General features: G+C 32.4%; 2 protein-coding genes across 2 annotated transcripts; both read left to right on the forward strand.

Moving 5' to 3' along the window:
• Positions 1-10,345: 10,345 nt before the first annotated feature.
• LOC134276893 (uncharacterized) lies at positions 10,346-30,106 on the forward strand. The gene is made up of 8 exons (XM_062759173.1): positions 10,346-10,396; positions 12,388-12,452; positions 15,778-15,942; positions 16,065-16,189; positions 16,915-17,071; positions 19,676-19,795; positions 28,023-28,220; positions 29,802-30,106. Exons 2-8 carry the CDS (start codon positions 12,395-12,397, stop codon positions 29,978-29,980), a joined length of 1,002 nt encoding a protein of 333 aa, XP_062615157.1. The 5' UTR covers positions 10,346-10,396; positions 12,388-12,394; the 3' UTR covers positions 29,981-30,106.
• Positions 30,107-35,071: 4,965 nt separating this feature from the next.
• LOC134276892 (uncharacterized) lies at positions 35,072-61,373 on the forward strand. The gene is made up of 11 exons (XM_062759172.1): positions 35,072-35,392; positions 45,519-45,585; positions 46,413-46,559; positions 47,279-47,400; positions 50,277-50,427; positions 51,919-52,044; positions 54,228-54,428; positions 58,738-58,856; positions 59,463-59,637; positions 60,358-60,433; positions 60,631-61,373. The coding sequence occupies exons 1-11, from the start codon at positions 35,363-35,365 to the stop codon at positions 61,160-61,162; spliced, it is 1,746 nt and encodes a 581-aa protein (XP_062615156.1). The 5' UTR covers positions 35,072-35,362; the 3' UTR covers positions 61,163-61,373.
• Positions 61,374-72,089: the final 10,716 nt, after the last annotated feature.

A 72,089-nucleotide genomic window follows, 5' to 3' on the forward strand; every position in this document is an offset into this window, starting at 1 on the left:
TGAACCAGCTACATTTTTGAACGGGGAGGTCATACTTACTCTGACTTTTCGATTGTCAGCCATAGGTAATCAGTCGTATTCATCTACTTAAAAGGATATTCGTTAAGACGCGTCCTTCATTCGTGTTTTCGACGTTTACCAGTTCACATCATGGATAAAAGAAGTACTATAAGAATATTTATATCTCAGACCCTAGAGTTTGGGCGACTAAAGACGTACACATCATTCAAAGGAAGACAAAACATGGTCGCAAAATGGTTAAAACTGTCAAAATAGACAAGACTTTTAAACAGCTGTACCAGCGATTTTCCCCAGCAGAGGCAGCAGTAGAGAGAGCAAATTCTGTGCTAAAAGAGACCATCAAAGAAGGAAGACCACATATGCCGCTGAAGAGAAAGATCAAGGACAACGGTAACGGGCCACCTGGAAAGAGGGTTCGAATGTAATAATTAAGACGTAAATCGAACAAGCCGTCATTTGCACGAAGAACACCATGTCGTCCACACCTTGCAACATATGTCATAAAATTTTTTCACGCACAGATGCCTTAAGAAGACACGAGAGAACCGCTCATACAGGGCAACATCCATATCGTCGAGGCATTCATTTCGATGGCGGTCACAACCAATTTAAATTTCAGCATCCATTTACCATGGTCATTGCGGGTCCTACTATGTCGGGAAAATCAACATGGATGAAAGAACTTTTACTTCAAAGACAGAATTTCATCTCACCGTCTCCTGACAGAATCATTTGGCTGTATAAAAGATGGCAGCCCTTGTATGAGGACCTTAAGAGACAAATACATATCCTTGAGTTCATCCAAGGACTACCGGCTGACCTTGACAGCGACGACTTTCAGAACCCCAACGAAAATACACTTTTAATCATCGACGATCTCATGAAAGATTCTACTACAAATAAAGATGTATGTGAAATATTCGTGGAGCGTGCCCACCACAGAAACATGAGCATAGTTTGCATTTTGCAGAACCTATTCAACAGTGGAAAAGAAAATAGGACAATGAACCTGAACAGCCAATTTTTGGTTCTTTTTAAGAATCCGCGAGACAGACTGCAAATATCTACCCTCGCCCGTCAAATGTATCCTGGACATTCTAACATATTGTTAGATGCCTATCAAAAAGCCGTCGATGAAACGCCTCATGGATCCCTTGTCGTAGATTTAAAACAAACCACACCAGAATCCAAGCGATTACAAACCAATATCTTCTTGAAAAAATCGCCTCCTGTCAATTTCAGCGAGGTTTCACTCAAGCAAAGTGAGAACAACGTTTTGCAGCCATTTTGCCTTGATTGTGGTCTAGTTTTTGCTTCAGCTTACGACTTAGGTCGTCACACTGCACAAGGCTGCGCCTGTGAAGAAGAATCAGAGGAAGACTCGGACAGTAGCGATCAAACAGATGATGAGGACGATACAGTCGGCTTTGATATGATGATCAACACCGTCTGGAAACAACATGACCCGGCCTTTATTCCAGGACCAAGTTACCAAATTAGTTCAAAAAGGAGTTCCAACGGAAGAAGCCAGGGAAACGACCATGAAACGGATGCTGGGAAAAGACAGAGATTTACTTTTGAAAAATTATAAAGAACAATTAAAACTGTCTGCCTGTCTCATGAAAAGTGCGTTGCATAGGAGTATTCGTCAGGAAATTCTCTCTCTTATCAATGAAAATGACGTGCCTCTTGAAGATGCAATATCATGTATTCTCGACAAACACCATGTCAAGTTTAATCACCTCTTTCAAGAAAATGAATAAACTAACACATTTATTTTGTAATGATATTTGTGCATTATTTTATATCGTTGAAAATGGAAATAAAGTCCGAATAAAATTACAAAAAATCATAGTGTTTAGTTTTTGTCATTATATTCTCCACCACCACCACTATCACCACCACCACCACCACCACAATATGGTGGTGTTAGAAAAAATATATATAAGTTTTATCTGCGTTCTATATAAGAACAGTATGCATTTGTAAAATGCACATATAATTTTTCCCCGCAGAAATGCTTTTGTTATTTAATATTTTATTCTCCCGGAATGTTATAATCATCTAAAATTGTTCCAGAGTCCACGGTCTCCGGTAGCTTCGGTCTCCGGAGTCCACGGTTTCCGGTAGCTTCGGTCTCCGGAGTCCACGTATTCCGGCCGGCGGCGGCGGCGATGCGCGCGAGCAATCTCAACATTTCTTTTTTATGACAAAGTCTTAGAGTACTTGTTGCCCTTCTCTTGCTCTCCCTCCCAACTTTGACAATTAAATACCCGTGTTCATCCATTCGTGAAAGTGCTCCTGTATCCCATTTCACCATCATTTAAACACCCGTGCTCATTCTCAGTAACCGATACCGTCAGGGTCATATCGTTAACTAGATCTCGGTCAGGGTCACCCCATTGTTCTCCCCCCATTGTTCTTCTATTGTTCTCCAACACAATAGACTCCCATTGTTAGGGGGGTATACGTCCGCCCTTACTACTTCCAGAAAGAAAGATACAAATGACTCGTAACGCATGTATCTACATGATTTGTATCCAATTACGATTCCTTAACGGCCTCTCAGAAGCAAGGCCTGAAAAATACGTATGATCCCATGATTCTAGAAATTATCTAAGTGAACGCATGTTTTTGCAATAAATATGTATCAGTAACGAAGTTACTATATTTCTAGTGAAACATTCAATAATAAAATATCACACATTTTCCTAAAGATTTTTTACTGACAACAATTTTATTCATAATGTAAAAATTTCTGATAAAAAACGCATTTAAAATTAGCATTTAGTTTACTAGAATCTCGCTATGAAATTTTGAGCTAAATTCCTTATTGCTAGTGCTCTCAAGCATGTTGGATTCACTGTCGTGCATTCTGGGAAAACTACTATAGATAGACCGTACGATAACAATTTCGTTGTATCATTAAATAATTGCATTGTATGTTCATTTATTGTGCACGCAGCATTGTTAAGGCTTGAAAAAGTGGGCGGGGCCTAATTTATACGGGAAAAGTTTACTGTGACGTCACACAAAAATATGACTTTTATGTATTTCTCATAATACGTTAAAATGAAATAATTTTCAACTTTTAACTGTATTAGCATAATAAACAACAATATAACTTATCAATGCATTAAAAATGTTGCTAGTTTAATCCTACGTAGCTGGTTATAAACATAGTACTGGTCGCGATGAACTTGTAAACATGACGTCATATTGGTAAACATGGCGTATTGCATGTGCTCTGAGAGGCAGATTGAGGATTTTTTTAGCAATGAAAAATGCGTTTTATTATTAGTATTGTTTACAGGTTTTAAATAGTCGATTAATACCAAAGTATATCCTTTGTTTATTGCGATTATTAATTAACTTCCAAGAGAATGTATTTTATTAATTATGTCGTGTTTTTATGTACAGGTTACGTATATTTTTACATGGAGATGCTAATTAAAATCGTACTTTCGAAAGGGAATACACTACATAGATCTGAACCATTTTTTGAATATAGATAAAGAATATTTTCCTTAACTTGAAAATTGCTGCTACTTTCTTTAAATCGAGGGCGTGATTTTATAAGTCCACAAAATATTTGGTAAAAGTCAAACATATTTCGACATTGGCCTATTTACTTTAAAATTTAACTATTAAAACGCGAATTCTATTCAAAGCAGCAGCACTTTTCAGATACTACAAAGTATGCAAAAACAATTATTAGCATGAATTTTTAATTTCAACTAGGGTATGCCCTTGCGATATTGAATTTTGTTAATGTCCTACATTCAGTACACGAACTATGAATTCATCACGTGAGTGTCCATTGATGGGACTAAACTTCATATAGTACAGAGTGGGTTATACTATGCTATTAAACTATGCTATTTCCTTAAGTATTAAAGTTCTGTGATAGCTTAATTAAAATAAATTTAATTTTTAACGTCTATTTTCCGTTGAATTCTCATAAGAGACCTTATTAGAGCTGCGCAGCTTACACTTTAAAGATAACTGCATAATTGTAATACTTCAAATTTCCCTTTTTTTCTAACTTAAAAGCCCGAGTCATTATCTGATTGTTCTTAACAAAAACAAGGGAATTTTTTTTTTTACGTCTAAGCACAACCAAAGGTAGAATCTAATTTCTGTGATTGGTCAATTCAGCCAATCTTACAGTTTCCAGAAACAAGAATTTACACTAAAAATTACGAATAAATCACTTATTCATGAAAAATTCTTATGTGTATGGCTTTAAACCTAACAGCTCTTGACAAAGACGACCCAAAGGACCCAAGCGCCTATGAAAGGACCAAGCTGCTTCACATCTTCACATTCGTAACTCTCTGGATTTCTTTATACAACATACACTTTGAGTTGTTTTCTATATTCCCTTTAACTCCCCTGTATTTTCTTTGCTACATTGCCGACAATTCTTTTCTTAAACCAGTTCATACAATACCTCAATCGGTATCTTCACCATATTATATAGAGTCTCCCCCTCTCCAATAAAGGTCATAAATATTCCGTTGCGGCAAAACTCCAATTAGTCACCCCCCCCCCCCCTCGTTTCTCTACCTACATGTATGTGTCTATAAAATCCACCTTACAAATCAATTATAACTTTATCACACTCTGGCCTTGATAAACATTAAAGAATTCAACAAAATAAATCACTTGATCACAGACCTTCCTTTCTGTGTTTAAAAATTGCTACGGCGCTAGCTCACCTATTCATTTTAAAAGATAAACTTGTAATATACTAGAGGAAACAGAGAAAAAAAAATGTTATACGTATTTGAGAGGATTGAATCTGGTACATGAAACGATTTCATCAAAGACAATTCCTTGATAGTCTTTCTTCAGTTCTTCTTTTTTTTTTCAATATTTACACCATTGTTATGAATTCAACTTTTTCTTTTACAATTAGTGCAATTAGTTCTTTAGAATCTTTTTGCATCTAATACACTGTGGATGAATGAAATTTTATATCATAGGTTTAAGAAGGAGAAAACTCACTAATTCAAAAATATTTATACAAATTATAAGTTGTAGTTAGATGAAGGGTTTAACGATCATTCGCAGTCATCGTTCTAAATGTATTTGACTCTTGGCTGTAAAAAAGTCATTGTTTTACAGTTTGATACTAGAAAATATACTCATCAGTGCTATTTTAAAAGTTTAAACAACTGTATTAAAAATCTTCTAAAAGGGCATGTATTCTTTAATAATACCTACCTGTTTAAATCCCCACTTTTACACATGTAATAACAAAAATTACCTTTATATTGAACCGCATTCATACGTAATTACATGCATTGGAATTGTTTTGACGGAAACGTAATTTAGGATATATTATTTACTTTTCCATTTCAGACATCAATTGTTCTTTTTCTTCTTTATAGTTATATAGCTGTATTCCAAAGAGAATACAATCGATAAAAAATGAATTAGCTTACCTGTTTGATTAACTGAACTCCATAGGATTTTTACATATATTCAATATATTTTAATTTAAACTCCATTTTACGTATCTTTGTATCATGCCGATTTAGCCAAATTCACTACCCAAGGCTGCTTGGTGAGAAAAAAGAAGTTTAACAAACGGACGGATGATGGAAAATAGTGATCAGAAAGGGTTTCTTGACCTTTCAGCTCATGTGAGCTAAGAAAAACTTTACATATACAAACCATTCCGGACGATAACTGAGAGTACATGCTTTCTGGCACCATTTAGTACAGAAACTGATCAATTCTTCAATAAAAATTGAACTCGTTAATTTATGTACCTTGTTATTGGTTATTTGCAAAAATATTTTGTTAAAAAACATTCTGATTGCATGTACAAACAAGTACTCTAAAGTTCACATAAAAAAGTTTCTGATTTACAATATCTATGTGGTTTTGGAAAAACAGGTCTTCAAACAATCTATTGAATTTCTACTGCTCAATGGCCCTAAAAGCTGAGTATAGTTGTTAATTTGAAGCCCTTCACAGACATACGGAGACATCTCTATATGAGCGGAAAAAAAATCGAATTGGAAGTTAAATAATATACAATTAACTATGATTTTTTATGGTATCAATTGTGCCCGGCATCAGCTTTGTTGGAACCGAAGAAGGATATGGAGATAACGAACAGTATTTAATATCAAGGTCCATAAAACAATAAAAAATAGGAACAGAGCAAACACGGACCTCCAAAACATCAGAGGCGGCATCAGGTGCCATGGAGGAATGTGCATTCCCTGCTTACCGATAACACCTGCCGTTTGCTGATTGTCATCATTGGAAAATAAGGGAAAAATCCGTCGTCAATTCAATGTATAAATAATGGACTAACAAAAAGTATGAGAAATGTCAGTCAGCATTTGACTCAATGATAAATTGCATTTGCTGACAAGGTCATTGTATCACCCAAAGAACTTACGAAATGATGACAATGGACGAGACTACTGATATTCTATTTTCATCAACATGCTTGTCTAAAAATTTACCTCTTTTTGGAAATAGTTCATACGAAGTGCATGCTCTTGCAATCAACTTGAATCAACTGAGATATATATGCTCAGTATGCAGGTGATGAAAGTATATTGCTGCATAAGTTTAGTGAAGTTGACGAAAGAAAAGTTATAGTCATCACCTTAATCATAAAGCTTGGTTGTTAGATTACCATTAACGTCTTTTCAAGTAAAATATCCAAGTATAAAACAGATGTGTCAGACTGTGTGGTATATTTTATCTCAAGCTCACCAGGATATATAGTATCGACTTAGGAATGGAAATTACCATTGTTAATTGACAATACATCGTTGATAAATCTAAATGTCGTGTTGAAGCCCACAGCAAGTGTTATCCTCTTTTCAGGCATAGATTTTGCACAAAGTCTGCTTCATATGAACATAAAAATAGGCTTGTTTAAAACGGAGGGCAAGTGGTACCCATGGGTATTCCAATAGATTGTTGGAAGACCTGGTCTCCATGCAAAAACCACATAGATATTGTCAATCAGAAACTTAAGCATCTTTTTGGGTCAACTTCAGAGAACTTATTGTGCAATCAGAATGAATTTTAACAAAATATAATTTTGCAAATGACCAATGACCAGGTAAGTAAATTTACGAGTACTGTTTTAATTGAAAAAGCAGCTGTCAATGATATCACAAAGTCTGGACTTTAATTTATCGTGAGAAATGGTTGTGTATAAAATTGGAAAGTCGGAAGTTTTTAAACTGTTGATTTCGGTAAAATCTTGTGATTTCAAATGTCCAAAAGTTCTTTGGAATTTTTGAGTATCCACAGCTGATATACACCACTTCTTGTTGTATATAGTGTTGCATAGTACTCTTGGAGTTTTTTCATCATTACTGTCAATCTCTTAGTAAGGAGTAACGAAAGAGGCTTGGTTGAACATTTACTGGAACCCGTAATGTATCTTTGTATTGATTTTAATGATGTTTTAGAATGAAATATAGAGAAGGTAGTTCAAATTCATTTTGGCTTTATGGAATATTTAAAATATTTAAAACTGACATATAATTTTGACTAATTTCTTCCTTCGAACTGCCGAAATATGGCTGAAATATTTCCGACTCGGCGTAAAAAAAACCAATAATCAATAAATCTTACCTATAAAGCGAAGTATGGGTAACATTAGGACCGAGAGGAAGGTCTTGTTACAAAGGTAACAAATGTGAAAGATGAAAGCCCTGGTTTTAGGGTTCAAAATGTATGTCCATATTCAAACTTTTGCGGGTATGTGAAGGCTAAACCAAATATTTTACTTACCTATACAATAATTATGACGTCATAGTAAGCTATATGTCGTAACTTTAGAGATAACGATTTCATAAAATCTATATTTTCAAGATTGATTTGACGTCCTAGAAATGAATCGAAACAGGCAGAATCTAGATAAAGACAAAATCTTGTCGTTTCTGGGTGGTATAAATATCTATGTTTTTGTCACGAGGGTTAAATACCAAACCCGTGACGTCATAACTGTTGATCAACATATCAGCAGAGTGAACGAGAAACGTAACGAGAATCCATGCAAAATACAAGAGAGCAGAATTTAAAAGCATTTAGCGTGAATATCACGTGTTCATGAGGGAATAAAGCTCATGACAAAGTATGACTAATTTTCATATTTTTACAATACCTCCGTACAATAAAAGCAGACAGTGTGTTTACGTCCCGATCAGCCTTTTCTCTGATGTTTGTAATAAAAAAAAGATTATGCAAAAGTTAAATACTACGTCGCATACTTTGAAATCTATTTTAGTTACTGTCGAATGTTCTTATTCTATTGCTTTTGATAATTGCTGCTAGAATCGTATATGGTTAAGGGGAATTGATGCGTGTATCCTGATCTTATGTATGAAATGTAAAAATTTTGGTAAGGTTGTTGGTGAATAATTATTTCTGTGACAGATGAGAGGATTTAAGCAGCGCTTTTTATGGCACAGACTACAGAGATTATTTACATAAATATTATTACAACATGAAACTATCCCCAATGTAGTATTGAACTTTTAACTTTTTTATTAAGGCATATTTTTTTCTTTATGGACGTCACATGATGACAACATGTAGTTCTACCTGAATTGTAAGTCCCATTAAAGTCTATATATTGCATAATGATAGCAAAAGTTTCATTAATGCCTTTTCCGATTAATCAGTGCTAAATATTACAAAAAAGTGTAAATTTGTCAAATTCTGATCTGTTTGCTGCCTTAACACTCGTGTTTAATTAGTGTGTAAAAATTTAAGATCAAGGTTTAAAATATTAACCCTCCCTGAAACACCTTGAACAATGAACTCGCTTGTGAAGCTTAAAAGCTCTAGCACCAACATTCATGGCCAAATTTAAATTATGCATTTTTTGATAAAGAAGATCAACTCTGAGGTCAAGGTCAAAAAGTCAAATTAAATGGTACCCAAACAAAGGTATTGTCACAAGAAACACACCTGTAAAATATGTAAACCATACAGTCCGAACAATTCATGGAAAATACTTTTTTCCTTCTAATCTTAAGATTATCGTGGCGTAAAAATCTTAAACACCTTTTGAAATGTTGTTAACTAAAATTGTTTTAGCTGTTTAAGTTTGTTAGGGCATTGTATTTCAATTTCCTTTTACAGCTTAACTCTGCTTTTACAAATTTGGAAAAATCTACTTAAGCGCAAATCTCTCTTTCCTTGACATTAGATTAAGGCGATTTTCATTGATAATCAGTTTCCTAGCAGACCACATATTTTGTTTCACTATCTTAAAATGATGTTCAACTCACTTTAAAGAGAGTTTTCGTTTCTCCAGCACTTTTCAGAAAACTCAAGACTTTTATAGACTGCAACATAATTATGAAGAACAGTTTACTGAACTGTATCAATTGTCTCTGCTCTATGACATTCGTATACGTCATTTTTGCCTTTTTCAATGCAGATTATCTATATTTATAGATTGAAAGCTTTTTATCGAATCAATCTTAAGTCCAAATTTCGCATATGAAATAATCTAACTATTTTTACAATGAAGATCTAGGTTTTACATAAATAATGATTATAAACATAACTGAGTGCACTGTTCTGAGAGCTCCATGATTCTACATGAACATTGTATTTGTGTAGGATAAGATTTTGAATGATATGAATGCTTCTTAAATTCAAATCATTTGAATTTTTCGTTAGAGCACGTTTATAAAATTTCAATATGATATGATCTTCAGAAAAGGGATAACATATTTAAAAGTCCGCGACATTCCGAACACCCGTATATATGGCATCATATAGTAAAAAATATAATTTCCTTATAAAACGGAAATTGTATATCAAATCAAAGCATAAAAAACTTATTACAAAAAATATTTTGTCGCTTATTTCATCTATATCACTGTTAAATTTTTAACAGAAAAGTAAAAATAAAATGCACAAAGGTTAATTACCATTATGCTATGTAGTAAGATTTGAAAAATTTCTTTTGCTGTGAAAGGCTAATACAATTATATTTTAACAGCAAGTCATTTATTATTACGAAAACATTATTTACAAAAGCTTTATATATCAAAGTAATCATCAAAATTCTTGGGAAAAAATCTCACAAAATATATATAATTACAAAAATCAATCGATCGTATCCATTTTTAGATGTATTTATAATATTTTCTCGCCAGTTATCCATTATCAATGTTAACCTATTTTGCGTATTGAATTCATGTTTGTTAGATGTGAGATAAAATAATCAGAAAGGGTTTTTAATCTATTATTCTTCCTGTTTTATCAAATTAAAGGGGTCATCTTGTGTTTATTTAAGAAAGGTTCACAGTTATGTTAGGTTTAAACAAGGAAGTGTGATTTTCTAGCACGGATAAAAACAGAGAAGTAGGTAAAAATCTTGCTTGTCTCTTTTTTCTTGTATTAGGTCTAGCGCATAGCATAATATATATATTGTTATTGAAAGATTTGATATTGACAATAATGTATTGCACAACCTGTTTACCTGTAGACCCATCCGGTTATAAGATTCAAAAATCTGTTGTGATCCGCTCTTGTTGTCTATTATTATTTTTATTATCAATTTTATTATATCTTCAGCTTACTACGATCTGAATTTGTGCAATAAAATTGTAGATACATTTGGAAGAAACTACATTAAATAACACAGACAAAATGGCTGCATGTGACTAACACAAGTTGAATGAACAGGCTTCTTAGAAATTTAAAAAAAATTAAGCAGTGTGAGGATAAAGTTAAAAAACTCTTAAAATTATATTGTACATGTCAAGTGTTAAAGTATCACACTTTCAACATACTCTTAGTTTGAATGTTATATTTGTTGCTCATCTGCCATAATAGTCATGTAGTTTAGATGTCTTTTAAGGACAGACGAGACGTACCTCAACAATATATAATTTTTTCCAAGATTTTGTCGTTGAAGAATTACTACTTTAACATGTTCACTCACAAAAAATCAAGGTACCTCACCAGGAATTTTTGTTAGATACCAGAGGATGGCATTTATAATATAATCCTTCAGGACAAAATAATACTTATTTTGTCAAAATCACATTTTAGAGTTTAAAAAAAATCAAAAACCAGAAGAGAAAACAGATAGTAATTATTATAAGGATTTTGTATATTTTTCATAAATTATGAAGATGTACAAAACAGATATTTGGGGAACGTATAGTCTGATCTTAAGACACTGTAAATGTATGAATATATATACCGATATCTTTGGTATTTTAAACACGTTAAGTGGTATTAGATATCGTTATATCTACGCGCCCTGTTTAGAATATAACATAAACTGCGAAAAACTAGTATGTTAAGTTAGTTAGTGTATAATAATAGTGTGCATATATATTTAAAACACATGGAAGTCCTACGTATGAGCACACTGCCTGAAGTAGTAATTCAATGATCAGCTGACGAATAAAAGTTAACTTTTGAAGTAAACATATGCATTACAAGTTAACTTTTATTCGTCAGCTGATCATTAAATTACTACTTTAGACAATGTGCTTAGACGCATATGCATGTACTAAGTAGGTAGAAATAAGCATATCATATGTACACCATATAAAAGAACACTTTTAACACATTGTACATCATTAATCTGAGTACACATTTATCTTGCGATGCCATAAACATGCCATAAAACATAAATTATAGTAATATAGCTTTATTATTCTATCTCTTTTAAACAAACAAATTATATGTAGGTAGCAAACAGTATTGAAATTCACAAGTCCATTAAACAATACGAGACTGGGGCAGATATAGACCAAACACATGCCCCAAATACATCAGAGGTGGAATAAGGAGCCAATACTCAGTGACACCCGCCGTCCGCTCCTTGCCACAATCTGGAAATAACTGAAAAATCAGTCGACAATACAGTGTGTATATTATAGCCTAACTAATTGAATAAAAATGGCATTCAAATATTGACTTAATGATCAAGTATAAATTGTATTTGCTGGTAAGTTCATTTTATCGACCACAGAATTTACGAAATATTGACTTTCAACGAGGCTGCTGATATTCCTCTTTCAGCAAGCTGCTTTTCAATAATTTACCCCTTTTCATAAATTGTTCATGCTAGAGTGTTATTTTGCGTATCGAACAAATAGGAAAGATATATTAGCCTTATATTCAGGCAATAAAGCTATATTGCTGCATAAATCAAGGAAATTGACTTTTGATCTTTATAAACTTTCCTTGTTTAAATGTGTGTTATCTTATAATTATACAAATCCAGAATCTTGCTTGGCTTACTGCAGTCTCAATGTTAACTGGAAAATACAAAATAAAAAGAAATTGAAGTAAATCAGATTATTGCCTAATAAATCCATGAACCTTTATTTACAGAAGAAAGAAAATGAATTGGATTGGAAAGATTCGAACAGAAACTATAGTTACAGTTGTAATTTTTTCAGGTAAAGGTGATTGCATTCATTCTTTGTGTATATATTGCATAGTATCACGCAATTTCATTTATATGCTTTCTATTTTTTTCTAGCAAGAAAGTATTAAGTTGCATCTTTAAAAAAAAATTATTTATTTATTTTTTTTTTTTGTAAAGCTGATAAAAGAAAATATTTTCTAGCTGTCTATTACCGGCAATGAATGTTTTTACAAATATTTTTAATCTATATTTTTCAGAATTCTGAAGAAATAACAATATGTGCATATTAAAGTTGTTCAATATACTGAATATGTTTTACAATGTAAGAGGTGTTACATGTTTTATTGAAAGTAATATAATGTATATGTAGTAATGATAGTTTCATTGATTTGTGCTGCCTCTCTACGCTTCAGATTTATTGGTTATTGCAGGCACGAAGCAACAGGGGGGGGGGGGCTGCCCCCACTTTTTCCCCAACATTACCTTTACTATTGAAAATGGCCATTGATAGGTTGACCCCCTAACCTCTCACCATTGTATAGTGATATCAAGAAAATGCCCTATTATATGCATACAAAATTGGACGTGAAAGGAAGTTGACCTTAAAAAAGTTAGCCACCCCCACCCCGAAATAGGATTTGTGCAATTTCCTTTTTTATTTGGCTTGTCAACTTGTACAGGTAAGTAAATTTTTTTCTCTGGTTAGCCCCCCACTTTCAAAAACGATGCTACGAGCCTGTATTGACCTTACCAATTAGTGGTATTGTAAGCAAAATGAAGGTGTTCCGTCTTTTTTGCTCGTAAACAAGGTAACAAAAATTTCGAGAGCTACATGTAACCTTCTTCAATCATAACCCAAATATAATAGATAGTTTGCAGGTATACCACATCATAATTTATGTATATGATAATCACTTTTCTATGGCCTTCATTAACAAAATTGCTTAAGTGGTCATAGGTTTTATTCTTTCAAAATAAACACATTTCACAGTCCTGTTATGATGTAAAAAAAGGTAAATAAAGGGTAAGGAATATATTTGTTCTAAATCTAAAGTAATGCACGATGAATTTATTTACTATATGTTGCTATTTTCTAGGAAGATCAATATTAAGCCTGTTATGTAAATGTAACGTCCTCTAAAACAATCCTGAACGTAGTTATGATAGAGTTTACAAAACTGTATTAGTTGAAGTAGAGCTACTGAAGACAGAAATCGCAAGAATACAACCTTAAGGTAGGATTCTTCTTACATTTCTTGTATCTAGAAATTAATGAAATTTTCACAGAATCAAGAGGACAATATCACTAAGTGATGGTATCAGTGAGATTAAATTTGACCGTTTGATATTAGAGGCAAGGTCAGGTCAAGGTCATTAACTTTTTCCTGGACATTAAGAATAAAAAATTACTGTTTCCAATCATGCGATCCCTACTTGAAATTCAAAAGATTGATTTTTTTTGCATAAAAAGATTCTACCATATACACTGTAGGGCCTATAAGATGATATTACCAAATTGACATCGATAATTCAAATAAAAATGGATATTATATATTTGCTAATCCGAATTTCCTCTACTTTTCTTAAATTTTAAGGATTTTTTAGTTATTTTTATTTGCTTCTTATATTTAACTTTTCTAATTTTCACATATAGTAAAGTTGTCAGATAAAGGTACAAAATGATACAAAAACTAAAAGTTTTGATCGTTTACTAAGAGAGAAATAACACTTTTATAGGATTTTTGGCTCAAATCTGTACTTAGATTTGAAGCATTTAAAAGCCAACATAGTTCTAGTATGTGTGAAAATCTTATTTATTTGATATATTTTGAAACTTGAGTCCCTTTTTATTAATTTAACGTACATTTGAAAATTTCGTCTAGTCTTTTATTACGTAAAATTTTTTAACTAAATTCAATGTTCTATAATAATTTTGAGAGGCAGAAAAGAAGACATTTTTATACGCCACCATTCTGCCAAAAATATAGTCCCTGCTAGTTTTCAAACGCAGTTTACTATTTCTATTTAAAGTTGTATAATTGTGACGAGAGAAGAAAAATATGGTCTTTTAAATCTCTTGCATCTAAATATATAAGACATATAAACAAATGTATATTGAATAATCCATCTAGTCAGAAACCAGAGAAGAATCCTACCTCAAGTGTTAATAAGTTTTAACACCATGCATGTACGTATGAAACGCATCCGACATTTCTTAAATACTGTTTTTCCAACCACCACACTATTCTTCTCTGTCTATCCATAGCAGTTATCTAACATTGTGTTTGAATCAAATGCTTCTTACAATTAATTCTGATGACATGTAGAATAAATGTGTGTGGCCTTTGATTAAATATATGGAGATAACGAACATTATTCAAGCTCAAAGGTCCATAAATGAAACAAATACAGATAACGAACAACTTGCAAGATCAAAAGTCCATAAAAATTTACAAAATAGGAACTGAGCAAAAGGATTCCTTCAAAACATCATAGGTGGGATCAGATGCCATGGAGGAATAAGTATCCCCCGCCTGAAGGTCACATCTGCCGTTTGCTCCATGTCGGAAAAGGGAAGATGATGAAAAGACGCTGGCAAGTATGCAGGTGGTAGAGGTTAATTGCTGCAAATGTAAGGGAAGTTCACGATTGAAAAAAAGTTAACGTCATCACGTTTATCGTAAATCTTGGTCGTTATGATACATGCCTTTGTTGTATGTTTTTATTTCAAGCCTAACGAATCGGTATATCATCTATCTATAAGATATCTGAAACATGTATTTTTATTAGGTTTTCACTTGCGCACTAAATTAGAATGATTGATATACATGTATGTAATGTTCTGATCAAATATTAGGTGTGTTACTTGACCTCAATACGGATAATCCTTGAAGCTAAACATAATTCGTAAATAGGCCTAGGCCATTTTCGATATTATTATCTACGATATCGAAACCGAAGTATACTCTTCCCATTGTTTTTACTTGACTGCTTCATTGTAACGAGTATCGGTCTGGAATGGTGACCCGTGTATGCGCTGGTTATCTTGCATTACTTTTATTCTTTACATTTATTTGTATACTGCACGGATCTGTACAACTATTGTAAGGTTCTTTGGTATCTTACTTTCCTGTATTAAAAGAAGTATTACAGTTTCTTTTGTCGCTACCGAATGTTGCATATGATATGTCCGTCTACATCCGTGTTGACTGAATACATCGAACAGTGACCAAGTCATGTCCTTTTTACAGAGGTTGGAGAAAACATTGTTTTACGAATCGTGTTTAGCTTTAAGCTTACCAAAATTAAAGATACCATACGACTTTTACGTTATATATTTGTACATGTATATACAGTAATAGACGTTTTCACAATCGATGGCCAAGAAGCTTCCTTTAATTGGTTTGAAGCACAGGAGATATGTCAAGGTCGTGGATTAACTACAGAAACTACTGGATTAAGTAACAAAGATTCATGGACCGGACGTTACATAAGATTATCACAATGGATAAAAATAATTGGTAAGTTTAATTAGAGTCATTATTCTAGAATGAGCTGTATTTTTTTCAATGATATTTATATACGTATCTATTGAAAAAAATACAATTATATCTTTAAATCCTATTAATTTTCTATCTTCAAGGATGTTATCCAGATTCTAACATCACAAATCATTATCCAAGGGTTGTTGAGATCATGGAAAGAAAATCCGTGGGAGCTTGTCAAGAAATTTGTAAAAATGAAAATTCATCCACATTTGCTGTTAAAGTATATATTTATATTACTGCATTTAATTCATTTTTTTAAATGGGCTTTGAAACAGATTTGAAGTTCATTTTTTCTCATTTTTTGAATATTATGATATATGTCGCTATAGTATTTTACACGGAGATAAAATTTACAAACTCATTTCATCTTGAAAACACTGAAATGTCAAATTTCTGGAAGCGTTTCATTGACACATTCTTGCACTTTCATATACAGTAGACCTTCAGATATCTGGACGCCAGATATCCGGATGCTTCAGTATCCAGACAGACATTTTTAACGTTTTCTTATCTTGTTTAACTGGTAATTCACATATCCGGACGCTTTACAATACCGGGCAAATTACTAGTCACCAAAGCGTGCGGATAAACGAGGCTCTACTGTAGTTAACTTTATCCTAAATACTAAAAATGTTGCAATTGTTTTGTAATAATGAAAAATGTTAAAAATGTTAAACTATAATTAAGAAAATTAAGAGTTGAAATTTGTGAAATTTACACTAACTTACAAGTAATGACAGAATGTGTTCAGAGTCTAAAAAATTGAATACACCCGATAAAACGCAAACATAACAATTATAGAGCTCGTTACATATTTATAAAACTATTTTCCCGAGTTTGTTCATTTTTTTAAATTTTGAATCTGTGTCCACAAAACCGTTGATTAAAATATCTAAGATGCTTCGAGAAAATAATTACCCTTTCCTTTATGTTTTTTATTGTTAGTTAAATAAATGCACCTGTTTAAAAGGCCTAGTCAATTTTGACTATATGTTTGAATATTCACCTTCACACTGTAACTACAGTTGCGATAGCATTGACGAAATCTATTCCAGAGAATGTGGGGGAGAAACTGCTTACAACGTTTATATTTCTGACCAAGGTAAGATTATTGATTTCCGGAAGTGTTTCTAAATTGAAGAACATTTTTTGGTACTCTGGTACGGAAAATGATAAATATTCCAAATGATTTATTGGCAATTCCCTTTTTCTCCTTTGTTGCTTATTCATGAGATAGATGAAATAAGGAAATAAAGAACAGTTCTCATGAATTTAAATTTAAAAGTTCTTGAAAATACTGATGTGGAGCAGAACTAGAGAAAGCATTGACGAAATCTATTCCAGAGAATGTGGGGGAGAAACTGCTTACAACGTTTATATTTCTGACCAAGGTAAGATTATTGATTTCCGGAAGTGTTTCTAAATTGAAGAACATTTTTTGGTACTCTGGTACGGAAAATGATAAATATTCCAAATGATTTATTGGCAATTCCCTTTTTCTCCTTTGTTGCTTATTCATGAGATAGATGAAATAAGGAAATAAAGAACAGTTCTCATGAATTTAAGTTTAAAAGTTCTTGAAAATACTGATGTGGAGCAGAACTAGAGAAAGCACGAACAAGATGTTTATGTAAAACACTGATGCCCCCGTATGGCAACATAGCAAAGATTAAGCTTTTCTTAAATGCAAATTTAATTAATTGGTACCAAAAGTAGGGTATTCTCACTGGAAAAACAATTGTGAAATTTGAAAGTGAGCTAATGTTTTTCTAATAAGTACAAAAATCTCCAAGGTCAAGGTCAAAAGGTCATTGTAATTAGTATCAAATGAAAGGTCTTGCTACATAAAATACTTATGTAGAGCATGAAAGCCCTAGCCCTAACCGTTCAGAAGTTATGGTAAACGTTCAATTTCTTAAAAAGTAGGTCAAACTCCAAGGTCAAGGTCAAAGGGTCAAAGTTATTGTTATCAAATGAAAGGTCTTGTCATAAGGACCAAATATGTAAAGTTTGAAAGCACTAGCCCTAACTCTTTAAAAGTTATGGTCAAAGTTTGCTTTTTTAAAGTAGGTCAATGTCAAAGGGTCAAAGTTCTTGGTATCCAATGAAAGGTCTTCTCAAAAGAATTACATATATGAAGTATAAAAGCCCTATCCCTTACCGTTCAAAAGTTTTGGCCAAGGTTAAAGTTTTTTCACAAGTACGGAAATCTTCAAAGTCAAAAGGTCAAGGTTGCTGGTAACTATTGAAAGGTCTTTTAACAAACATTACATATGTGAAGTATAAATGTCCTGGTGTCTACTGTTCAAAAGATATGGCCAAAGTAAAATTTTGAAATTTTCATGTAAAAGTGGGTCAAACTCCACGGTCAAGGTCAAAAGGCCAAATTTGGTGGTACCCAAAGAAAGGTCTTGTCACTAGGAGTAAAAATATAAAATATATAAGTCATAGCTCCACTAAATCATAAGTTATGAGCAAGGTTAAAGTTTTTGCGAGAAGTTATGGTCAACGTTCAATTTCTTGAAAAGTAGGTCGAACTCCAAGGTCAAGGTCTTCTCACAAGAATTACATATATGAAGTATGAAAGCCCTATCCTTTACCGTTCAAAAGTTACGGCCAAGGTTAAAGTTTTTTCACAAGTACGGAAATCTACAAGGTCAAGGTCAAAGGGTCAAGGTTGTTGGTATCCAGTGAAAGGTCTTTTAACAAACATTACATATGTGAAGTATAAATGTCCTGCTGTCTACCGTTCAAAAGATATGGCCAAGTGGGTCAAACTCCAAGGTCAAAAGGTCAAATTTGGTGGTATCCAAAGAAAGGTCTTGTCACAAGGAATACACATATGAAATATGAAAGTCATAGCTCCACTAAATCAAAAGTTATGGGCAAGGTTAATGTTTTTGCAGACAAACAGACAAACAGAGAGACAGAGAGACAGACAGACAGACGGACACGACAAAAACTATATACCCCCGAAACTTCGTTTACGGGGGTATAATTAAAGGATCAGAGATGACATGGTTGAGTGCCCACCCTATATCGACCAGTTAGAACAACCGTGTGCTCCCTGCCATGATTGTGCACAAGGAACAAATCACACTCCTACACACCCGGACGTAAAGTGTGTAAATAAGTAACTAAAAATAAAAATGAAAAACGTCGGTCAATACACGACTTCCTGAAGTGGTATTCAATGCTGCGCGCTACTGAACTTTAGACTACAATATGAATTGAGCTCTGGTTTTAAAGTTTCAAAGTATTAAAAATACAATAGTAACTCCTGCATTTACATTTACACGCAGATATGATTTGCATTGCCTCCACTTCCTTAATTTTTTTTAAATGTTTTTTTTTAATTCGTGAGTCATGAAGTCTTTATGGCCTTGGATAAATTTGATTTTCATACACAATCGAAGTGCGTTCAGAACCTTGTTACATCGAAGAGAGTTTGTTATGACAAGATATGATATCAAACCTTTGTCAAGTAATGGCCACTGTGTCCATGCAATGCTAGATAGTATATGTTCTTTGATGGCCGGTGATGCTAATGGTTTTTATGTCTCCTACCTACATGCCTGGTAACATATGCCAAGGTCATAATAATTCAGCATCAATGATGAGAAAATAATTATATAGAATGGTATCGAATTCAAAAATTTGATGTAACAAATTTTATTTATTCATAATTAAATGACCTTCATTTCAGATGACAGTATTATGACGAATAAAAGCTGTATGTTGTTACAATGTGATCATGAAAGACGAGATCCAAAATTCATAAGCAGTGATTGCTCGCATTACTACACCAAAATTTGTCTAAAGCAAAGTATGTGAAATGTTCATTTGATGTTAAAAGAATCTTTAATTTAAGTGAAATGCACATATACATATTACCTTATACATACATGTATACATAGATACGAGGGCTGATCAGAAATTGTTAAGACATTTACTTTTACTCTATAATGGACAAAGCTGAATTCGTGAAAATTAATCAAAATTTTATAAAGAACGAAAAAACAGTTATTCCTATTATAATAAGATAATTTCCGGTAAAATTATAAAGATGCATACATCGTATGTCTATCGACGTGGAGCAGCATCTCTACGTCATTTTAACGTCACGTCAGCCGGAGATAGTTTTGCATGTAAAACGATCGGAAAGTTTTACTCTTCTTTCTTTGTTATCACATATATCATTAGAAAAATTCAAACTGTCTCTTTTCTTAGAGTTTTAAAAAAAAATCGATGATGTTACTCCTGAATGTAAAATTTTCATATGTGGGACAAGATGGCTTAGAACCATGTGGTACCTATTTATGCAACGCGAGTCAATGTAATGAAGAGCTCGGTTCACTTAATGCATTAAATGGCCCTGTAGATATACCAATTGATTGATTAACACTTGATTTTCCATTTGAATTATTTAAATTAATAGAGACTTAATTTTGTGCTTTCATTTCCCATAACAGATGTTCACCTACAGTCAAGATCTTGGAAAACTGGCTCTATGAAATTGCAATATTCAATGTTCTTCAATTTTAAGGTAAACAGGTATAATTGCGTACATTCAGTGAACAAAAATAACATCAGCGTACTCTCTGATCTAAAAAGTAAAACATGTCTTTTAATCCTCAGAAATACTTCTATCATTTAGTAGTTACACATTTTAGATCAGAGGTTGCGCTATATATTAAATATCGAAAAATAGCTTTAAACATTGGCTTTGTTTGTAGACTCATTTAGGATATGATAAAATTGACGCATGTAGTTTCAGTTTTTTCAGAAATTCACAGGACTAAATAAAGCAAAAGTGAACCTTGTTCTTTCATACGTAAAAATTGATGATCGTTTGGAGCTTTTGATTTTACCTTGGTTGAATATTGGTAAGACTAAATACATACCAATTGCAATGAAATAACAATCTCTGAGACATTTTTTTCTCGTTGTTATTGTTTGAGCAGGTCGTTTAGCTGAGAAAATATTTGTAAATGGGGCTACACAGAGTTTTAGGTATGCTCACTGGTCCGCTTACATGTATAGCTAGACGTCAAATCCATTTTATCGTCGTTATCAGATATAACGTCATTATAACGGGTTATTTGAACGTAGATGTTACATATATTTTCAATATCTGATTTTGTGACCGCACCAGGTATCCAACTTCAGTTCTCCATCATTTCAAATTTAACTCTAGCGGAAGAATTGTGCGAAGTCCTAATATTTACTGTCATTTCGCGGCCAATTTTCAAAGGAATCCCGAAGTAAACCATAAAACACACAGCACCTTTGAATCAATTTTCAAATACAAATAGAATTAATCATTTGGCAATATGTTTGATGAATTAATTCATAATGATAAAAAAAAGAATATCGATTTATTACAGTTTAGATCAAAAATATAATTATTTCCACAATATACATGTATACTCTGAAAAAAGACCCCAACTCTTTCCCAAACACACATAAGAACTCAATAAATAGATATTTGCTTATAGAACCTGAAAAAGTATACTGAAAGGAAAAAGAAATGCATAATAGCATAATAGCGAAAAATATTTAATAATGTGGCAGAAAATTATGATAATTGGTCAGATGTGTATTTTGGTTACTGTGCACTAAAATCGATGGTCATAATTACTCAACCATGAAATGTATGGTGTCACGCAGGGGAAGTAATAAAAAGCCAAATACATGTTGATGATGACAATTTTGTGATCACATTTTGTAGTGCCAAGAGATGCATTAGAGTTATAGACATGTTTTCCGATATTTGCAGTCAGTATAAATTTCATGCAACCATGGTATGGATGACGGAAGTTACATTGGGTCTAGTAATTGAGTTGCATTAGTGATTAAAAAGGCAACAACATGTTGCTGTGCAGTTTGTTTTTAAATTTTCAACCAAAAGTTTTTTCGGTTGTCAGAGAGTAATTTAAAAGGTTTCCAACCAACCATGAGGGTGACGTTGGCGCGTAACAACGTCACATTAAGATAGGGCTTTTCATCATGCTACCTCGGTTATTGTCAAGTCATTATCACTGAAACCGATATTTTTACGGCAGACAATCCTACTCATATTTTCACACTAATACTGACAGAAACTCTCTGCTCTAATCTGGTACTCAAGCTTGGCAACTTTACGTCGATTTTACTCTCACACGCGCACGTATGCGCCGTATGCGTATTGTTTTTAGCATGTTCACGCTGAGAAAATGTAGCCAGTATTTGTCGATACTTCCTTACAAACATTCAGGTGTACCAAATCAGCTAGATTCTGTAAATTCTATCCTTAATCGAAAATTCGTGGGATTCATTGGGCGGGGGGATTTGTTAGCTTTGGAATAATACAGCTACTCTCAACCATTAAGACTACCGCCGGAAGGCTTTAATGATAATCCTTGAGAAAGAAAAATTCTCTGGTGAACTCAATGCACAAGAAAATCAAGGCTGTTACTGATGCGCAAGGGAGATGATGAGAATTTTTATTTTAATTTTGGAGGGTATCTACATACCAGTTTCAATAACTCAGGAATTATCAGTCAAAATCACACAAGATTTCTGTTACTTGTTGTTTAATGTCGAATTAAAATGTTTGATAACAATACTGGAAAACACATTGGAAATAAAGTTTTAATTTTATTCTAAAATTTATTATGCGTTTCTTTTTCCTTTCAGTATATAAGTAATAACACTTTTGAGTATTTAACCCTAATTTAATAAAAGATTGTTTTCAAAAGGTAAATGCACAAAATAATCCTGCCTCTGATAAAAATTGTGAAATTTCATTGGAGGAGAGCAATACTGTATTAAACAATGTTATGCTGTCTACCCACCTCACATTGCTGATGTTATGGCACGCCGATTGGTTCAAAACTATTTTCTGCACGACCTTAAACAAAAATTACACGAGCAAGTCAAAACTTACACAAAGTGAGGAAAATATACACAAAGTTATTGAAACTTACACAAACTACAGAAAAACTACACAATCAACACAATATTTACACGATATAGCGAGAAAATTACACAAACGTAAAAACGAAAACTGCACGAGTGAGAATACAACATCGACATAATATACGACGCATCCTCATTGCGCACAGTTCATTAATATTCATTAGAGAACAGCTCAGTGTGGCTTGGATGCTTGAAACATTATAAAACAAGAGGATAAGTAATTTGTTAACAATATTGATCCTTTGAAAAAGATTCAGTCTTTTAGAATTACACTAGACTCTCAAGAATATGCACAACGTGGTTTATACATGTAAAAACTGACAGGCATGCAATATGCATATAAATTAACACCCCCGATTATAAACATTTTACAAATGTATACATGTAGATAATGTAAAAAGGGGGGAGGAATATATCCAGTTGCGTGTTTAATTGTTAGATTTTTCCATTGTGTCATTCCTCTATATCGCGATTTCTTTTGAAAGTTCAAAACAATGATATTATCATAGTAAAGGTGAGTAAATAAAAACAGCATTAGTTGTAATACAGGAAAGGTATTAACAAATCAAACTCTTCTCCTCCACAACCCACTGTGTGTACTTATGGTAATAATTAAGGATGTGGATGCGTGACCTTTTCATATCGAGAGATTCCCCCCCTGGTGGTGCTGGAATGAAAGACACCTGTATGCTAATCGATTTATAGTTATTTGACACATCAATAATACCTTTTGATTGAACTTGAAGGTCACTAGCAATTCACACAGAGATGCTGTCTTCTGGGTTGTGGAATTTGCACAATACATTTTAAGAAGTACTAAACAGTAAAAAAAAAATCGAGCAAGTACTTGCGCAACTTTAATTTTAATATTGAAACGAATATATCATTATTTTGAAATAAATATAAATGTGAAAAAGCAGTACATGTATGTAGTATTAAATTTTGAACAAAGTGTGGTGATTACATAAATACATGTATCCATGAAAATGCATTAATATTATACAGTCATTTTACTAATGTGAATTTAAGCTTTTCTGTTTTTATACTGTAGATTATACTGTAGATTATTCTGAATAGGTAAAATGCATATAAAGGAGTTAATTTAAAATTATAATATTTTATAGTAGATAGTTTTCGAATCCAAAGTTTTGTTTAAAGATTCTGTAATTTGTCCTTTTGAGGAATTATTTATATCACTGAACCAATTTTGAATAAATTGATCTTATAGTATTTGCTTAACAGTAGCACTTATCCATTCATGATTAATACTAACACCTTGTAGGTTCCATACATTTGATAAGCACACATGTTACAGATTTTCTGTATACAGTTTAACCAAGGATTTGTTAGATTTCTATCCTCCTCGGGTATTCGCTATATTCATCGTATCTGCCCATCCTGTGTACTCGTTCAAAATCGATATGGTAGTCCAATTTGTACCTTCGTTGTAGAAAATCCTGAAGCACCTGCTCAGTGTCCTCCCACGCTCGCTCTGGTATCCCTGAAAACACCAAGTTATCACGCATAGAACGCGCCTTCAGATCCACCACAGAGTCTTGAAGATTACTGTTTTTTTTCTCTTAAAGCCTGTAGTTCTAAATTTGCTGATTTCTGGTCAGTTTTACACTGATCACTGTACAATTATGGTTGGGATCGGTTTAATTTTGATCGGGATTGGCAAAAATTAAAAAAAAATAATTTCTCTAAAATTTGGTTATTTCATTTCAATTTCTTTTATAAATATGATCAATGAACATGTTCTCCCCAGTTGTGACTGGTTTTAAGAAGATTTTAACCACAAATTTAAAAAATATTCACAAATTATGTGTTTTATTTTCATAAATAATTTTCTATTTAAAATGTTTAATATCTTTACGGCTTTTCTTTACTAATTGACAAGCAAAACAAGATAAAGTGTACAATCTCGCAAATCCTACTCCGATGAGGTAGTGGGGGACCTTCAATTCCAATCCAACAACAAAAAAGGGGATTTTCAGTGAACATTTTACAATGGAAGAAGGTTCTGTTCGCAAAAAAACAAAATAATAATAATAATGATAAAATAAAAAATCCTGATGCTTCGTGCCTGAAATATTTTCTAAGAATTTAATGGTACAAGAAGCAGTCGATCGAAATCAGGATTGCAATACAACTTCAAACTGTATATCAATATCCCCGGATTTGCATGCGCTTGACCTAACAACAGTTAAAAATTGGGGGTTGGGGTCAACCTGCATGTAAAGAAAAAGTTACTTTAGCAAAATCTATACTTGAAAATAAAGGGGGGTGTCTACAGGCCTAGTTTGACGATTCATTTCGTTTCATAAATAATATAATCATCTTCTCTTTTTTATTATGGAAATATATTTGAGTGAAAAAATAATCTTACAAGGAACTTAGTGTTTGGAAAATAATTTTAAAAAATTCATGAGGCCGAATTCGAAATGTAAACAGAAACATCGAGATCAATAAAGAATATGAATTATCTGTATTTTTCAAGAGTAATAAAACGCGTTCTATGACACTGTTGTATCAATTTCAATTTTTTATTGCATCCTATTTGTAACATTGTACGTACATGTATAGATAAACGTAGTAAATCACAATGTTTTAAAAGTAAGAATACATAAAAGCGCATAACTGTACATAAAGCACAGAGTATGTTTATTCTCCCTTTACCTGGTCCTTTTTATTAAAATGAAAACATTTATCAAGTAATCGCCATTACGAATGAGGGTAACGCTGACAAGAAATGTCTTGTTTTTATTGAGTAGTTTATAACTGAAAAATATGTGATATCATGGAAGGAATTCATAACAAAAAAATCTAAAGAGCTCCAACCAAAGCTGATATCCTGATATTTTATAAGTATGAATGCATGGTGTTTTTTAGAATAAAATATTTTTTATGTGTTTTAAGTTAGATCTAAATACATGCTGTTTACATCAAAGGTAATCCCAACTTCTTAAGTTTAAAAAAATATGTATCCAGCCAAATGAATATATATATAATTTCCTATTTGGAATGGTAAAAAAAAATAAAATAGGTACAAATGAAAAGTACCAAAATTAATTCTACAGATTAATGATAATAATAAGCAATATATATATATATATATATATATATATATATATATATAATTCTGCGAATTTCATGAAGAATCAACTTTATTAATAGTTTGATTATGCAAGTGTTAATTTTATATTTATACTAGTAATTTCCGTTAAAGTTGTATCTATAAATTAGAAATTTTCAAAAGCTATCGAGAGTTTATTTAAATAAAAAACAAAACAAAATAATTCTAACATTTTTTTTTTTAGAAAATCAAGATCCTAGTCAGCCGTTCTGTTTATCGTTAGGTACTTTTAGTTCGGAGTCGAGTGCATCATATGCAATGGGTTTTTTTTTTACCCCGCATTATACAATTCCTTTTCGTCACAATTTTTTCTGGCATCAAATAATACCTCCATATATTGGTTCGGATCTTGTTCAATACAAGAAAATTATAATATTGTAGAAAAACTTTGAAGTATTCTCGCATATAGATCACATGGAAACACTTGAAACATTTGTTCGATCGGTAATAACTAGAAATCGGATGGAGTTTTAGCAAGAAATAAAGAAGCAAAGTAAAACACATGCCATCGTCAACGCCATTTTCCATTCTCGATTACATCCAGTTAAGCATACATGAAGAGATAAAGAGTACAGAAAACCAAGAACACAATGAATATTCTATGTGCATAATAATGACATGCGCAGCTGTATGCGCAGTAAAATTGTTTGTGTAATTTTTAGTTTCCTCTGCTCGTGCAATTTTTGTTTTTTGTGTGTGCATATTTCACCCCTCAATCGTGAAAAAAAATTTCGGATTCGTGTATTTTTCGTTATGTTTGTGTTAAAATCTTTCAAACTATGTGCAATTTTTACTTATACGTGCATTTTTATTTTACTCGTGTATATTTTTCATCTAGCTCGTGTATAAAATCTTTATCTTTGTGCAGAAAATAGTTTTGAACCAATCGGCGTGCCATATGATGTGCCCACTGTATATTAAAAATTTACCAACCACACATCATCAATATAATGCTTTCATTTGACCCGCATGAAGCTTTATAACTGACGCCGCAATGCGTCTGACGACAGCAATGGATGAGGAACGACTGAGTTGGATCCTCAGTGAAAGCCGTTTATCGATACTATAAATATTTAGTCTTTTAGAGAACCATCGGCTGGAAAAAATTCGTTATGTAGACATTTAGAAGGGTAATACGGAAATATGTGAGATCCTAGAAAAAATACGGATACGCCTCGTCCAATATGGATTTTTTTAAGAACCCCACATATTTCCGTATTACCCCTCTTAGTGTCTACATAACTAATATTATGCAGAGGAGTGTTCATTAAAGATCGACTGAGGAAATTCTGGTAGGTAACATAAGACACATACAAGTTTTTAAACGCAGTGCAAGTGTAACGTCAGAGACATGGTTAACTTTAGAACAATTGAAGCATGAACTTATTGATATTTAAAATTTCCTCTGTAATAATCGTGAAATGCGAGAAACGGTTTCATGTGTCCAGTGAGGTATAGAAGATAATTGATAGTGCAAGCCAAACAATGGGTCCAAATTAGAGTGAATTAGCAGCTTAGCATTATAAACTGAAAACGATATATAATTTCTGTTTAAGAAGTTTATTTGATGTTTAAAAAAATCATAATATTCAACGTACTGACAACTACGATCTTACTGTGATGCTAATATTTTATCTGTGGTGCTAAGGAATTTAACTGTGGCGGGGCCGACACGTCAAAGTACAACCGAGCTACTGACACTATTATATATATACATTTAAGAGAAGAAATTAAATATTAGTAAAATAGATCTAGCTTTTTAGTAAATCTTAGTCTTTAGACACGAGTTCGCATTTAAATATCTCTCTTTGAAAAATTGGGCCGTTAAAAATATGGAATCACCCTTAGGTGTATTGTAAGTGTCTAAAATTTGATTTAGTTGAATATAGTACAGTACTGTTATAAACTATAGATTGCAGATCAAACGGTTTCAACTTGATGATGCATTTCTTTGCAGACTCATCAAATGAACAACATATTGCTTCAAATTGGAGTCACTCTATGGAAAGGTGTAAACGGTCAGAACCATCATCTTATATGTATGGAAATTTGGACCTGACAAACGCAAGCGGATCTTGCTTGAGCATACCAAATGGAAATTCTGATGTAAACTGGATTGGAATAGCACGTCAGAGCTATGCAAAGATAGATCAAGGTAGGTACCAATAAAAAAATATTTTATATAAAATTAAACTCATAAAGACAAAAACATTACAGAGAGGATGAAGATGTGCATTTTAACCCTTACACCTTAAGTAGAAGAAACTTTTAAACGATTTAAAGAATTGTAATGTTTTTTCGTAAATTATTTGTTAAGATAATTTTCATCAAATTATTTTGAATTTTTTCTATATATTTTAATATCTTATTTGCAAAATGCAAAAATGTTAGATTTCAATTATCAGTGTTTCAAAATTAGCAATTTCATCATTGCCACAATAGCATCAAATCTAAGATAATTAAGTAGACAAGTGTACTCATTTATGGACATTTTATCAACTATAACTTATTTTTTGCCGTGTTCTTTAATATATAGGCTATATTTGATATTAGCATCTAAGATTGATTGATTGTTTATTGCTTAACGTCTCATTCGAGGATTTTTCACTTATATAGAGACGTTATCGTATGTCGGTGAAGGTTTCAAATTTTTATTTTTACTCGGCATTCATGGCCAATCGAGTAGTGAGGGTACTTTATCATGCCAACGCCTACCGTGACACGGGACTAACGTTTTGAAGGTCATATTTGAAAGACCTGTAACTTTCACTTCTAATGCCGAGCAATTGACAAAAGAACAATCTATATCTAGTATGTTTCGTCTTAGGTTTGACGCGGGGAAGCAAACAAGAATCAAACCCAAACCTTTTGATAATAAAGGGAACACTCTACCACTAGCTTACCGCCACCGGTTGAGGATCTAAGAAATCAACATCTTGAACAAGGAATATAACTTCCGTGCTGTGCTCGCCCTCACACCTACCTATCCTGTTTCTCTCCCTCACAAACACTCCCTTACACTTCCTTACACACTCTAACACACCCTCCCCCACAGACTGACCCTTACACACACACCCTCTCATCCCCCCACACAAAGACAGTATTGAGAGAAAATAGATAGATCGTAGGTAGATTTTTGTAGACAATGATAACTTAAATAGTCTTTAAAAAGTTAAACTTGAGACTTTTAAAAAAGGGAAGCAATATTATTGTACATGTAATACATGTATAATAATGATTCTATGAGCAAAAAAGCGCAATTGAGTAACATTTTTGTTTGTTCTTGTTAGACTGTCTACACTTGATTTACATCTAAATTAAATCATTGATTGTATATAAAAGTTACATCTTTGATCATAAAATACATGAAATGAGTTTTTATAGTACAACATTTTAAAAAAAAATCTTGTCCCTGGTATAGGCCCGACTGGTTGTTATCGTCCAAAGTCCGGATAGCGCTTGCGCTAAATTATTCAGAGACGAGCTCATTAAATCAATATGTTTGACAATAACGTGTTCGGTTCAATTTTAGAAATATTGCGTTTTAGGAGGGATTCTTGACTGGTTATGACAATAAGAAATATTCAAATTATATTTGCTTATATTCCTTGTATAATACGATGTACGGAACTATTTTTTTATCTTTCCCGTTAGTACGCATTTGATGCTTCTATGTTCCAAATACATTTTACATTTCAATGACAAATCTACATTTTCTTTTTTTTCATTTATAAAGGCTGGATAATAGAAGACTACGAGAAGGCATATTTCATGCTATGTCAAAAATGTAGAGCTGGCAAATGCACGTTTTCCTCATGTACGGATAAAATAAATACTAAACCATTTTGTTCCATTAAAATTCAACAGATTTGGATCAAGATTTTACAACGATCATATCCTCACCCCAGTCTTTAAAACCAGGAGAAACAGCAACAACGACAATTTCATCAATTTCTAAAAACGAAGAACAGTCATCATGGATAAATGATACAAGCACGTTATTTAATCATCAGGAAACAATTATTAATACATCTGGTAAAAATTCAAGTAAGCAGAATTCTCGAAAGTATTGATAATCGTTGGAAAAAATCCTGGTATGATAAAGAAGTAATTTGCCTGTAGTATTTCATAATTACAGACTATAAGCTTAATAAGAATCGGTGTATATATTTTGACACGGATTTTGATGCACTAATATATGAACACGCATATATCCAATGATTGTGCTAAATATTGAGTTCAGCGATTTTGTATATATTCAGTATCGGCAAAGAAACATCTGATGTATTATTATTCATTCCTATCTGAAAACATAACCGTCGAAAAATAAGATTGCAAAGCCCTAAAAGATTGAATAATAACAAATTATTTTAGATAATCAAATAGTAGCCAGGATAGAGAATTGCATAAAGAATGTGTTTTATAAAACTAAAATCCAGTCGTGAAGACCAAACAGAAAATATAGTCTATAATAAGATATTGTTCCTTTTTTTCTGTTTCAATTTCTTTTGAGGCATTGAAGTTAAGCTTATGCTCTTTATAGAAATCTTTTTCAAATTTCTCCAAATAAATTTTTAGAATCAAATGCATGATAAATGATGAAGATATTATTACAAAAGATTCTTCAATTTATTTTATTTCCTTGCAGTTTTATTACTTCATTATTTTGTCGTTAACTTTCTTGTCCATACCTTTGGTTACTAGATAAATATGCGATCTGATGTTTATTGGAATAATATTTTCCTCTATAAAAGTTCTTACAACTTGTAGTTAAGTTCAATCTTACATCTGAAACCAAAAAAAAGTTATATGTTGCTTAGTGATTTTAATTTGAAAAGTAAAGAAATAAAATGCTGCCAGTTTTGATTTCTAAATTAAATTCCAAGTTATATCTTTGAAAAGTCCACTTGTGAAGTCTCATAATTTAAAGCTTCTACATAACTAACTTTACAGATTCTTTTAATAATCAAGGACTGCTGACTGGAGTGGTAATCTGTGGTATACTAGTCGTTTTATTAGCTGGCATCGTCATCTTCTTAATCATCTATATCATCAGAATTAAGAAAAGGTACAGTGTTGATATAAATATAATTTGTTTATTTGTTAATTTGTACCGAGTTAATAATTGAATTTTAGAATTATTTTAAACATCCTAGAAATTCATCAAAACAGAATAATTTACTCTCAGTTACACTGATTGGATATCCGATAACTGACTCATTCATTTTTATTTCACAGAACACATTCTCCTGACAATAACACAAAGAACTTTACCAACAATTTAGCAACTGTTGTAACAACCGGTCGTCCAACGTCAGCATTTACCACATTAAACTTAGGTCATGTAAATGACATAAACGAACAGCATTACACAGGATTATCGAACGTTTCTGAGTATATTGAGATTCACTAATTGTTTGTGGTTGCAATGTACATTGACAATTTGTTAACTATTGCAGCTTATGTAAAAGTAGTTTTGATAAAGAAGAATAGAGAAGAAAGAAAGGGAATGAAAAGAAAAAATAGAAAAGAAGGAAATATAGCTATCTAATGTTTATGACTTTTATGTGGTCAATACTTTATAGTAAACTTTTATTTTCCACTTAATTAGACTTCTTTGTCTTTCTCCACTTTGCATTGTCAATTATCTATTGGACCCCTGTCTAGCTTTCTGCATGAAGTAACAAAGACAAATATTTTGTTCTCACATTTCCATATGACAGTATAATTGGTTTTTGCATTTAAAATACGATGTATTCTTATAAAATATTTCAAATATTTTTTTCTTTTCTGCAAAACCATGTCTTTCTGATAATATGGTTGTACTGTGAGTCAAACTATTCTAAAGCTTCCTTTTTTTCGCTAATTCATGATCAATAAAATGACTAAAAGTTCGGTCAATAAAAAAAATGAAAGTATTTGTTGTATCAAAAAAAAATTATCCTATGTTATTAGAGCATGTTTTCTTATTAATAAGTACGACCATTTTTTAAAAAGAATTTATGATACAAAATAAGCATGTATGTCTATGTTTTTTCAATAATAATAATTAGGGGCTCAGGTACAGATTGGTTCTCGAAAATACTGCATCGCGTAAACTCTGCAAAACAGTTAAATTTTAAAATGATGAACACTGTTATTATATAATGCATATTCATTAGTAACAGTCGGTGTTAAGGTATTGCGAGAATGATATATGACCATTCAAAAATATTCTTTATATAGTTTGTAAATACTTTATAATACCTAATTAAAGTTAACCATATTCTGCTTTAGTATCGAAATTTTTTACATAAATAATTCAATGATTTCCTAAAGTAATTTCAGATTGTTATAATTATTTATCTATATTTTTTATATTGATTGAAACAATTAATTGTTTAATTATTCGCATATAATTTATAAGATCTTCTTCACTAAGTAGTCGTATTCAAAAGATTTTAAGCTTTCAAATTTCAAGACCAAAAGGAATATTTGAACATCAAACAAATAAAAAAATAAATGATTTTTAGGAGAAAGGTATAATAGTAATTCAAAATATACAATTTTTCTTTATAGTTAAATATAATAAACTAGTGTTTTCTATGATTATACATGTACTAAACCCCTGTTACATGTAGTTAAGCCCATCGTGATTGTTAACTGTATAGAATTTCATAACTTTGCACCTATAGCTATTTCCTTCATGGCATGTTCAACAATATTTATCGGGTAATTATTAATTAATTATTTTGAAATATATGAAGACGACAGCAAATAGCATTCAACCTCTTAATCTATAAAACAATACGAAGTGTTTTTGTCTTTACACTAATAAGATTTTGAACAAATTCTTCTGAATATCAACACAAAATTGGGTCTGTAGCGACGGGGTGCAATTGCTACCCACAAAAATTGCACGAAATTGTTGCTAAACACGGTCTTCGAAAACAACATAAATTTTTAATATTCTCAATAGAAACTCAAGCATCTTTTTAACATCAACTTCAGAATAGTTCAATAAACAATAAGAATTGTACGTGGGTAATGGTTGTAAATGGGTAAAAGTTAAAAATTGGTAAGTTTTTAAGCTGTTGATTGTAGTAAAATTTTGTGATTTCAAATTTTCCAAATTTTCTTTAGAATTTTTTAGTATAGTTTGAATATATTGCTGCACAGTACTCTTGAAGTTTATCCTTCACTACTGTTAATATCTTAGTGAGGTGTAACGAAAGAGGCTTGGTTGAACATATAATACTGGAACTCGGCTCACTTCGTACAATAGTAAAAAATAGGAAAAAAGGTGTTTGCGCCCCATATTTAAAAAGAAAAAAATGAAATAGGGTCCAGCCCACAAGTGCCTGTGTATTTACCAGGCAAATTATGCTTGTATTTTTTTTTTTGCTTTTCTCTGTATGACTAAGTAAAGTCTATCTTACTTATTTGAGAATTAGTCATTTTATGAGGTATCATGTCGCACACAAATGTATCCTATATGCTAGACAATAGAAAAAAAATTATCAAACCTTTGCCAAATAATTACATAGTCTTTAATATAGACATGCGTGGATCTAGAGCCCCAAACGTACTTTAAGTGACCTTGGGAGCCCCTAGAAAACGCTGACCCCTCCTCGAATACGCAATTTAAATACGTGCAAAGTGACTATAAGAAGTACTACGAGGGATTTCATATTATGAGGCTTTAAATGTTATCCACCCCCCAAGTAAGTTTTTTTCAGGTTAGGAAAGGGGGTTACGTTTATAGAGTGGGATGAAACCCCGGAAAATATCCCTGGATCCGCGCCTTGGGAAGACTTGCGTAATACAGATATATAAAATTACATTCTAAAAATAGTTATGTCTGATAAATGAGGCCAACATTTTCCAATGCAAACTTCTTTTGTAGACCATTTTCTTCATACAATTTCTACATTACTCTTATACATGTATCACTTTACTTTAGCCAAAAGTTGGGGCAACCTTCACATAAACATTTCAATAGCATGTTTAAAAGGTAGGTGGCTCCCCCTAATTTCCTGTTGCTACATGCCTGGCCAATAGATCTTGATACATTTTGTGAGAAAAAAATTGTATATAGTATAACAAGGGATCCTCTATTATATATTCCGATATATGATTCCGATAACATTTTCTAATACATTATATATTTTGAGGTTTGCCAATTGGATGTTGATAGACAGATACAGTATATTCGATGCTATACTCTTTTGTCTAGGAATTAAAAATGGGCTTTTCTTGAACTTTTCAAGAGAAATAATTTTAAAGTTTCAAATCGATAGAGTAAAGATTGGCGCAAATATGATGTAGCCCTAATTGTCAATTTACAAGAAAGTACTAATTAATAAAGAAAGATGCTCTAAGCTTACGTCTTTGTGAATAGTTAAAAGTCATATCAAGTGACGTACGTTTTACCAACATTAACAAGTCTACATGTACAAAGATTACCGATTACTGTTTATATTTTGCATATTTCATGTATACGTAAATGTATTTTCTTTAATGATTTAATGACAGAAAATGTCTGTTGATAATGACCTAAATATTTTCTTTATAACAAACCAGCTGTATGATTTTTTTTTAAATATAATTTTATTTTTGTGATAGAATAGTAAGGGACAACACGTAATCATCATTTTGAGAAAAAAAGAAGCCCTAAAATAGTGTAGACGCATACTTTACAAACTTGCCGTTTAATACATGTTTTTTTTTTTTTAAAAAAAACCCTTAATCTGGAAGTCTAACGGATTTATTATACCCCCGCTTGAAAAGTGGGAGGGTATACTGTAATCAGTATGTCCGTCCGTCCGTCTGTCCGTCAGTCTGTACTTCCGTCCGTCTGTTACGCTTTGGGGTACTCATTTCTTTTCCGCAACTCCTCTCATACCGCTGAGTGAAAATTAATGAAACTTTCACGGAATCTTTATTACATTTTGCCATTGTGCACCTTCTATTTTACTTTTTGATCCGACACATATTTTAGGTTTCCCGGCCACAGCAAAACATGCAAATTTGCCATTATACTGATATGGAAGGCGGGGGTATCATTAAGTGAGCTCATTGCCCACAACACCTCTAGTTTCTAAGGGTTTTCTTCACAGTATTTGGACTACTTACAATACTTAACCAGAGCATAAAATCTTATAATGCGAATGAAGGAAGATCAAAGGTTGCTTTATCGGCGATATTTATATGAACCGGTAAACAAACCTTCAAAAGGCCTCAAATAAAAATGACATTTAAAATTTCATACAAAGACCCTGACAAGGAAGTATAAACAGACATGTGTTTACGCCCGTAATGTCTAGTGATAAGGAAGACATATATAAGGTATGTTTTTATCTATGAATTATCAGTTGAATTTGTTAACCCAAAAGATGTTTTTTTTTCTGATTTATGTATATAAATACAATTGGATTATTCATATCATAATGCAGTTGTATCGTTTATTATGTTAAGTACATGTGCAAAGAGGTCTTACAATGTACATGTATTTACTAAACCGATACATTTTTTCATCCGTTAAGAAAATACTAGTACATGTAATCATAAATATATACTTGTATATTTTATTAATTCAATCGTGTATCGCGTGGCGGTCAATCATTTTTGAAATTTAATCTTTAAATTCACTGATTAATATTGAATGTAGATAACACTACATTTTACGGATGTTTTATGATAGTGTTAATATATACTGTATGTTGAAATGTTGAGTTAAAAACCAAATACGGATCGATATCATTACTTAATGGGAAAACTGTATATATATTTTTTTTTGGCGTGTAGGGTATTTGGCGGATATTGTGTTTATTTAATTTAGCATTGATTTGAATTTTTGGTTCTCGAGTTTGCTTTACATAAATATTTGTAAACAAGGCATTTAGCGATGTGCTTGATTTAGCAATAGAAGCTTTCTGCAATAATAGAATTTACCGCTTAATGTATGTTCAGTTAATAAAGTCAACAAACGACGATGTTTAATTTAGTATTTTTGAGATTTTTCATATTCTCTTTATGACAAGTACCCCTAAAAATAACTGAAGTCGCAGTATGTAAATACAATTCCATGTTTCATAGGCTGCACTATATTTAATAACAAGGAAACATGTCATGTGTTTTTGACTGATTGATAAGCGAGTGTTAATTTATCATTTTGAAAAGTTTGAAAATTTTGTGACAAAGACTTTTCCAACATAGATTCTACCTTAAAACGGCACTAAGATGACATTTTCTACCTCGGTCTTGAACATAACTGAGTGTTTACCCCTATAAGCTGAACAGACACAGACAGACAAACATGAACATCTTTGGTTTATTACTATGTAACTAGTTTTATGGAAGTAAACTAAGATATACAATGTTCAAATGTTGAATATGTGGTGTGTTTTTTCATAAAATATACTTTATTTATCATCTGATCGAACGATGTTCGCTCACATACAAAAATGAATAATGCTGTTAACGTTTTACATTTAGTGGAGTATTCTATTTTTGCAGAAAGCTACAAAGTATGGGGAAAAGTGACATTGAATTAATTATGACGTCATAATGGATCTAGCACTAGCTAAACACATCCACTAGTTATGATGTCATACGACGTAGGTTCTACATAATATGTATTACTTTAAACTATATACTAGTATATAGCAAAGTAAATAAAGACTGAAAAATGTATACATGTATATAGTTAGATGTATCCATAATGGATAGATTTAGCCGTACACAGTACCAGTTATATCGCATGTACCAGGTGGTTGTCACGTTGCAAGCATTGTGTCAACCTTATAATTAGAACCTAAAAATGATGACTTTAAACAAAAATGCTGATATTTTTGATTCATCAACTTGTTTATCAATAATTTATTTCATTCTAAAATATGTCTATGCGTAGAACATGCTCTTGCGTATCAAATCAACTGAGATATATAAATTTCGTATGCAGGTGATGAAGGTTTTAGGTTTTATACCACTGAATAAAATTGACTCTACTTTAGATTGATATTATGGTCAAGCAAATACATGTAAATACCGTAGATCACTTAAATTCATGACACCGTAAGCGTATTTTCGCGGGCTATTCACTGTCTCTTTCTCAGCGATACATAATCTTCTCGAATTCTTCTTTATTTATTTTATTCTCCTTCTCCATTTAATCGTAAAGAACTTTTCTTCGCAATAGTGAATTTTTAGCGAGCTCATTATATCATATACTATACTTAATAGTGTATAAGCCCTGATACAGGCGTTTTAGACTAGGTGAGACAGCTCCTCGGAACTAGGGCTGTCAGTATTGAATACTTTTAATATTCCACAGAGCCAAAATGAATTTGAACTACCTTATATATATTGGATTCCGAAACTTCATAAGAATCCTTAAAAACAAAGATACATTTCAGATTCCAGTAAATGTTCAACAAAGCCTCTTTCGTTACTCCTCACTAAGATATTGACAGAAGTGAAGGAAAAACTTCAAGAATACTGTGCAACTATATATATTCAAGAAGTGGTGTGAATCAGATGTGGATACTTAAAAATTCTAAAGAACTTTTGGACAATTTCAAATCACAAGACTTTACAAAAATCAACAGCTTGAAAACTAACGACTTTTCAACTTTATACGCAACAATTCCCCACGACAAATTAAACTCCAGGCTTTTTGATATCAATGACATCTGCTTCTTCAATAAAAATGGAACTCGGAAATTTACTTATCTCGTCATTGGTCATTTGCAAAATTATTTTGTTAAAACCGATTCTGATTGCACACATAAGTACTCTGAAGTTGACATCAAGAAGATGCTTGAGTTTCTGATTGACAATATCTATGTGTTTTTTGGAGACCAGGTATTCCAACAATCTATTGGATTCCCATGGGTACCAATCGCGTTCCGTTATTAGCAGACTTATTTTTATATTAATATATATACATTTGTGGTATTTTTCCACTATATAAACATACAGAGAGAAAATATCTTCAATTCTGTATGAAGTTTGTCGGAGGTCAGAGGTCAATGCATGGCCGAATCACACGGCGCAATAATATCTACCGGTACATAAGTTATGAAATGACCTGCTCTACTTCCTTTTCATGTATAAAAAATAAACAAAATAAGCAAGTAAAATGATATTTTTTATTTACAATGTAAACAAGTATTTCATACATTTCTTGGCTATCGATACAACCTGTGTACATAGAAAAAACTAGCGTTTGTTGACATTTTTCTTCATTTTTGTCAGTTGCACAGTCTCTAAAGTTCATCCTTATTTTTGGGGTAGACCTAAATAGGTTAAATTTTCATGATAAACTATTATTTTATATCTAAATTCTACTCACGATAAATGTGTAAATCTGTTGGAAAATATCATTCCAATCATGCCATGAACAGCTGCCAAACACCTCAGCGTTTTCGTAGTTCAATGTAAAGCTGTCGCCTTTGTCTACCTGTTTATTAGTGTTTTACGCGAAGTATGCCTTTAGTTACTGAAACCGTAGAATGTTTTTGATCAAATGGCAAATTAACTGGCTTGTACAAGTGTGGTCAATCCATCGGATCCATCCATCCCTTTCCGACGACCGAAATTCCTCAAACTTTTTATCATCAAACTTCGGACGTGTTTCTTGTGTCTTTTCAGCATTGATTATCAATTTTCACAAATAAAAATATTCCCAGACAACAATCTGTTCACTTTTACTGATCACAAGTAGCCTTTTACAAAATATCCCCGAAATAGATTCCTTAGCCTAATGAATATTCGAAGCGTAACCGCCATGCAAGCCGATGTACACCTTGCGTCATTTTTCAAAATCTACGACGGATGGTTAGTGCAATAATTTAAATTCGAAAATATTAAATTGTCTGTCTCAAATGTATATATAAGTAATAAAAAACACGTTTATAAACTTCAATGGGAATTGAAGTGGGTCGGTACGTGATCAAATCTTCTGAGAAGGCCTTCGGCCTTCACAGGATTTGATCACGTGACCGACCCACTTCAATTCCCAATGAAGTTTATAAACTTGTTATTTATTTCTTAAATGAAGCAGAATTTATGCAGAGTCTTGTGCGTGAAAAGAAGAAAACACTTGCTGTGGCCTTCAACTCGACATTTAGATATATCGACGACGTATTGTCAACGCAGTGATGATAAGGCTGTCCGAAGGCTTAAAATGTCTTAAAATATATATTTTATTTTGAGCTAGATTTTAATTCTAATATGTAATCCTTGTTTGAAATTGCAGTCAACTTGAGATAATAGAATAATTAGGTTTTATTTTACAGCGTTTATGTGATTTTATATGACTGTGTTGATCACGTGACGGAGATTTATGATATTCCTTATTGTTGCATAAAAATAGCTTCGGTACAAGTGCAATATAAATATATTGTGCAAAGTTTGTAACAAAGATCAATTCATCGTGATCTCTGGTACATAAAAAGTGCTAGGGGCAGGTTTAATTTTTACTCGTTAAGAAAACATTTTACGAGAAATTCAACTTACGAACATAAGAAGGTGTATTTTCCATTCTTTATCGCGATTTATACAAAAATGGATAAACTACACACAATCCCCCAGCAATACTCAGTTAGAGGACATAATTTTCTTGTAGATTCACACAGAATATCTTCAGTTTGTCCTTGTTTATCACTTGTGCCAGTCCAATATAAACACCGTTCATAAATTCGTATTCTGTCTACGGACATGTAAAGGGAGCGTTTCACACATAATTTTTCGCTATTGTTTGAAAATGTGCATATCGGACAAGTGAAAGAAATAGGGATATTCAAATTTCAAATGTTCAACATCATAACAGCCAACTCTAGCTTCAAAAACAACTATAGCACTTGAATTAGAAAACAAGTCCCCAAAATAAATCTACATGCCATGTAAAAATTATGACACTTTCCCAGTCATGTCAGCTCAGGTATGCAGTGACTTGACGTCATATTCTATTATGACGTCATATCTAGATAGTTCAGAGAAGTTACTACAGTTTCAACAGTTTGATATTTTACGGGCAGCCTAATCCTAGCTGCGAATTGCCAAAAACCATATATACCTTTATCACCTGCATACGGAGTATATATATCTCAGTTGATTCGATACGCAAAAGCATGCTCTACGTATGAACAATTTCTTAAACGAGGTAAATTATTGACAAGCAAGTTGGTGAAACAAGAATATCAACAGTCTCGTTTATAGTCATCATTTCGTAAGTTCTATGGTCTATACAATGACTTTGTCAGCAAATACAATTTATTATTGAGTCAAATGCTGACTGACGTTTTTCATACCAATTGCTAGTCCATTATTATACACTTAATTGACGACGGATTTTTTTCCGTTATCTCCTGATCATGACAACGAGCACACAGCAGGTGTGACCGGTCAGCAGGGGATGCTCACTCCTCCATGGCACCTGATCACACCTCTGATGTTTGGGATGTCCGTGTTTGCTCTGCTCTTATTTTGTATATTGTTTAATGGACTTTGAGATTGAATACTGTTCGTTGTCTGCATATCCTTCTTCTACATACAAATTGTAACGATTCGTTGAAGAAAGTTGTAACCCAGGTTCGATTTAAAGTGAAAGTAGAATATTTTTAAGTTTGGGACCTTTTAAATGTTTGTTATCTTATGGTCTCAAAATGAAATGTTTGAAAGCACCATGACTGATCTTTTGAATGACCAGACAAGGCAGATCTTTCTCTATATGATTATTCACCGTTAAGCAACATCTTAAGAAACATCTAAATAAAGAAAGCTAACTCTTAATTTCCTTTCGACAAAATTATATAGACTTTTTGATCGAAAAATATCTGAATATTTTTTCTTTTCTTTGGTTTATATGTATTTGGTAAATTTGATAATTGTGAAGTTCAAGAAACCTTCGGAGGACCTAAAGTGAAAAGATGAAATAAAAATTGCGATTTAAAATTCACACAAAGGCCTTGAGAAGAACGCATAAAACACTTCCGTAATTTATATCGATAAAGGAAAAAACATTATCGTAGGTCTCATTTATAGGTCTAAATTAACATTACCATAATACTTTTAAAATATTATCTTTGAACCCATTTGATCTGAAATGTTAATAGTTATATTTATTGCATAAGTGACTCTGACAAGGATATGGGTTGTTTATGTCATATGAAATGTGCACTGTTTAATTTTAATATATTTTAAAAAAAACTAAACGATTTTAAGCTAGGAGGATAAAATTGCCTCTCTCTCTCTCTAAGACAGACATTACATAAACGTATTACAATGCTATTTTAAGATGAATACGATGATTTTTGATTACACTATTCAACAAGGCCTAACATACATTCATTTTCCATTACTTCTTTTATATTCCAGATATTGAAATCTTATAGTAAGAGGGCTGTTCAATAGATAATGTACTCGGTGCTTAGAAAGAAATAAATCATTTTTCAATGATTTAGTCTTAATGATATAACTTAAATATTCCCTTTTTTATAAAACACATGTCTGTAACATTTTTATCTAATTTCTTACTTTTGAGTATGACCCTTCGTATGTTGGAATAGGGCAGATACTACATGTATGATTTCCTGGACTTGTTTTCTAAAAGGATTTTTTATTTGATTTAAGAGAATCAAAGGGTGACAGGTCTGGTGAAAACACATTGACTATCTGTTTATATCCAACATACCTTTAATCTTCGGGGAATACTCGCCCGTGCAGTGGTTATTGCGCGTGCTCTAAAGTCGCAGAGTAAGGAGTCGAATCTCACTGTGGTACGTGGAGACCAGTCCTTAAGATGAGACAGTATAAACCGAGGTCCCGTGTCGCAGTAGGTGCTGAAAAGATCCCTCCCTGCTCAATGGCCCTGAGTGCCGAGTATAGGACAAAATTTGCAGCTTTCCAACGGCAAGGGATGGCGTCTCCATAAAAATGAAAAATTCTCAAAAGGGACTATAAACAACACACAATATTTTTTTAGGGAATATGTTTTTGGACGCTCTCTTGAAAAAAAATATGTAGTGGATTCCTGATTCTGGTTCCTTCCTCTAATAAACATTTCCATTTTTCGCAAAAAAATTTGTTTTCTTGACTCCTCCAGAAATTCCAGTTCCTTCCCAAATAAGAATTCGAACAAAAAGACTACTAATATTTAAAAAAAGGCATATAAAACTGTCTTTGTCTTTCTTTGAATTCTTTGCTTTTTCTAAACCTTCGCTGTTTTTGTCACGTGCATTTATTTTAGATTTGTTTTGAGGTTTTAAAGCATTGTATTCATGTTTCATTATCAGTTTAAATTTCTGGCAAAAGTCAAGAATTACAATTTCTGATTAAAAAAAAAAAACATTAAAATTTACAATTTTAAATTACGAACATTTTTTAACTCCAATGGTTTCAGTTCAGACTTTTAACTAAAAAATTGGCGACTAATTCATTTTTATTCAAAATCAGAAAGGTAAATTCTAAGCAGTGTTATTTTTGTCAAGGAGAGAAAGAGACAATTGAACATATCTAAGTGAATGTGACTTTGTACAATAACGCCTTGAAATTTTGAGCACATCTTAAGCAGAGAATCTCCAATTGCACATAAAAAATATTAGGCATGAAAGGAAAAAAAACATGAAATGGCGAATATCAAAACTTTATGGATAAAATATCATATGTATACTTCTAGATGTATCGAAAAACTTCTAATTGTGCACTCGTCGATATCACACTTGAATCAATTTAACTTACTTACCTAGGCCTGTCGTTTCGTGAGGAACATAGGCTATCCACGACAGTCCTCCAACGAACACGATTCTGAGCTGCTCTAGCTGCATCATCCCAGGTCATATCCTGTGTCCTTAACTCTGACTCCGAGTTACGCCTCCAGGTGTTTCTAGGACGTTCTCTTTTTCTTTCGCCCTGTGGGTTCCAACTCAGGTGATGCTATATGTAGATGGTGACTTCCTTAGTGTGTGTCCAATCCAGCCCCACTTCCTCTGTCTTATTTGTTACTCCATTGGTTCCTGTCCAGCTCTCATCAATAGTTCTTCGTTTGAGATCCTTTCAGGCCATCGGATGTTAAAGATGCGCCTGAGACAGGTGTTGTAAAATGTCTGGATATTCTGCAGGGTAGCTTTAGTCATCCTCCACGTCTCTGCACCATACAATAGGACGGACTTTACATTAGAGTTGAGGATCCGCTGTTTGGGGGTAATACGTATGCGCAGTTCTTTGAAATGGTGAATGCAGTTCTTACCTTTCTAATTCTTGACTTGATGTCGCGGTCTGTGCCACTGTGTCTGTTCGCCACACTTCCCAGGAAGATGAAGGACTCAACTTCTTTGATGGGCTCACCACCAACTGTGACTGGTTTTTGGACAGTGGAGTTTATCTTTATCAATTCTGTTTTCTTCAAGTTGATTTGAGGCTCGTTTCTACCGATGTTACAAGGTGATTTGTTTAATGCTGCAACTGGCTTTAGTTATGTGAAAGGATAGCCGGGTCATCTGAAAAATCCAGATCGTGGATTTGCTTCAGGAGTGTCCACTGTATGCCATTGTTCCTGCCTGCTGTGGTTGTCCTCATGATCCAATCAATGACCAAGAGAAAAAGAAATGGTGACAGCAAGCAACCTTGTCGGACTCCTGTCTTGACCTCGAAACTCTCAGACATCTGGCCAGCATGGGTAACTCTGCATATCATGCCTTGGTAGGTGTTCCGAATCAGGAAAACCAGCTTCTCTGGTACTCCATAGTGCCTCAGTATCTTCCACAATGTCTGTCGGTCCACGTTGTTGAATGCTTTTTATAGTCGATGAAGTTGACATCAATTTTAGCAAACACAAAAATATATATCAAATAAAATTGATGAAAAAGAAAAATTTGACACTCAGTGGAACAGATGGAGCCAACTTTTTTGTAATTCTCTCTCTCTCTCTCTCTCTCTCTCTCTCTCTCTCTCTCTTATGAGTAAAAATAAACAATTATGTCACAACGATTAATTATGAATGTTCTGTATGAAATGAATTGTGCTAAAAAATGTTAAGATATTCTAAAACAGTGCCCATTTTTTATGCCCATTTTAACATTATTGTTAATTGAAATCTACATGCTCAATATCTATAATATAGACATTGGTTGCTGTAAATCTTAAAAATTTCAGTGGATATTTCTTTTGGATTGTTAACAAGATTTACAATAGTTTTAAAGAAGCGTTCAATTTTACTCTAGTTTTCTGATTCTTAACTATTCATTTCTAAAGCAGTCTCTCAAATATCCTTTGTTTTCCAGCTTCTCACAATGAAAATATGAAATAGAAAGGGGTCACATAAACTGATATATTTCCATTTCTAATTTTTTCTCTGTGATAACTGTTTGAAAGTGTGGGAAATTTATTTCTTGATAATTCTGCCGGAATGTAAATTAGGCAGGTCGATAGGTTAGCAGCTACGGAGGCCTAATACGCATGAAAATCTCGTGCGCATCTGTCTCTGTGTCTGACGCTAAGGAGGCCAAATATGCATGTAAATCTCGTGCGGTTGCCTTTGTGTTTGACGTCAGTGTGCAAGGACTATTGAAATTGGCATGGAAGTCCTCGTGTAATTTAAATCTATTAGTCTACATTTTTAATGTCTAAGTCTACAATTTTATTTCACAATGAAATGGAAATATAAGGATTCACTGTCTAGTTTTGAGAGTATGCCAGGGACATCAACAATAGTGGGAAACATGGGATAATTTTAGCATAACGGGTTTCGCCCGTTATGCAAATTATCCCTTGTTTCCCACTATTGTTGATGCCCTGGCATACTCTCAAAACTAGACAGTGATTCCTTAAATCAATTCATTAAAGATTCAATCATAAGAGAGATACTCAGTCTAAAAGTTATATGATATTTGTGTTGTATGTTATAAAATTAAGTGGCCCTTTTCACAAAGAATCTTACCCGAAGACCAAATTTCCCCTCAATTTTTAGACAGATAACTTAGCTGTGAAAATCCTTTTTTCTATCACTTCATATATTGATATCTTATGATTGAATTGTTATTAATTAATCAGAAAAAAAATATTTTCATTAGATAAAACATTGCTGAGTGGTGACATTTTGGTCTTAGTCATAAGATTTTTTTTTTGTGAAAAGACCAAAGGACATTAGTTATTGAACATCCTTTGTATGTATATGTAACGGGTTTTCCAGTGGGAGACATGGTTCTAAAGTTTTAATTAATATGTAGTTAAGTACACGTAAGTCACATTTACATTGTAACAGTTCATGCAATATAAAACACTAACAAAACAAAATGTAAAAAAAAAAAAAAAAAAAAAATTGATTAATCCCTATACATTTGTATATTTTCTCAGTATAAATATAGTCGGAACTGTTTATGCCGATATAAGAAATAATGAAAAGGGAAAAAAAAGAATAATTAGCATTGATTAATTTTTTTCTTTACATGTTATATATATGAATCATTGGAAGACGATGGACTACATACCAATTTCTAAAATTGCTTATGTGTTAGCGATGCTTGTAGCTTCAAACAAGGGTAAGTTTATTAACGTTTTATTAATTTTTGTTATTGTGTTTACATTAGACATTGTTTAGAGCTTTGATTTTTCTCAGAATAGCGTTGCCCTGATTAGTTGTGATTACAAATTACATTACTTAACAATTTTCCAAGTGTTTTCATCAAACATAACATCTGTTTGAGAAACACTGAAACTACCCCCGTATTGTAGCGAATGTCTTGTCACAATGAATAGACTTGCAAAGTATGAATCCCTGAGCTTCAACTTTTAAAGTATTATGACCAAGATAATTGTGTGGTAAAGATTGGTAAATGTGCATGTGTGTTAAACACGAAGGCCAAGAGGTAAAACTAATTAATATCCTAAGAAAGATCTTTCAATAAGAAATTATACCTATGAAGTATTAAAGACAAAGTCTCACCCACTCAAAAGTTATGGACAACGTTCGAGGGTTTCAGAGAGGCAAACATGCGAACAGACAATAAAACGACAAACAGCTAGACACACAGGACAAAAGCTATCAATTAAACCTCCGATTCGTCAATTTCAAGAGGATTGAAATAAGGAAAAGTTCTATGTAAATCAATTTGAAAACATGTTAAATTAACGAAATGTCATTTCCTCACGCTAAACTGAAATCTGAAACTAAAATAAATTAAACATAGAGTATTTAGGCCTGGAGGTATAAATTATTAGCAAAAAAAGGTTGTTATATTGCTATGAAAGAAAAAAATGTGACACAATCGCTAGAAAACGTCATTTTTATTACTTTACTAAATAATATCTATTAATGATATTTCTTGTTTATGAATAAATTTATATCGAATTATTTTTTTTTAATTAGGTTCGCCTTCTGCGCGATGGAATTGGTTCGACGCTCAAAATTATTGTAAAAGCGCAAACTCAACACTGACGATACATACTTCAGTACAGGGACCGAGTTACTGGACAGGTCGTTATCAGCGGATATCACACTGGATAAAACTGCTTGGTAAAATTAATTATTATTGGTTTTTTCATTTTTTTTTGCAAAGTTTAAAAAATGTATGTGTTCTCTTTTATAATACTTTTTAAGCAAAATATCGTGTGTAAGTTCAGATTTCTCAAGTCAAAAACTTTCGTCACAATTTGTCTGTGACACAATACTTGTAAATGGTATACGTCTTTTCGTCAATACAGAAAAATACTCAGAGGCCACTAGCATGAAAAATAGGTCATTGCTCTATTTCTTTGAAATTTAAGAATCATAGGTATTCAATGTGCAATAGGTGATTTTTCGTTCTTATCAGTGGATTTTTGGTGATCAGAGTAAAGGTATACCTTGTAAATATACAAAACCACTGTTTTACATGTAAATGCGTTCATTCGTCATAACCTTTATATGCACGCCAGCAAACTAGTCTCAATTTTAAAACTCATGCTCAAATCAAATGGAATTTCAGCAGACCAAATCTATAAATAAAAATAGAAAATAGAATTTAAAAAAGGAAAATAAAATAAACTTCCTTGCATGAAGACGCATTGGAAAATACTATGCTTGAATGAAATGATTATCTCAATACACTTTTGAATTTGTTTTTGGGGATATTCGTAGAAAAATAAGTTCATTGCAAAATATAATTTGTTTAGTAAAAGCTTGTTCTAATATATCGATTTCAACCATATCTCATAAATTGCTGAGAATTATGAAGTTTTTTTTATCATATAAAGGTTGTTTCGAGGACACGGACGTTTTAAAATACGCAGATGAAAATATAACCATGGAAAACATTACTGCCGGATTTTGTCAAGGAATGTGCATGAAGTCAAAAAAAACTATATTTGCAATAAAGGTTAGTTTAAAAACTCTCTCTATATACAAGAGGTTATCAAAAAGTTCGTAGACTGAGGCTATAGAAGTAGTACTATGTAGTCTGTGCTTTCAAAATTTAAATGGAACATTAAACAACAAAAAATAAAGAAATGTTGAAAAATTTAGCCTGATACGTTCATTATTTTTGATTATAAAATGAGAACAACATTATATGATCACCCGGTGCTGTCGTCGTTTATTTTCATGACGTCCGATAACGTCACTATTTTTTCAATGTCCACTTCTACCTCGTAGATTTTTTTGATGAGATTCCCTGGAGCTGAGTAAGGACTTTAACCCGCCTTGTTTATATGACTTTACAATGTCATGAACAGTGGCCTTCAATGAATATAATATTCAAAATGGATTAATACATTGGCAGAGATCCGCGCTTGATTGTGTAGGCATATTTTGCTTTTGGGAGTTCAATATCTACAACACATGATCAACGTCATTTTTTGACGTGATTGATTTTTCACATCTTGACTGAAAATTGACATTAACTGTGTATCCCTTTTCTCTCTGAATCTATTTTGACATTAAAAGATAAGTACTCTGGATGCATATTATTTCTCTGTAGCCTGTTTCAACTGTTTAATGTACATGTAGGTCTATACCAGTTTTATCAAAGGCAAAAATTTAAAGAATGTTTGAAACGGAAACCCCTCCCCCTTTTGAGGTCATTTCCAATGCCTCATTTTTGACATTCCGTGTAAAATTTACGATAAAATTTCATAGAACTTCCAGAATGAAGTGAAAATTTCATATTTTATGGAACAATTGTGTCCCGAAACGTACATGTACCCAAATTAATGGGAAGTTGGGATGTCAGATAATCAGATCAAAAGAGTTTTTCTCAGTTACACATAGGTCGCAAAAACGGCGTGTTCGAGGTTGCGCCGCCTGGGCATAACATTGCTTACAAAAACATGACCAAATTAATAAAAAATAAAATTTATTATTTATGGTTTATTCTTAAGATAGAAAAGATGATTCTAACTACCGGTAGATACAATGTATTTTAAAATTGAGTGATGTGCCTACAGCAGTGTTAATTTTATGACGCTAGTCAACGAACTTTTTGTTACAGTGGCTGGAACGTTATTGTTGACAACTTACACGAACGATCACGTTACACGAACGATTCCGCACGATTAACGCACGATTAAACCTGTTACACGAACGATCTTTCACGTTCACGATTCTATACGTTACACGATCTTACACGATTGTGAACGCAAACGCACGATTCTTCACTCAAAATAGTTCAAAATATTTAGGATTCAATATTTTCAAAACGAAATACGGCTTAATACTTTTTAAGATTTCAAAGAATTATCAATATTATTTCATAGACTTTGAAGAAAAAAAGGGAAAATGATATTTCTGTAACTAAATATATGCAAGACTTAATATTTTAGATTAAAAATAATTATTTCTAAGGTAATTCTCCGATCAAAAAAAAAAACCGGATTTTGTTCGTTCTATCAGACGATGTACATGTTTGTGGGTCGTATAATTTGATTGAAATGGATATCATGATATGCAGAAAGGGGGATACGATTGAACAAAAATGGCAGCATGGAATGACTTAAATAGTTTATATTTACAAATTTTATCCTTATGTTTCCAATGATTCAATGTCTGATAAACTTGACAATTATTCAACTTTTTTATTTGGAGAAATTTAAAATTAATTAATTACAAATAGGCTCAAGAGATAAACACAGATAATCAAAACTCCCGAAAATCATTCCGTGTCCATGTATATTTGTCGACTAACTAGTTATGTAAGCATTGAGAAATGTTTATTTCTTTGTAAAAAAAATATATATTTATTTTCAATGAATTGATTTCAAGATTATCTTGACCACAATAAGAAGTAAATAATAATTAAAATCAGATTTTTCAAAAAGGCGTTAAAGATCTAAGTACGGTTTATCACAATACTGATCGCGCTATTTGACGAGAACTTAATATTGTACGACTTACTATATTGCTTGTTTACGGGCGATAATTAGTTCGTTCTGCATTCTATTATGTAAATTGCGCTTTTTCATTTTATTTGGATCTTAATTAATAAATTAAGAAAAACAAACAAGGGAAATGCTTATTTTACAAATAACATTTCAATAAAAACTTACAAAACGAAATTTACACGATTCTAAACGCACGATCTCGCACGATTAAAAACACACACGATTGAGTCTGATACACGAACGATCACGCACGATACACGAACGATTCTACACGATTGTTTTGTCAACAATAACGTTCCAGCCACTGTAACCCCTTGTATTTGTTTGGGGGTTCTGAAATGGGTGTTAAGGTTTGTTCCACTTTGTGCCTGTAGTTCTCTTAGTCACAGTAAGGGAAAATTAACTAATTTGTGTAGATTATTTGTAGATTATTTAATAAACACACTTCATATATACACTTTTTATCTCCACAAAATTTCATTGCATTGCTATAATATCACAGTACTGTAAATCACTTTTTTATTCGCGAGAGCTTTATTTTCGCGCAATTACGCGAGACAGTGTGCTTGCGAAAAATAAATTCTCGCGTATAATAGCATTCCTCAAGAATATATAGAGCAATAACCACAATTCGTGAAAATGTTGTCTCGCTTAGCAAGAGTCAATGACTATCTCGCGAAAATAAGGTGTCGCGAAAATGTATTGATCTACAGTATATAATGACTATAGAATTAATAAATGTATACATAGTTTGTCACTACTATACCAGAAATGGTCTAAATTATGATATAGATCGTTCATCTCTGACTTAAGGATAGCATGATAATAGCATTTTGATGAATCAAAAGGATATATATGTTTGCCTGATTTTTAACAGAATAGAACATGCCTCTGCTTAAGGAGACGGGTACAAAGAAATGGCAGAAATGCCAGTGAATGTAATTTCACTTGTGCAAACCATATCGACAGCAAATTCACGAAAGAATGTGGTGGTGTAAATGCATTCAATGTATTTAAATCTAAGAAAGGTAAATATGATCGTAAAAACACTGCAATTAGAAATAGTTTTTATGCACATAACGTAATTCAATGTCTCTTAAAGTTATAGAGACATTCAATCTCTCTGAGATTATGGACCACCTGATTTTATATGAATACTTAAAGGTTTGTTTTTGATTGAATATGTTCAGATCTACGAAATAATCTATCGTGTATCTATAGTGTTGAATCTGACATCAATATCTTACTTAATTCTATAAATGGAAATAAATAAATATATTATTATAACAGTTACTTGATCCGAAGGGTCGTATCACGTCGAGTTGACAGGCGGGGATCATCAGATCAAACGAGACGCGAAGCGTCCCTTTGGATAAAGTTACTGTTATAATGATAAATTTATTATATACTCCCTTATTACTTGCTAAATATATTAAAGAAATCTTAAAAAATATCAATTGTGTAAAATTAATCCATTTAACAAAGCATAATAACAAGGGATTTTTAAACGTGCAAGAAAAATAACGTCATGTTTTTGCGTACTACGTCCTCAGTTTCAGAGATTGGTGATATGGATTCAGAAAACCACAGTGTGGTGATCCGAAAAGTCGGATCACGACGTCAAGTGATAGCGTTAAATCTATAGTAAAATTGATTGATACACATTAGGTATATAATAAAGAATTGCATGCCTCGAGTTTCTGCATTCTTTGTATTCAACTTAAATTCTAATTGGTGTGCTATAATTTATGTAAAAGACATCATGTATAAAAATGACGTAAATGCAAATGAATATATTCTTCAAAGAAATTTTTTTTTTGTTTGTCTTCATCTGGAACATTATAATGGATCAAAATAATCATTACAGACCCGTTGCCATCTTTTGTGTATAAATTGTTCATTGTTTATGAGTTATTTGGTTCACAAAGATCAAAATAAACTGCGGAAATCTATCGATCAATTTTCTATATTGATGCAACTTTTCATCAATTTTCCACTGATGCACAAGCTTGCCTATACACCATTTGTATATATCATGCGCTAACGGCACATGTTTATGTATTACAATCTCAGACAGGCAAAGTTGTGCTCCATGTTTATCGAATTGAAAAATATTTCAAACTTTACAAAATGTTATTAGAATTAAGGAAAATTAGTAAAAAGTAAAACTTTGACAGCCTCATATGATTGTGGATTCCCCTTTGTCGTTAAATCAAATTCATTGTTGGTTTTAAAACAATCAACATTTTAAATTCTTTACTGCATACTTTGACGATAATCACTGTTTGTGATTCTTACATCAAATGAAAGGAAAAATGGGCTATTACCATACTTGAGCTTCACGTATGATACATCAATTGGTTAATAAAGGGAAAACAGGTAAACTTATTATAAAATGAAAAAAAATATATAAATTATCTAAAAATCTAAAAAACAATCTCCACTCTCTAAAATTTTAAATGACATTAATAACCCCCTAAAACTTTACATGACATTAATGTAAAGCGTTTCTTTTGCAGATATCGATTGTTCCAAGGAATATTTTCCGGGTGATTGTTTAGCTATACAGTGCATTAAACCGGATAATACAGAGTATTTCTGTATAAATTGCACCAGCAGTTTACATGGAGTTTGCCAAGTTGGAAGTATATATCCCCTCCACCTCGCCCTCTTTTCCAATCTCACCTTCAAAAATATGAAATATAAAACATGATTGTGTTTATGTAAAAATAATTGTTCTTTTATTTTCCGTTATGGCTAAAAGTTATAAGAAACGTGTATATTTTACTATTTTATATAAATCAGGTCAAATAGGGGTGTAGGATACATCACCTAAAAAAAGAGACGGCGTTAAACAATGTTTTTTATGCGGAGTTAAAATGGGAAAAGGAACCTTAGGCAAATAATGTAATTTTTCATTCTGTATATATAATTACTAATTTAGCATAATTTTCACAATTTTAAGATGTACAGCCCACAACAGCTGACATTACCAAACCATTTTATTTAATTTCAAAATTAACACAAAATGAATGAACTACTAATTTATTGCCTCTTCATGTATTGACCATAACGAAATCTATTTAAGTGTCAAGTTTAATAATATTTTAACCCTTATTACACCGGTCAGACTAGTATTCTTGTGGAAATGGTATTTAATTCCAATAATTGTACAATTATGGTCGGAATCAGTTTATTTTTTTTATCGGGATTGGCCAAAATAACAAACATTCTCGAAAATTTCGCTTTTTTGTTTCAATTTCTTTTATAAATATGATTAACGAACAAGTTCTCCCCAGTTGTGACTGTTTTTAAGAAAATTTTAACCACAAATTTAAAGAATATTCACAAATTATGTGTTTTATTTTCATAAATATTTTTTTATTCAACAAATTTTAAAATCTATACCGCTTTTCTTCACATATTTTACTAGATATTAATGTGATGCATTCTTTTACAGTGAAATTTTTACAAAAAAGCGTCTTATTTTGATAGAAATATTTTTTTTTAATTTTCTTTGAAAAATACAAAAAAATCATATAAAATAACAGAGCTAATGTCGGCCTTTTGATGCTGAGACCAACCAGCTAGGATAAGGCTGTCCGTAAAATATCAAACTGTTCAATTTGTCGTAACTTTTCTGAACTACCTAGATATGACGTCATAATAGAATATGACGTCAAGTCACTGCATACTTGAGCTGACATGACGGGAAAAGTGCCATAATTTTTACATGGAATGTAGATTTATTTTGGGGACTTGTTTAATTTAAGTGTTAGGATTATTTTTCAGCTCGAGTGTGCTGTTATAATGTTGAACACTTGAATTTGAAATTTAAATATCCTTATTCCTTTTGTTTGTCCGATATGCACATATTCAGACAATAGTAAAAAATGAAGTGTGTAACGCTCCCCTTACACGGCCGTAGACAGAGTTAGAATTTATGAATCGTGTTTATATTGGGCTGGCACAAGTGAAAGACAAGGATAAATTGAAGATATTCTGCGTGAATCTAGAAGAAAAGTACATGTATGTCCTCTAATTGAATATTGCTGGGGGATTGTGTGTAGTTTATCCATTTTTGTATAAATCGCAATAAAGAGTGGAAAATATCCCTTCTTATGTTGGTAAGTTTAATTTCTCGTAAAATATTTTCTAAACGAGTAAAAATTAAACCTGCCCCCAGCACGTTCTATGTACTAGAAATCACGGTGAATTGATCTATGTAACAAACTTTGTATAATATTTTTATAATTTTGTGCAACAATTAGAAATTTTATAAATCCCCGTCACGTCATCAACACAGTAATGTGACATCACATAAATGCTTTAAAATAAAACCTGATTTAACTTTTATCTCAAGTTGTCTGCAAACAAACAAGGATTACATATTAAAATTAAAATCTAGCTCTGAATAAAATGTATATATTCAAGGCATTTTAAGCCTTCGGACAGCCTTATCTCAACTGCGCATTGTTTAAAAAGGTTGACCCAGAGATCTATAAAATGAAAAAGTTGGTGTGGCATTCCTCCTTAAGATTTCAGATATGAAATGTTGAATTAAATATTATATCATGTATTTATGAAGTTTGTATCCACATTGCCAGAGACAACGACGTCTTTTAACCTTGAGCTTGTGTCCGTTTCCCCTCTAAAATGCGTTTGAGATGTCAATGAAGATACTTTATGGAAGAAGTTTGACTTTAAAAGAGAAAAAGAGAAAGACATTATTGAAATGTTAACAGATTTATTTATCCGTGTGAAACATTTTAACAACTACAAATACAGCAGAAATGCCATTTCTATTGTTCTGTTTATTTTTTCATAGATTCTTCAAATTTGATTAACAACAAATCATATGAGTCTTGGGAAAACTCAATGAAAGTATGTAAAGATGATCATTCTGGTTATCTTCTTGGAAATCTTCCATTATTAAATGCCTCAAAAGCCTGTAAGAAAATTAATGAAAGTTTGTCTAGCCCTTCATGGATCGGAGCTGCAAGACAAATTTTTCAAAGAATGGATCAAGGTAATCTTTTGTTTTCAAGATTTCTTAGTTAACCTTAATATAAAACAAAGCTTTGTTAAATCAACATGCTTTGAACAGTTTAGCCAATTTCTATATATTTAGTATATGTCTCATCAATAATTTAAGGTTTGATCTGATTTTAATCCAACAGGTTATCTTTTTTTTATACCCAAGCCTTCTTAGGTCAAGGAGAACACACAATTATATTGTTATATGGGAGTCAATTGACTGAAAAGTAACTGAAATTTCACAGAAGTGTGATTAAATGGTATAGCCGTGACATTTAGTGACTTTTAAGACCTTTGAGTTATACTTCAGTTGGCTGCTGTTGTATCCTTTTTATCGTTTTACAAATCATTTTGTACAAATCATCATTGAGAGAGATACACATGTAGTAACACAATGCAAACATTTTTAGGCATAGCTATTAATTGAATCATTTTAATTTGTTCATTGAGGGGAATATTGTAAGTGTATTTAATTTGAGGTGTACAATATTTTTTGCAGAAAATGATTTTTTTTAATTAGATAGTATTTCTGAATGTGCTTTACAAGTATATGAAATCAAAACATTTAATGATGAACTCGATCTAGCGTCTGATGCTCTCCACAAAAGACGTTTAATAAAATACCCATTAACTTGCAATGACTTTTTTTGCTTAATAAGATGAAAAGTGCAAAAATACGAAAGTTGTGACGTCACAGTGGGTTTCGCACGAGAATATAAAAATATAGTTGAGTCTGAATTCTTTGTAAGAACAGAGTAAAATACTGACAGTGATATATGGCATCTAATCCAATTTCTGATGTTTTGGAGGTCCGAGTTTGTTGTTCGCCAATTTTTTTTGTTTAGTGCACATTATTAGTTGGAATTCAATCCATTAATATTATAACCAAATATTTTACAAAACATATCAAATTGCAAGGGCCCGAGATATACAAACCAAACATATTGCTTTAGGAGCCATTCTCTATAAGATTCTCTTTAAAGCTGAACACGATTCGTAAAAGGAATCTGTCCGCCATTTTTGTTCCCGAGTCTCGCTACCCTGCAGACCCCTATAAATAGGGCAGAACTTGGTCACTGTTCAGTGTAATCAGTCGACACTGGAGGAGACGGACGTATCCTATACAGAACTCGGTAGCGAGAATAATAACGTAATACTTCGTTTAATGCAGGAAAATAAGATACCAAATAAGTTTACAATTATAGTTGTATAAGTCAGTGCAGTATACAGACAACACAGATAAACGTAACTGCGATAAAATATAAACAAAGATAATGCAAGATAACGAGCACGAACACGGGTCGCCATTCCACGCCGATACACGTGACAATAAAGCAGTCAGGTGTAACGAATGCGACGAGTATACCCTAGTATTGATGTATCGTAGATAATGCTATCGAAATGGCGTATGCCTATTTACGAGTCGTGTTCAGCTTTAAGAACCAAAATTTCTCAATAATCGGTGGAAAGGTGATACCACCGATTTTGATCAAATTTTATATTTATTACTTATGCAACACCCTTTCTTGAAATTTAGCAAAAAAAATTATTGGGGTGCCGATACCATAGTAACCACACATGGCTTAATATGGCCTCCAGAACGCCTCTCATAGCACTGTTTTTGACATTTCTTGAACAAAAATAATGAAAAACCCGGAAAAATCTGCTAAAGAACAAAACTGAGAGCAAGAAAAATTATGCAAGTTATTTACACTTGTCTATCATCATTGTATCTAATTTAGTCACTAAAATATCAATGTCTTGCTTAATTGATCATTATTGGAAAATTGCATTCTTATACATTTTTGAGAATTAATTAAAGAAAAATGCAGAGACAGATTTCATCTCAATCAAGTTTAGTGTGAATTTGAACTTAAAGAAAAAAATACTAAAAAACAAAAGTTGTGTTTTTTCTTAAATCCAAAATAATTGACTTTCAAAATCGTTGCCATGGCAACATCAGAAATATTTCAAGATAGATTATCTTGTTTTATATATATTTTTTGGAAATGCTGGAAAAATGTTGGAAAACTTGAACTTGGATCAATCTACGTGTATCACATATTAATCCAGAATTTTAGTTTTTAAGTAAGTTTTACTGGTTGCCATAGCAACTATATATGTCCCTGTATTATACTTTTGTTGTAAAAAAAGACATATGATCTTCATATTCGATTTTCATATAAAAGTTTCAGTTAGCTCAACATCAATTAATTTGATGCTTTTATTAAAAAAATCTTAATGTGTTAATGTGATCATTGTTACATGCACAGTTGTCATGAAACCTTTCAAACTTTCATTTGATATACATGTAATATGCTGTTTAATGTTCTATGCGTGTGAGTTATAGTAATAATACTGGTCTTTTTAAGATCAGACAGAGGGTGAATCATTGTAACATTGTAATTCAAACAAGACTCCTGGCCATCTATTCATTATGAGACAATATTGAGAAAAGAAATGTATCGTAGTTTATTATAAAATACTTGAGTGTTTGAATTTTCCTTAGAAACGGGTCTTTCAACAGCTGTTTTGACAATGGACTAAAGAGCATATTTTTCATTTGACAGCGGGAAGACAAAATTGGATCGAAATGTTTTTCATATTTTTTTTTCTTTGGTAAAGAGTTAAATACCCCCTGGCCTCCCTTTTTTCTTTTACGAGTTTGCTGTTCACAATGGCTATTATAAAAAGGTAAAATAGTCAATTATTAGACACAATCTGAACGAGCACTTGACATAACATTATATTTTTTTCTATTTTAAAACATACTACAAATATTGTAGATGAGGGGTTATATTTTTGTTATGTCTATTGCCTGTGGTGTTATTTTATAGAAAATATTTTATTTGGAAGAAAAAATATATAGGTGTTAGAATGGGTTTGAATGAAAAATGATATTAAGGAAAACAATCAACACCGAGGATTTTCACTGGGTGCACGGGCGGGGTCTTCTTCAAATGAAAACTGCGTACAAAGTAAACATACTGCTTGATATCAGTTTTAACTTTCATTGATAAAAATGCAAAGACTTTGACGGAATCATTGAATCGCGATTGATTACAAAATTAAATATTGTTCATGTTTTATTGCTTACAGATCAATCAACTGATCAAGAAATAAAGAATTTAATCGACGACTTTACTCGTTTATGTCGTACGTGTAGATAGTGTATTACGCGTTCTAAACTCGTAGCTACACGTCGGAGTTGACGTCATGATTTCAAAGAACACAACAATTGATGGCGTCGACCGTACAAGTTCGTCGCAAAACGTGTAACTAAACCTCTGTATTTTACGCGTACGTGTACTTGTGAATATACTATTAGACGTGTAATATGTACGTGTACACAGCGAACGGTGTCTCTGGAACAACCTTTTAAAAGTTTTATCATGTGCGTTAGTTAACAAAACATGATATGAATAAGTGCTCATGAAAGTAAACATCTGGAATGATGTATAACATCAATGTTTTCACACATGAATGTTTGTAAAACTAAAATTGATGACGTAATATGCGAGGAATTTCGATAATTTCCCCACTGAAACTGGTGACGTATAATACATGTTCGTTCACATACAAGTATGAATTCTCAACCTCTTTAATTTCTTTAGAAAACTTAGAAAGCAAAGTAAATTTTCGTTCATTGCAATTTTTGATTTAAAGAAACTAATAAACACATTTGCTTTCATAAATACAGATTATAGCATTTTTTTTAAATGTTCTGTTTCTGGAGGTTGGATACCTTTTATGCAAACAATTATGCTTTCACTTCTTAAGACGTTAATATTAAAGTTTCTCAAAACTTAGGCTAACGTAGTAGATAAACATACTGTCTCTTTAGGATTACTAGTATCTCTTTTTTATACTTTTAAGATTTGTTCCTATAAAAATCTATACGAAAAAAACCTGAACATTTCTAATGTTTTGTTGAGTGGGCTTAAAAAATCGATATTGGACCGCTTACGTCACAGAATGGGCGGAGCTTAATCTCATTTTTATTCGTTGGTCTTCAAAAGTGACGGTCCTTATGTTACATCACGATCACGGAAGACAGTATAAAACACATGTATGTTAAAAAAATAAAAATGAAAGGTATAACAAGACATTTATTGACTGTGTTCTCGGGCAAAATGCGTTTTGTCGACCCTCGGACCAAACTCTCTGTCTTTGGCCTTACGACCTCAGGCAGACAGTTTGGTTCTTGGGTCCGACAAATCGCATGTTGCCCTCGAACTTAGTTAATAAATGTATAATCTAACATATTCTTCTACTCTATGTAAATGCATTATTCTTTTCAGGGAACAGCATAGATACTGAAGAGAAATCAAACTTCATCAAATGTGAAAAGTGTGGAGGGAACAATAGATGTTCTTTCGTCAACTGTGAAAACGAAAGTAATCGTGTGGTTTGTTCAAATGTAAGATTGTTATAGTTAGTACTATTTAACTTTAATTTAAGTTGATGATACTAATACATTTAAATTGTCGATACATCTAGTTTTATGTAATTAATGGCAATGTCTTTCATGAAAAATTTCGGCATTTTGGATTCACGATTGCTTGGTTATTCAAAAAATGTACAAATCAACTGTATTGTTTGAGGTTATTGTAAAGATAAAGTTCATTTTCTTAGATAGCTCAATGCAAGTATGGTACTTAATGCGTTTTTGGTGTTTTAAAACCTTCAGAGAGACAAGTGTAATATGATTGCAATTGCACGTATTTTTCGTCATCCTCTGCTGTACTGTATTTCTCACTTTTGCTGAATTTATCGACCCCAGCACCAAAAATACATATAAGCATCTGAATAGATATTTCCACATATTATTTTATAATTTTATATTGAATAATTATTCAATATATATTATAATAAGAAATCATTTATGATAATCACTGAACGTGAACCGTGAACTGATAGACGGAAGGGCATTTGGAACGCATCAAACCAGACAACAAGCGGTGACTTACAGAAAAGGTTTCTCTTTGATCATATATAATGATCCTTTAAACCTTTTTCAATTCAGATGAACTTTTCCACTGTAACAATTTCTCCCACATCAACAACAACAGGGAGAACAAGTACAGCACAGTCAACAAAAGCAACCACAAATCTAGAGGAAATATCAACAACAACAGATACAGCTGATCATCTTCAAAATGGCACGTTGAATCCCGTAGAAAAGAAAACCATTGGACCAGGTCAGTCGAGTTTGTCGGGAATTTCATCTGATGGTATTTTGAGATTTAAAATAATTGTTTTGATCAGCAAGGTACACCTGTGCCATTTTCATAAGGATTTTAAAGTATATCATCAGCCCACAATATGTTTAACTTATAAAATGTCAGATATGCGGAACGTTAAAATTCATGCTGTAACTATTTAATACTTAAATAAATTATTTGTAAATACCTACAGTGTAATTTTTTAATATGCAGAAAGTAGTCTAACCCTGAGAATATATCAATTTTATAACTAATTTTCATAACAAACTGCTCAATCCCTTTGTAATTACATTACAATAAAATATGTTCAAATCAATCATCAAACTTAGTACACTTTAAACATTTAAAAAAAACATTTTTTTCTATAAGAATTTTCTTCTGAAATTCCAGGCTACACGGTATAAGAAATTTGCAATGTTCTTCAATTTTAAAGAGAGTCGATAGATTTAAGTACTTAAGGCAAAGGACATTATTATTGGAGATCTTTGAACCAAATAAAACAATTGGTATGCTCGAAACCAGTTTTAAAACTCAACACGTTTTCGTCAACATTTTATTTTATATATAAAACCCATAATTCATTGATTTAAACTTATCGTTTCATCGAATCTAATAGTTGAACAACAGAATTATGATTTACAGTACAGTTCTTTATTCGTTCTTATCTTATTCTATTTTTATTAAACTTTTATTCAGAGATATCAGCAATTGTTGTTCCTGTTATTATCATCCTTCTTGGCACAATTCTTGGTGGAATAGGATTCATTTGCTGGTTTGTTTCTTTCTATATTTTAATATTTGGGGGCTGGGGATACAATTATCACAAAACTTTTTATGATAAAGTATATATGAATTAATAACAACTGAACTGATTTAAGCTAAATGAATTTGGATTGTTTATTTACAATCCTTTTTATGTTCATATTCATCATTGTTATGATGAAGAAGAAAAACTATGTTGATTTTCAGGAGACAAAGGAAAACAACGAAAGGTAAAGGACCTGTGCCAGAAAAGCCGGGAAGCAATTTAGCAGCAAATCAGAAAGAAAATGAACGCGTTTATCATGAAAAGAGCAATTTTAGCAACAGCAGTTACTTTATTCTTGAACCTAAATGCTCCTATGAAGAATGCAAAAATGATACTCCGCCGACAGAAAATCCATATATAGAAACCAAGGAGGGAGAATATGATCACCTAGGAAATAAAAACAGCAGAAGGAAAGCTACAGACTTAGACAATTATGATGAAACAACAAGACATAGTAGTTTTCATAGAGAAACAGAGGAAGAAAACTATGATCATCTAAGAAACTCCCCCTCCAGAAGTAATATTGCAGAAGATACCTATTGGCATACGTCTCCGAATCAGTTGGATAGCTCATCAGATTATGATGTGGCACATCACATGGAAAACAAAGATACAGAAAATACTAACGACCACGCAGGCACAGGAATGCACTTACAAAATTCAAATTATGATTATTCAGAGCTTAAGCGTTGACTTGTTTGCTAAATTAAAAACTCATTATGCTTGAACCTGCTTAGACTGTTAATTATAATTTTAAATCTTATGTTGTTTTAATTGTACTGAGAAAGCTCCTTATATTGAGAAGTATGCGAGTTGAAGATAAAAATTATTGTTTTCAAATATGTTCGTAAAACTAATAGGAGTTGGAGTAAGTTTACATGTGCGTACCTTCTTAAGAAAATATATTGAATACCTTACTAGAGGAAAGACATTTGAGAGCTTATATTTTATTTCTATTGATTAATACTATCCATTTGATCTTAACTGAATTGACGACGGATTTGTTCGTTATTTCCCGATCATGACAAGGAGCACACCGGTCAGCAGGGGATGCTCACTCCTCCATGGCACCTGATCCCACCTCTGATGTTTCGGAAGTCCGTGTTTGCTCTGCTCCAATTTTGTATTTTTTTATGGACTTTGTTATTGAAAACTGTTCGTTATCTCCATATCGTTCTTTGAACAAGAAAACGGGGGAAAAACTAAATACATGTACGCTTGAATTTATGATACGTCATTTGGCGAAAACTTAAATTAAATGAAGGAATTATGACTGAATTATTGCTACATATTCGACGTATCTCTAGAAATGATCAATGCTTAAAAAGAAAGCTAAAATGTTAGCGTCACTGAATGCCTTGAACAGCGAACTATTAAAATGATAAGACTGAAGACAGGACAAAAAAATCCGAACGAGACTAAAATATTTTAGATGCATCTGGGGATAACCTACACGCATATATATAATACCACAAAGTTAGCAACCTTGTAAGAATTGTTAAGGATTGACATTTTTTATTATCAACTCCTCAGATACCATGACTAATGATCGGTAGGTCATGAATTCGTATCTCTGCTGCGACGTACCTATAAAACATTGGAAGCATTTGTTCCTTCGCCTTGCGCTCGGCACTTGAAGTGAAAGTAACTGTTCCCTCGGATGAGGTTCCGTGTCACGAAAGGCGTTGGCACGAAAAAGATTCAGCACTGCTCAATGGCCCTGAGTGCAAAAAAAATGGTAAACATTTGAAGATCTTCACCGGTGTATGGTGAAGTCTATACATGAATGAAAAATTCTCGAATGAGACGTAAAAAACATACAATTAATGAATACCTGCGATACCAAGGTTCTTCTGGTATCGTGTTTATCGAATGAACGATCCACATCCTTGGATATTGTATTGGTTTTCCTACCTCATAGCCCAACGCTGAACTTCGTAGATCCCAGTTATGTCCAATAAGCCAAAAAGACATCTAAAAGTATACATTTACACATAATATTAACATACCTTGATATACATAGCTAATGTTAAGTTTGGAAAAATACGATAAGGCTATGGAATGAAAGGTTTTAAGATTTAGATCTGGCATAGGTCTGTCACGTCACCTAACGTCGAGCGATTGCTCTGTGAATCCAATGACCGCATAGTAAAAAATTGTATTTCTTCATTGTTTTGTAAATGGACCCCGTATTTTTTTCACATATTTATGGAGAAAAAAATGTAATAAGACATTGGTCGTTCTTCAAAGGGATATCACCAACCATGGCTTACTGTTCTTAAGAAGAATATAATAATGTAATTTTTTTTCAATAGTTTAAATTTGAAAGTAAACTCTTCTTTTTTTTTGGTTTTTGTTACCCTAAACTACGTGTAGTCAAGGGGATTCAGATATTATCAGTCCAAAATAAAACTTTTTGAATCGATGATACGAGCTCTGTCCCAGAAAAACGCAAACTGAATGTTTCAAATACTACTTAATCAAATAATGATTTTTTACATACAGGTGGATTGCATTTTTAATTTGTTATTTTGCCAAAACAGGCTTGTAATGTTTTATGCATATATCATCAGCATTTTAAGAGTGTTAAGTATAGGTGGTCGATGCACGAGTTTTTCGACTTTTATAAATAGCATTGTCATTGAAGTTTTCATATTTTTATCAGACTATACTGTAATGTAATATCACAAAATTTACCGAACACAAATACTCTATAATTTGGGGAACTCATGTATAAAAATTCAAGTTTTTGACATCATTATTGACAAATATATGACGATATGTGTCAAAGCACTTTAATTTAGACATTGTCAAAAATGAGGACATTTGGTGGTAATGTGGAGCACCAAATTATAAAGGAACGCAATGTTGAGCGGAATATGACTCCTGTACATTCTGAGTGGGGACAAGAGATATTAAGGATGCAAAAACAGAACATAATTACGGGGAAAGAAGTTATCTCTAGTTGAAGGGGGTTTCAGGTTGACCTGACTGGTTATTCTGATAGAAGAGAGTAGACAACTAAGATAAAGACGATCTAAAAAGACGGGAGCAGGACGTTATAGGCCTACAGTACGTGAATACCGCTGTAAAACAGTTCGATCAGTTAGGTTTATGATTGGAATTGTGAAATTGTCTATAAAAAATAACCCCGAAATCTTTTTAACTCAATTAGAGGCACAGTTTCCAGAACAAATTCAAGAACACAACGAGCTACGTGTTGACGTCGTTAGTGTTGCGTTGACAACTGATTTGTTAGTTTCTATTACTTGAGAGGAAAATGTTACTTATAGAGATTTTTTGTTGATATTTTAGGCATTATCAAAAAATGCTGATCAAGATGTATGCCAATGTTTACCTTGATAGTCCTAGTGAAACAAAGATATTGAACATATTCGCGTTTTCCTGGGACAACCCTAGTAATTATTAATAGAAGAGATTTCCGCAAAAAGAAAATCGTATTTATTGTAAGCAAACAAAATAATTAAAATCTTTTATCAATACATATACGAGGGGTGATCAAAAAGTTCACGAACTAATTTAATTACTTCCAAAAAAGAAATGATAAAGGGTGTCAGTGTTGAAAATGTTTCAATGTACATGTAGTTCTCTCCAATCTTAATCTTAATACGCATCTGCAACCATTCGGCCTATGCGCGGATCACGTGATATAGGCCGTCACGTGACATGCTCCTTATCGTTTTTTCACAGAAGCTTAAACTTTTTTCGGACTCATATTTTTTACCATGCAAGTTATTTTTGGCAACAAAAACAGTCCAATTGTCAGAAATGGCCCTATATCGGCAATAGTATGGGTGGATAATGATATCCTTTTGCAGAATGAGCAGGATAAACATCAAACACCAAGTCCTCTGTCTTTTGAGCGTCATTTATTCATGTGGATAAAGTATGGGTGCCTTCAGTTTATCATATCTGATATGTTTAAAGTCTAAATTAAACAATATTTTGGGGATTTGATAGTTAAAGTATTGCAAAGATATTCATCTATTTTTCTAACTGTAAGTTGGCGATCTTTCATATCAAATTGCTTAACGAAGGACACGTCGCTTTCCTAGTTTGCTTTCACTGGTCAACATAACAAACATCATTTTTAAACCCTTTCTTTACTTAATCAATCAATCCAATTAATGGCAACACTTCTGGCTAGTCTTTTGTTTTCATAGACCATGTAAAAATTATTATAAACTTCTACGAAGGAATTTCCAAGATATACGTTTAACTTTACAGCCTTCCGTTTCTCGAATACTACTGAGTCAACCATTCTTTGTCACAAGTGATCTACCTTATAACGTCATTTTCACATTGTGACGTCTCAAACACGGGGCAAAACGCTCCATCTCATATGCTATTTATAGAACATGTGTATGACTCTATGTGTGTCAAATTTCATTCTTATCTAAATCATGGTTTTGTAAATATAGAGATAGTTCGCGAACTTTTTGATCAACCTTCATATATTGAAAAAGTTCAAAGTGCAACCATGTATCACGTAGATTTGTCACTAATCTTCATATATTTCATCTTCAGATAAAATTATTGGAAAAACTGTATATGATCTTCAGGTTTTTTTTGTCAAAGTAAGAATTTCAAGATATCAATATTATTTTTTTTATACTGAGATGCATCTCTGCAAACTGAAATATGCTAACATACAGTATTAAAGCTGAATGGTAAAACCACAACCTACTGCTCCGGTAGATGTAAAGTTACAGCTGATACCGGTTTCTTCCTGTTAGGCGGTCATACCTCAGAAATAACGTCCCCCAACCAAGCAATATGATCAACATCGAATACAGCTGGACAGGTATGGTTCCTATTTGTTCAAGCTATTCTTTTCCACTTTAGCCTGCCATAGGCACTACCAGATTCCAGTATACGAAGGACCATACTCTAAAATCTTTCCTTAAAACATCCAGGTATTGGATAAAAATGTTACGGACGGACGTTTTTATTTATTTTAAAGAGAATATTCAGCAGGTTGGTTCCTGTTATTAAAAGTGTTGAGAAATTTTTGTGAAGTATATTTTTAGAATCTACACACCAACATGTAGCTTAATAAAAAAATAAAAGCAAACAAATAGGTGTGTGTGCATCTTTAAGCTCTATGGAGCAATTAAAATTACCATTTTGCACTGTAATCACGTCTAACATATAATTCAATTTTTTCAAAGGATTTCCTTTTATATTTTCTATCCAAATGATTTTTTTTGACGAAACACAGGCTTTTTTTTCATCTTAAAAATCACATTTAAATTGTGACAACCAAAATAGTTTCAAATTACCTCGCATAGTCAATTATTTGACCTTTCTGCACTCAAAAGATGTTAATTTCCCGGTGTTCAAAGTTTTCAAAGCAATAAAATCCTTTGAAAATAATGACATCTTTTTTTAAATTCAAGCAGAGTGGTACAAATTATATTATTTATTCAAAAATTCATATAAAAAGTTGGGGTGTGTGATGTTAATTACTAAAACAATGCTAATTATAAGCTTAAATTGGACTATTTTTGGCAAATATGTTGATAGAATTCATGAAAGTTTATTTAATATAGTATTTAGGACCAGCATAGAACATTTCACTACACAAAATTACTCTTTGTGTATGTTGCATACACACAATAAGAGTCCAACTTTAGGTAATCCAAATTTTTCTTCAATGACTTAAATGATATATTTCATATTTTTGCCAAATATAATGATTGAATTCATTAGAAATGTTATGTATGATATAGGACTAACATTTCACTACACAAAATTTATCTGTGTGCAGCCTGCCTGTACGTAAAAATAGGAATCCAAACGTAACAATACTGAAAACTTCTAAAACATTCCGCCACAAAATATTAACAATTCCAGCATTATAGAATCCATATTTATTGTGACAACTAAAACATTATGTAGAATGACAAAAATCTACTGAAAAGCTGAGAAGAGAACCTCGTCAGATGGAAACCATTGCGACTAAATTATTGAAAAGCGTTTTTTTTTTTTGTTTCTTTCCGAGCACCGGTAACATAATATATTGAACAGCCCCCATACATGTATCTTGTAGCAAAGCAGCCTGGCGCCATATGACTAAAAACCGGACATCCGATCCGGAAAAAGTTATTCGAGAACGTGAAGAACAATTGTCAAACGCAGTAAAGAGAATGCAATTCTACCTTTTGATTTAGCTTGCTATGATTTTTTTTTTTTGAAAACCGAGCATCCGGAAAAAAAAAATTATTCGAGAACTATAAAAATAATTAGTCAAACGCAGTAAAAATAATGCAACTCTAAAAGGATTCGGCTTGACATAATATATATATTTTTTAATTAAGTACGAGGGTTGTTCGAAAAGTTCGTGGACGATGTAAATCTTCGTAATACAACTTTAACAAAAAAAAATGAATAAAATAAGCTGAATATCATGTGTAAAAATATTTGTTTTGCTGATGTGTGAAGTTTCATTCCATTCGATTAAATATAAATTGATTTAGCACATTTTAAAATCAATATGTTTTGTACCTGCGGAGGATGTATAACGGCGATATAACGTCAAAAACATTGCGTCAAGAATTTCTTAAAAATACTATCCCTATACAATTCAACAGTAAAGTTCAGTAATCACTTACAAATCTTTTTCTAACATTTCTCGTTGTTTATTTCCATTATCAGTGTTTTAATTTCTTATACAACTTAGACGTGCTTTTACAAGATCACCAACTCGGAAGCGCTATGTCTTTCCATGACGTTCCAAAGTTTTAAAGTTTTTGATCAGATTTTATTAGATAAACCGTTTCTTCACAGATTGTCCGCGTCCGATACAGAGTCTCTGTAACTCAAATACCGCCTGTTCCATTTATAAACACATGCACGACTTAATTTTATCCCTTTAACATTTGTAGAGTTTATTCAGGATTTTTCCCGAGTACAACACAAAACTGGCAGGTTATCTGCTGCTCTGTAACGTTCAGCAACGTCGTCATTTTTGTCACTTTCAGTGAAAACTACCTATCTTCCCAAATTGATTTCTTTTCAACGAATCAAAATATTTAACTTGAAATTTGGAATATGAATCAATGTAGAAGTTCTTAAATTCAAAGTCTAAGTTTTTTCCCGTTTTTTGCTTCATTTTATAGAAAATTTGAGTACAGACATTGCCATATTTATTTCGTGTATTGTTTGTGAATTACCAAAATTTGACCTGCTCCGCGATCCGACTTTGCAGTCTTAAATTCTGGATAGGTTTGAAATTAATTATGATAATTTAATTGTTTTAATACAAATCATTTGGATTTATTGTTTAAATATTTCTATCTAATTTGGTTACCATATGAGATTTGTCAGGAGTCCACGAAATATTCAGACAACCCTCGTAATGGCCTGTTTTCTTCTAATCCTTTTCTCTTCTTATATTTCTGTCATAAACAGACCCTTATCATAATCAGTTCATAAACAATCTTAATACAGTTTAGAAATGTCGCTAGCGTTGTCCAGTGGTTAGAGCGTCTGCTCTAGATTCGCATAGTAATGAGTTGATCCTTACGTCGCCTGTTCGAATCCCACTGTGGAAGGTAGAGACAAGTCCTTGATCAGACCGTATAAACCAAGGTCCCATGTCGAAGTAAGTGCTGGCACGAAAAAGACCCCTACTACTCAATGGCCGTAAGTGCCAAGCATAGGACAAAACTTGGCAGCTCTCCACAGGCATGATGAGTGCAAAATGCTCAAGATTGACGGTAAATAACAATCTTAAATCTGTTTAGAGTCCCGCATGACATTTGACCAATCATGCAATTTTTTTTTTTTGCAAACTCGGGATCATTGGCGGTGCCTGTGGGATGATACATCAAACGGAACAAAACTTTCCACCAGCTTGGTTGGAATAAAAAAAATGTGGTAAGCAACAATAATACGATCTAAATGTCATAATTACTCAACAATTTCGAAATTATAGTCAGTTTAAGGCTATTAAAGATCAGTATTTGGAATGCTCCCCACAGACACAAATGATTGCCACAAACGGCATCTAATGGAATCAAATGTGTGTAATAAAAACTGTATAGGAATACCCTCCCACTCCAAATGTAGAACTTTGGTCAGCTATTGCAGAGTCCGGGGACGCGATTGTCTTTGGCAAATTATGTCAATCCATTTTGTCCAATGCTGCTTAATTTGGTTAATTTGGAATAAAACTAGCGAATTAGATGACAGAAAAAGGTTGTTGTTGCTAAGCAAGTATTCGAGTGTCAAACGAGCTAGCGCTGTTTGTGGCTTTGTATTTTGAGATTGCAATACGGTTCTAGGATGCAAAATTGAATGGGCATGTGTAGGTAGAACATGGTTAGAGGACCATTTTCCATCAAAGTCAATTAAATTCGAACTAGATCAATCTAATCTTCTCATAATACCATTTTCCATATCATTACACTACCACCACCAACTTTTTTAGCGTCCTGGAGGCAGTTATTTGTCTAACATTCATTACAAAGCATTAACACTCTTAAGAGCCTGTCTACGAGAAAACCATGCAGATATATAGAAAAATGCTCTGGTAGGCACTCTCAAGAACAAACTTATTTTTATTATTAACTTAAAGGACACCCATTGAGAGTGAGAAATATGTTGTTTATTTTTGCATCGTTTGTTTCTATTTTTAGTAACAGCCAATAATTCATTTTGGTCAATATTCAAGGGAAAATGGAAAAAAGTTGGTGTAAAAATGACAATTTCAATATTTAAAAGTAAAAAAGAAAAAACAATATATAAATAAAAGGGCAATGTTTTCTCATGGAACTAAGTCGTAAAATTAAGTTGGAGTCATTTTTTTTTTGTAAAACCCCTGTATAGAAGGCTGTCCCGAGGGCACAAATATTGGCATGGTGCCAAGAAATAATAATGGTATATTTTTGTTAATATTCAGGGATACATTTCTTAGAAAGTGACGCTTCTTTTTTCAAAATTTTGTGCATTTAAGAATCTCTACGATTTTATCCCAGCAATATGTAAAATCCACCTTTGGACTCTCAAGGACAGAAAAGTTATATCGTATTGAAATTACCTCAAATTCAAATGATGGAAAAATTCATGATTTTATAAGTTTTACTTTTAACAGTAATTTTAATGAATTATGTGTAAAATATTTACAAATATAAACAATGAAAATTATTTTTAATTTTATGAAAGCTATAAATAGTTTTTTTCCTGCTTTTCCTGTGAAAAAAAAACGTATTTTTCTATTTATTTAGATTTTGTTAGAATTATCTCCCCTGTTGCGCTCTTCTGCAGAGAAGGTAGATAATGATTATGTTTACGAAGTTTATAAACAGATGTCTGTCATCTAATCGTTTTAGGCATAAATTATGTGTGATTTGAAGAAAATTGTCCCTCCTGTGAATGTAATTTGTTACGTATATACTAGTGGCCTATGTATAAAGTGCATGAAAAATTATGAAAACCATCGGGATCGATGTACGGTTCCGTAACCACGTGTAAACATTATGGCATCCTGAGACGTTTTGTTACCGTTTTGTACGTCCTCAGAAAAAGATTCAGGTGCTTGAATTGTCAACGAGTCTTCAGATTATGGCTCTGATTTTGATGAATATGATTCTGACTGCAAACATTCATTTGGTAGCAAGACGGATGTAGTGATGACGATACCGAATCAACAATGTTTGAATTTGAAAAAGAAACAGGTAGGTGGATCTTGGTTTATAATACTATGTACCTTATAATAAGGGTTATTGATATGTAAAAAATAAATAAATAAACAATTTTGATGGGGACTTGATTATGGACAAGACACTATCAGGTCTGGTACAATCACTAGATTTAGCTACATACGTAGCTTGATTTACCTACTTAGTTAGCTGTATCTACCTACCTGAAGTAGCTTTGTTTAGCTACCAAAGTAATTTATTTCTATAAAAAATACCTACGTAGCTAAATCTAGTGATTGTATTAGACCTGAATATATACCTAGCAAACCTGTCAAGAGAAATTTCAAGGTTGGTACTTGTACATGTAGCAATAAAAATATCTGTATAAATTCAACAATATTGCAAAATATTCACATCTGCAGAATTATAAATAGCATAAGTAGCCTTTGTGGGGTGATGAAGAGGGAATAGGGTACATTAAGAATTGGATAGGTGGGTCGATCTTCACTGTCAATTTAATCACCATTATTGCCTCATATGTGGGCTGCATGATTATAAAGAATCTCATTAATCAATATATTTTTTTTCAGATATTATGAAATGTTATAAAGATGGCTACAGTTATGATTTTCGGCTTTTCATATATGATTAAAGGAAAAAGAGTTGTCAAATACTTGTGCAGACTCACTTTTCAAATTAAAGGTCACCATGTGTTCCTTGACAGGTTTGTGTTTAAAACATATCTAATATTATAAATATAAGTCTGGGAAATTATACTTTGTAAAGAATATTCCCTTTCATATTTATATTTCTCGTGCAATTTCAGATTATTCAAATTCATTTCCCTGGTTTTACAATGGGATTTTCAGCTGTGGAGCTTTAAAGAATTACTACATAGGGTTTCCAATGTAGTTTTGTGAACAGAATCCAGAAATAAGAAGAGGAGAGACAATGCAGATGCAGCATTAGCATTACCAATTACTTACCACTGCTGAGAAAATGGTAAAGATATGTTATATTATTATACCTCTACTGTAATTACTCTGTATAAATTAATACCACAAACTCTCTATTTCCCCGAGAAGTGACTATTGCCCTCATCTGAAGACTACTCCCTGGAAAATCAGAGCTATTCCCTGTGACTACTCCCTCGTGAATATTTATTAGTAATTTTAACCAATCAAAGTGTTCAGTGGGTGGAGCGTTCAAGGAATCTCGAGTCTGTGACATCATGTTATTAGCAATGTAGCTATGACATCAAAACATTTCGATGTGCGATGTCAAAATCATACTTGAATTCTAGCAACATGAAAACAACAATAATTTTTCGAAATGTCAGTGAAAATACTTTTTAAAAACAATTTAATTGTTTAAGGACATGATGCTTCACTTATCATACAATGTGTTAAACTGCATGCATTTGTAATTATGCCTGTACAGTTTTTTTTAAAAGGTCAGAATATCTGGTTAAAAAAATTTAAATCGCCTATCATTGTTTCGGTATAATAAAAAAGTTATGGAATGGGAACTCAGGAAATAGCAAATTTATAGTTCCCCTTGGCAGAAAACTATTTCCTCCGGGAAATAGTTTCCTCCCTCGGGGAATTTTACTTCAAGGATATATGAAGCTCTTGTTTTCTTCAAAGATAGCCAGAAGAATTTGTGAAGAATTTTACCCAAGTCATTTGATAGCATTTTCTTCAATTGATAAATATAAATGTAGCATTATCATAAACATGACATATTTATTTTAAAAATCTTAGAATATGTCTAGTATGGTTTATTTCAATTTAATTTGAAAACTGTCCTTTTTCACAGGTACATGCTTTGAGTACTACTTTTGTGCATTTGGAGACAGTCCAGTTGTTCTTTAAACCAGAAGTGGAAATTTCAGTGCTTGTTAAATTTTCTCCAGAAGTTATTGGATGCTAAATAGGAAGAAAATGGGTTCATAC

This window comes from Saccostrea cucullata, unplaced genomic scaffold (assembly GCF_032062105.1).
Source record: "Saccostrea cucullata isolate Sc308-1 unplaced genomic scaffold, CSIRO_AGI_Scuc_v1 ctg548, whole genome shotgun sequence".
Classification (NCBI taxonomy): Eukaryota; Metazoa; Mollusca; class Bivalvia; order Ostreida; family Ostreidae; genus Saccostrea; species Saccostrea cuccullata.

Bases quoted from the DNA above. Each gene is read 5' to 3' on its own strand.
- LOC134276893 (XM_062759173.1), top strand. From the start codon at position 12,395: ATGAATTGGATTGGAAAGATTCGAACAGAAACTATAGTTACAGTTGTA. The intron at 16,190-16,914 runs GTATATATTTAT...TTTTATTGTTAG, and splicing joins CATCCACATTTGCTGTTAAA to TTAAATAAATGCACCTGTTT. The intron at 17,072-19,675 runs GTAAGATTATTG...CCTTCATTTCAG, and splicing joins CGTTTATATTTCTGACCAAG to ATGACAGTATTATGACGAAT.
- LOC134276892 (XM_062759172.1), top strand. From the start codon at position 35,363: ATGTCTAGTGATAAGGAAGACATATATAAG. The intron at 45,586-46,412 runs GTAAGTTTATTA...TTTTTTAATTAG, and splicing joins GCTTGTAGCTTCAAACAAGG to GTTCGCCTTCTGCGCGATGG. The intron at 47,401-50,276 runs GTTAGTTTAAAA...GATTTTTAACAG, and splicing joins AAACTATATTTGCAATAAAG to AATAGAACATGCCTCTGCTT.